General features: G+C 39.4%; 2 protein-coding genes across 2 annotated transcripts; one reads left to right on the top strand and one right to left on the bottom strand.

The window, feature by feature from the left end:
- Window positions 1-21,251: 21,251 nt before the first annotated feature.
- On the bottom strand, window positions 21,252-47,309 carry LOC139732096 (uncharacterized). Its single transcript, XM_071642967.1, has 10 exons — window positions 47,273-47,309; window positions 44,683-44,783; window positions 43,821-43,922; window positions 43,130-43,254; window positions 40,792-40,960; window positions 40,019-40,122; window positions 39,233-39,349; window positions 38,799-38,920; window positions 32,773-37,499; window positions 21,252-21,398 (listed from the first exon to the last, which is right to left on the bottom strand). The coding sequence occupies exons 1-10, from the start codon at window positions 47,307-47,309 to the stop codon at window positions 21,252-21,254; spliced, it is 5,751 nt and encodes a 1,916-aa protein (XP_071499068.1).
- A 12,573-nt stretch (window positions 47,310-59,882) lies between these two features.
- On the top strand, window positions 59,883-61,886 carry LOC139732084 (uncharacterized). Its single transcript, XM_071642959.1, has 2 exons — window positions 59,883-60,196; window positions 61,065-61,886. The coding sequence occupies exon 2, from the start codon at window positions 61,074-61,076 to the stop codon at window positions 61,884-61,886; it is 813 nt and encodes a 270-aa protein (XP_071499060.1). The 5' UTR covers window positions 59,883-60,196; window positions 61,065-61,073.
- The last annotated feature ends 242 nt before the right edge of the window (window positions 61,887-62,128 follow it).

The raw sequence follows: 62,128 nt of genomic DNA, 5'->3' as shown, positions 1-62,128 counted from the left end.
ATGACTCACGTATGTGCAGTTTGGTCTTGCTCAACCAGTGTGATTTGGGTCACAATTTTTCTTTGCAAACCAGTGCAATTTGGATTACAATTTTTTTTTGTCTGTGTATGTCTGATCCACTGAGTGCACAAAAAAACCCAGAGAAGCATGATTTGAATTGTGTTTTTTTCAGTGTGTGTGAAGGGGCAAATTGTGTATGTCCTGCCCAAATCAAGGTCCATTGACCACATGCAATATGGAGGTGCCTGTAAACATGACACAAGCTGGACTTTATAAGTACAATCTCCTAAGCAGTCGATAGTTTAAAACAAGAAACAAAAAAACTGCCACATCTGATACACAATAAATTTTGCATCTGAGTGAATCAATACCCTGCAATCACGAGATGCGAAACTGAAGCAATACAAGCAGGTGCAAAAGATTGTTCAATGAAGCAGGCAGTCGCAAATATCAAAAAGCATTGGGATTTCTCATCAATGCATGATTTCTGGTGCTCATTTCCTTTTGCTAACAATCTTGGCAAGGTTTTAAAGTATTTTTTTTTTTTGGTATTGGTATGAATTCTGCTTCAGCAATTAAAATGTAAGCACGACATAACTCTGGCATGACTGAATATACGAATGCAAACCCCAACTGTTGGTTTTTCTCATCACATCAGTCTCTTTGCAGTATGACACTCTTGCATACAATAAACAAGTGATGCTAAGTAAAAAAAGGGGGGAAAAAAAGAAGAAAAAGATGTCATGAGGTGCACATAGAAACAGAAGACATTAGCATCAAAACAGTACCACAACGTTAAAGGTATTACTCATAATACTAGTACTTAATTTGCTGTCAATAACAGCTCAGCCAAGCCTATTTCACCTGTGTTAAACCAACAAACAAATTTCAATACACAGGCCTGGACTATGGCCTTTTTTCTTTCCTTCTTTTGCACATTAAAAAAACGGTATCTGATAATCTCTGAAGTGTCTAGAAGTACATAGATACAAAACTATTACAGTGATGTACACAAAATATTACGCAAACACAGTATCACATAGCAGCCAGGTGAACTGTCCAAGCTGAAGCTCTTTTTGCACTCATTTTAAGTTTACACTTGGTCTGGGCTTGGTAGACTATGCTCTGTAAGGGCTTGGCTTGTAGGGTGGAGATTCATGCAATAGGAAGACTGGCCTGACTCTGATATACAGTAATCTCCGCATAATCGGGTATCGCTTAAACGGGTAATCCGTTTAGTTGGGTAGTAATGTCAAAATCACTTCATATGCACATTATGATTACCTGATAATCGGGTTGCCTATCCGCATAAACGGGTGAACAATTTTCTTTTAATCTAATTTTGCCCACATCTTATCGCAGATATATCACTTTAAGAAATCATGAATGTCATCTTTTTTTCTTTGTTGTTCAAACAGGTACAGTTATAAAACAAACTTTTCTGAAGACATATTTGTCCATAAAAAGAGTGTAAATTATTGCCCATGACTGAGCAAGTGTAAGGTATGTATAATGTGCAATGCAAGCATGCCTGAGCATGCAGTGTAGGTGTTTGGTGCAGTGTACAATGCATGTACATGCACATTGTGTGTGTCAAATGTGAATGAGACATGTTCTCCTGTTAATCGGGTAAGAAACGCTCTGCCCGAGCCCACCCAATTATGCGGAGAGTACTGTACACGTAATTTGAGAATCCTCATAGTGAATTGTGTACAGTTTTATTACTGATCTCTATGTAAGTACACACACAGCAGAAGAACCTCAACTGGAGTCAAATGTTACAAATGAGCGTATGCTTCGATGCACATATTCGCTGATGGCAATTCTGTTCCAGCACAATGTGCTGGTAGTAGTTTTCAAATGTGCCCCAGCGGGCAGCAAATAAAGATTGATTTAATCGCGGCAACCATCTCTCCCGAAGCTACCAAGTCTTTAGGTACTCCGATGGACACCTGTCCACTGTGGCATGAGTTCAGGCTGTACCGAAATGGGAGGAGGAGGAGGTTGAGCCCTGGTTCTGTCTAGCCCTGTGTTCACTGCAGCATGAAAACATCCATATTTGTCGTCTACATTTCACCTAAACCTGGGCTCTTTTGGGTATTCAGATTTAAACTCACTTGACAGCGCATAGCACGAATACCACTTTGCTATCACACAGATTTCATGTTTGCTGCACATAACGACCAAAGATGTCATACTTGTGACACAAACAAGGGCAGTATTTGGGCTACACATAATAGGTCAAATTTTAATCAACATTTAATCTGAAACACATGAGTTGAGGAAATAACCTCTTTAATAATCAACAAGGATTTGTACATGACTCATATTTCCACATGTGTCACTGCTTTCCATACGTGTCACAGTTTTGTCGTACATGTAGCATACATTGTTTTCCAATTACGCTTAGTAAAGAGCTCATGACAGTTCCTGTGCTCATGTACAGCACAGGCCCTTTAAAAGTACTTTCAAAATAGATATGTCTTAATATTCAAAATCACTTCAAATTGAAGTGACACTTATATTGAAATGAATCAAATCATTTGCATAATCAAAGCCCAGACCAAATGGAAGAATGAAAAGGGTACTCATGGCACCTGCCTCTGTGCTTCATCCAAGTGCAGTGCAGAAAAACAATAAAACATCATAAAAACATCATCTCAAAGAATGAATCACATTGAATACACAATCTACACTGTGCTATGCAGCAAACTGCAGAATATTGCATCTATCTCTAAACATAAAATATACAAGGTTAAATATACAAGCATCAATAACATCTTCAAATCATGTCATACACTTTACAATTTTCAACCTCGTCAAAGATAATATCCATGTATTAGGGATCACCAAGGGGATCTCTGAATAAACTTAAGTTCATTGGGCCTTGGTCCAACAGCTTGTTTGGTGCCTCATCTACAGCATTTACTTCAGAGTAAAGAGAAACATGAAGTACACTGTACATGAAAATGAAGATCATTCATTTTAGGAATAATTGAAGCATAAAAAATAACAACAATTAAACATAAAATTGTTTTAAATGTCGGTGTAAAAAAAGATGGAAAGAATGCTCTCCATTGCTTCATAAGCATCATTCAGGCAAGAGGGGCACATCGTTTCCACTCTAATGACAAAGTTCATATCAAAAATTTCATGATTGGACACATCAAAAAGATCTTACAGAATCATAATTGGTGAGCCACACCGCTCAATCATTTTATGTAAAATGTAGACATACTGATCTTTTTTTCCTACTCGTGATATCCATGTGATGTATTACAATGTACATTTTGGTTGTTGGGAAAATCGTAGCACTATTACATATCTTTATATCTCTGGTTTTGCCTTGTTTGATCAATATGTTGTTCATCCACATGGTTGTCTTGGGAAGTGAAAGAGGTACTCTCCCATTCCTATAGAATCTGATATTTGACACAAATGGCTCAAGTCTCTAAGCTATTTTGGAAACACACAGACCATGGGAATTGAAATGGACTTTTGACTCCCTAGACTTTCATCCTAATTTCCCCTTCAGGAGAGTCTATAAATTGCCAATTACACTTGGCATTTTCAAAAAAAAACCTCAGGCTGCTGTTAGCACTGACAGCAGCAAGCAAAAAAAGAAAAAATGAAAGAAAAGAGCCTCAACCAAGCAGGTTAGCAGTGGCAGGGTCTACTTGAGATCTGCTCATGTGATTATAATTCATGGGTCAGATGACATTTCTGGTACTTGATATCAAGAAGAACAGGCAAGGTCACATATGAGAATGGGCAAGTTAGCAAATCACAGATAGATGGAAAGAAATCAACATACGTAATGCAGAGCTCGACACAATTTGGGCTACTAAAATCTTAATCTGAAATTTTGGTGGCCCGAGAAAGAAATGTAGTGGCCCGAAACAAACAGAAACATGACAATCCATTTCAAATCTTAAGTGCCCAATTGGGCCACCAAAATATAGCCTTTTTTTGAAATTTGGTGGCCCAACAATAATGTGTAGTGGCCCTAATATTGCGCCCTGCAGAATGCCTTCTGCACTATTCGTGATGAATAAATCACAAAAACAAAAGAAAACAAATTAAACAGCTTTGGACAGCATTGTGGCAAGAAAATAAATTTCAGTTCATAGGGAATTCTATTAAATCTCTGAGGCACGTTTTACACCAACATAAGTTCATCTATCCATTCACATTGCATGCTATTAGGTTTCATGGGAAAGGGATATCTTGTCATCTAAACTCTCAAACTGAACACTCAGCTTAAAAACATCATGTTTCAGTAATTATTAAAAACATATAATTACAACAACAACAACAAAATTAACAGTTACAGTTGCTTTCATATGATGTGGATTCAAGTGATCATGGTGGCTAATATGAGGAAGGCAGATTGCTAAATACCATTCTTTGGCTGGATGTTAGTACTGTTTTATACTGAACGTACAATGAATCATCCTTATTTCATATACTTTATTAGTGGAAAAAATGGGATTCCATTGGTGATCCCTAACATTTATCCCGAAGTTGAATTATCCTTCGGGTTTATGCCAGGTTTAAGTGTGTGTGTGTATGTGTGTCACACACAAACACACTGCTATAGCTTCTGACCATCCGAGCATTGAGAACGTAGGGTTTCTGGGACGAACGCTGAACTAGGGCTTTCTATAGCTCAGTCGGTAGAGCACCGGGCTAGCAATCCAGAGGTCTTGGGTTGGAATCCCCATGGAATCCCATTTTCTTTGCTCATTTTCCCACTAATAAATTATATTCATTTCTGGTCAGTTTCCTTCTGTTTGCATTCATTTCATACACGGTACATTGTTAGATCTGGAAAGCATCTGTGCTGATCAATGCCGTCAATATGCATCAAACAAGACATGCATAACTCCAAATTCTCCACACTGCAAAAGACTGAAGAAATAATGTCTCCGGCGCCCTTTGCGGTGGTGGCAAACGAAGGAAAAACTTATCACTGCCAACTTGGATATGCCCAAAAGAAGGTTATTCTTTACTGTACAACTCTTAGGTTTCTTAGTGTAATAGAGCAGGCAACAGTAGTCAGGTACTGGTACTCTTACTACTGCTTAAAATGAGTAGAGATATGACCAAAGCTTCTTGGATTCTCACATGTGCTTAATAAATAGTGAATATCAACAAATATATCACATTATTTACAGAAATACTGATATCAGAGTAAAACAAGAACCAGTACAGAACCCACGGCCTTGCATTTTCCCTTCTTTCACAAACTAAGACCCCGTTTACAGTGCAGGGCTGGGCTGGGCTGAGCCCGGGCCGAGCCGCAGCCGAGCCCGGCCTCAATTGCGCTACTCGGCCCTGCAATTTTGTCCATTTACAGTGCCGGGCTCGGCCCGGGCTAAATTCAAACCTTTCAATATTTTGTCGTAGTGGCGCCAGTCGCAATTTGGTACCGCATTTGGCCCAGTTTGCGTTTACAGTGAAAAAAGGCCAGTCTCGGCCGTGGCCGAGCCGCGGCCGAGACTAGCTCCAGAGCTTGGCCAAATGCAGCCGATTTTGGTATCGCATTTGGCCTTTTGCGCGTTTACAGTGAAATGAAGGCTGGGCTCTTTCACTCACCATAAACGGGGTCCAACTTCACAATGGAAGTAATAAAGCAGCCAGCATATCACAATAAAAATACACGCATACTGATCTCAAAGAGGGCTGAGGGTATAGGTGTAGAAAAATGCATAGACTATTATTTAAGTGATTTGGACACAACTTTTTCGTTTGTAATTTTAACACAGACTGCCAATGTAGTTTGAAGATGATCAACATTCAGAGTTTCGGTGATTACTTCAATGCTTTTCAAACAGAAAATTCCTTTTGTTTATTTGTTTCTTTGTTTGTTTTTTGTTCCTGATCTTTCTGTCTGCATTTTTGTTGTCTGTTGAATTACCACCACCACCTAAAAAAAGAAAGAAATGTGATCTACATTACCTCCCACTGACAAGCAATTATCAAAGACTTGGGTAAAGACTACTCTGATGTTCTACCGCCATCTTTGGTCAAGGTTCAGTAAATGAAAAATTCAAAACTGTCAAAGTTTTTAATGACACTTACAACAAATGATGTAGTATTTTGTATCTTGTGGTACCATATAAAACTTTGCCATTTTGTTTTGTGTACTTTACCCTGGGTAACAAAAAAAACAAACAAACAAAAATGGACGGACATGGTTTTCAGCGCTTTACGTGAGAGGTCTTTGCTGTGTTAGTTATCTTTGCTGTGTTAGTGATCTTAACACAGCGGTAATACATGAATGCTGATACATTAAATAAATCCCATAATTTTTTTATTTTTTTCTCTCTCTCTGATTACGGTAACAAATACCTTGGTAAGTATGAAGCTAATGTCCTGCCATTTTACTGGTGGCATAGGCAGTGCACGCATGTACAGCACAGCAGCACCACAACCACCCCTACCATTGCACTATGCATTATCAGTTCACACATGAAAATACGTAATCGAGGGCAGTTTGTTTCTTAAAAGTAATCTTTTATAAATCATTGTCCGAAATTATAATGACATTTTTGCAAAAAAAAAGATACAAAATTTATGACTTTCATGATTAAGATAATCATCTTTTTAATAGCAGTTAGCATGTCACAAAAGGGATGAATTGGCATTGGGATCATTACGGCTGACAGCTCAAATTTGGCCTCTGTGATAGAGCTGTGTGTAGGTATACAGCTTCCAAACACAAGATGGCGCTATATAATGTCACAGCTCAGGGTTCTGTCATACCCTGGGTGTCCCTAATCAAATGCTCAAGATCTTATGCCAATAATAGAAGAGATTTAAGAACAAAACTGCTTGATGTTTGGTGGACTTGGCGTTTGACGACTGTATGTTCATCATTACTCCAATTTGTAACACAAAGTGAAGGTGATAGCTTGGCAGAACACATTCTTCACTTCACCAGAGGTGGGAGGGCATACACAGGGTCCCCACTCAAACTGAATCCAGGGGACTTCCCATCCTCTGCCCTCCCAATACGCTTCTTGTCCCGCAAGGAGCTGCGAGGCGAAGGGGGCGTCCTCCCCCGAGCCGCATCTCTTTCTGGCTTGCTGGGCGTAGCGGTGCTCAGATTGCTATTCGGCAGCTGAGTTCTCTTGGCACTGATCTTTGCGTTGTGTGCATTCTGTGTGAGGTACTCCCTCTGTGCATTGGCTGCAGTCCTCTTCCCAATCCCCAACTCTCTGCCTTTCGCTTTCCCCTCGATCTCCCGCTCTCGCGGCGTGGCCACACTCTGATCCTGCTGGCCCTGGCGATGACAATGATCCGGACGATGATGGTGATGACGATGATGATGATGACTCTTTTCCTCCTTCCCCTGGGGGTCGTGTCTCGACCACTTCCCGCCCGGTTGGAGCCCCGCCCCGACTTGGGTTTGCTGATACTGCTCCACCCTCAGGAGGTAATTACTGCCACCCTGGGAGCTGTCCCTCTGCACGGCCAGGGAGACCAACTCCCGCTGCCCATCCCAGTGCTGCTGGCGCCAAGTCCGACGCTTATGGTCTATGAGGGGCTGCTCAATCTCCTCCCCTTTCGTCCTGTCCCTCAGAGAGGATCGACCCGTGTGCCTTCGTTCCTCACGTGGGCCTGACGAGGAGCCACTACTTCTGTGAGAATGCTGATGGTGCTTATTGCTGTGCTGTGTGCCCACTGACCTGGTCTGTGATGGCTCAGATGTATTATCCTTCTGAAAGAGATATATATTTACCAATAAAAAAAAAAGACATGTGACATTTCAGTTTGAAGACACATTACATAGATGATCATTTAAGATGAATTGTTGGGCATGGAAAGAGACAACACAGAGAGATTCATGCTCCTTTGAGAAGGTCAGAACACAAACTTCATGGACCAGAGACCTGTGTTACTGTGCTCAAAGCTCATAACAAAGCCTATCAACTGGGATTTCAAAGATTGTTGGTCTGTTTTGAAAGAAATTATCTCAGCCTATCTATTCAAAAATTTTGTTAAAAAAAAAATAATACTGTCAAATCTATTGCACACTTTATGTATGATCCAAACTATTCAATAGATAATTCACCTTCACAACAATTATGGCATCAATAGCAAGAGATGATTATCACTTAGACTAAGTTATGCATATATGGCAAAGTCCGAGTGAGCAAAACAAAAAACAAAAACAGAACAGAATCAAAATACCCAATATTGTATACCAGGTATCATCTTTACAGTAGGATGTTGTCTTTATTTCAAGCTGAATTAAATAATATTACATACTCAACTTCTTTTACACATCCACAACTGTTCATATCATTGAGGTCTCAATCATCTTAAAGTGCACTAGTACTGTGACCAAATCATACACTGTCCTTCATATTTATAATAGCATCATGTGTCTCTCATTTTTCAAAACATACTTTTTTATGAGAAAGAGCATTTTTAAATATTATAAAAGTGGATATTTTCGCGCGACTAAATTTTTCGCGCTTGACCCGGTAAGAAGAGTTTCGCGTGTTTTTAATTCCGCAGAATCAAAACATCCGCTACTGGAATATATGGCAAACAAAAATATTCGAGTGCTTTTATTTTCGCCCTAGCTTCTGGTTGCGCGAAATGCGCGAAAATTTTAACACAGCGAAAATTTCCACTTTTACAGTAGTATCAATGCACATATGCTGTATTTGTGTGTTAGCACATGTGAGTATGTGTTGGTGCTTTTTTAAAACATGATTCCTCTTCATAGTCCTACCCTAAGAGAGCGCCTGATGTCATCTTGAGTGCATAGGGCCCCGCGGGATGTCACATTTGAGTCGCCCTGGGGTTGACTGGTCTGCAGTCTGCTCCTCTCTGGAGCGGGGAGCACGGGAGGGGGGAGGGGTGGAGGAGGAGACGGAAACAAATATTGTACAACTGGAAACCTTTCACTCAAATAATTTTTATCACCTAGAGCTGGTTTCAATGAACTTCCCTTCCACATAAATTTGCAGCCGAGAGTATCTTCATACATAATCTTGTATCTCAAAATATCTATTATTTCAACATATCTCATATAAGTGCAAAATACATGAAATTTCCACATTACAATATATTTCACGTTTACAGTATAGCAAGATGGGAAAGACTTTACATACATGTATTGCAGGGTTCTTCATTTCATCTATCGTGCAAGCTATGATGAGACTACAATAGTGTTTTTGAACAAATAGGAAAATCAACTTGACAAATTTCTTGCTTTATTCTGAAACATTTTTATACCACTAAGTACCTAGCTAGTGGATCATCATTTCCATATCAACATTCTTTTAATTCACATTCTATTGAAATCTGATCAAAATTTTCAAATTAGATGAAAAAAAAAAAAGGATCCTGCATACAAATTCTTCTGTTAATATTTTTCATTCAAATTGTGATTCAATACAGACACATAATTATCAGCCCTTGCTTTTGCAACACAATGGATTGCAGGTCCAAATGAAATTCAAGACATGAATTCAAATTATATGAGGTCTTTTTAAACATCCTTCTCCTTATTCTTTCCAGCAGTTTTGAGACTTAAGGGAGCCTAACATAACAGTATCTCACTTTCCATAATGCCCTTTGCAGAACATAAATATTGCAGCTGGATTGTTGAAACAAACTTAAATCCCCAACAAGTGGATATCCAGCGTTACCTGTGGTCCTGGAGGTGGACACGCCCTGGCATTTGGTCCGTGCGTAGTGTACGTGGGACGGAGCGCTTTGCGGGCACACCTGCCCCATTGGTGACGGGTGACGTCACATGCTGCCTGTTACCGTGGCGACCTCATCAATCCTGGAGAGATCGGAGTGCAAGGGAATATCTGGTTAGCCTGGTGATGACAGACGAGGTGATCACTTGTCTGAATCAGGGGCAAAGAAGAAGGGGTCAAATGACATATTTTATCCCCAAAGGAAAAAACAAAAAACTAAAAAAAACACCCACACACAGACATATTGCATTGCAAATGATGGATAAAGTCAGGCTTTATTAATGTTAGGACCAACATAATGCCATTTAATACAAACAGAAAGGTTCAAGTTCATGTTACATTTTCCAATTTTTTTAAGTTTTCATACATTTTCATGTGTCATATAAATGTGTATGAGTCTGTATCTCAACTTTTGCATTATATAGTCTTTTCTAATTTTCTTTGTTGCCAAATGTGAAATATCAATTACCACTTGACCTTCATGGAAGAGCACTTCTAGTTGCCACATTGTGAAAGTAATCACTGCTTTGTAGACATTTGGCTCACAAATTGTCTCATAAGTATCTAGAAAAAGCATGAACGTTTACCTTAAAGTAATTCAATAAAAGAGGGTTTTTTGTGATTTCTGGATTTATGGCAGGGTACAGAAAAATGATACAGCATTCAAAGATTCAGACTCTTTTCAAAAGGTCAAAGGGCACATTTCATCACAGAGTCAAATATCTAGGGGAAAATTCATCCCAAGTAAGAGCTGACACCCGAGCCAGCAGTAAGTATTCAATGGCTCCTTTGACGGTTGTTGCAGTTCCAATAAATCACACATCTTTTGACTGCTCACAAAAAAGCCGGCAGTGATGAATTACACCCTCACAGGAAGAAAAATACTTGACAACAGAGATTGAGAGGGTGATGTGTCAAAAGTTACATTCAACAAGTGTCTCATTCCAAGCTCAGTGCACCCTCCACAGGAATTCACTGCTGGGGAAAAATGCACGCATTCATATCACACACTTTTGAGTTCTTCACAGCTTTTAAGAACTCACAAAAGCAGATTCAAATGTGAGCTATCCACACACTCAGATCTGAAAGATCTGAATCATTTTGTGACAAATGGTTTAATAATGAACAAAACATATCGATTTTCTCCCCCTTGATAATGACCAAAAAAAAAAATAAATAAATAAATAAATAAATAAATGAATGAATAAATAAATAAATAAATAAATAAATAAATAAATAAATAAATAAATAAATAAATAAATAAATAAATAAATAAATAAATAAATAAATAAATAAATAAATAAATAAATAAATAAATAAATAAATAAATAAATAAATAAATAAATAAATAAATAAATAAATAAATAAATAAATAAATAAATAAATAAATACACAAGTTTTTCCCTCCACTATTACCAGATCAATTTAGCAACTGGCCACTCTCCAAAAATGACAATTCTTGCTAAATTATGAAATCACATCACAAACACAACAAACTTCAAGCACAGGTATTCATGCACCAACATGTCTTCAAACTTCTGTTGCATCTCAGCTAGCTGCTTACGTACTCATAATTCAAGCTCATATTTCAATACTTATTAGAGATTCATCAGAATATTGAGACAGCAGTCACATTATCCTTGTACAGAACCCCATTATGTATTATCAGGGTGTGACAGTACTTGCAGAAAAAAGTCTGGAAAAAAAATCTGAAACTTCTGAAAAAAAAAAAAATAGTCTGAAGTACATTAGACAGTGAACATTTCAATGATCTAAAGGGGGAAAATCTGAAATGAGGGTTTTTGGCAGAGTAAGAAAGTCTGAAATCAGAATAAACTCTGAACTTCCACATACATGTACCTGTACTATCCAAAAGCAATGCCATAGAAGAAAATTCACTCTATCATGAGATATCTTAGACAAAACCAAAATTAACAACAACAAAAAATACAAAAAATACAAAAACTACAAAGACAATGAGTCACTGAAATTACAATACACTGCATTGCATCAAACATCTAATAAAAAAAAATGGCTGGATTTGTCCACTGAGTTTGTAACCATTGTCAGCTCCATACACAGATGATACACGATGGGAATGTGTGCTTTAAAGTTTATTTACAGACCATGGACTCGGTTGAGTTGATCTGAGAACAGAAAGCTTTCCTTGGCAACAGAGCATGACCCATTACCATGGGTCACAGATCATCTCTATCTCATCTTTACAATCAGCAGTGAGGTGGAATATATGCCACTATACCACTGGTTTCAGACACTGCCTCATAAGCTGAATAGAACTAAAACAACAACACAAAACTACTATATGATAAGAAGCTGCATGCAGTTTAAAACAAAACCATTCTCTTTCATTTTTTTTTTAGTGGCTATTTGGAAAGGTAGGTACAGTGACACAACGAAACTCTGAATATATGTCTATAGGAATTTACAAACACGACTAGTAAATTTTGCCATGCAAACAAATTATAACGGGCTACCCCATAGCTGTTAAGAAGTGCGTAGTAAACTGTAAAGCACAGTTAATAAAGCCAACTTAATAACCTCATCGCAGACGAGACCCTCATTACAGTCGGGGATAGTCAAAGAGCGCAGTCTGGCTAATGCATGAGGCTTCATGTGTGATGTATGTCCAATTGCCATTAACTTCACGGGACATTAAGGGGCTGATTTAACTGCATTTCCTGACTACAAGTACCAAATTTCCATGTTGCACACATAAAAGCATGACTCGGAAATGTATGGGGCAGACCAGCCCCAGTGAGGGACCCCTTTTGCTTCCAAGGCCTCCGCTGATTATGTATGTACATCCCCGCACCCCAATTACAGGATGAAAGCTCGCCGAGTAGGGGTACAGCGTCTGACCAATTCATTAGCATCCTGCCTCCAGGATTCTAGCAGGATGAAGATGCATGCATCCCAAAAGCTTGCCTGTCTGCGGCGCATAAACAGTGTCTCTGCACTCTCATACTATGTGGTCCTGATAACTTCTACTGAGAATCTTTTTCCTCTTCCTTCTCCCATCCCCCCCCCCCCACCCTTATTTCCACTGTAATTTGTTGGAAGGCAAGAAAGCACACAAATAGGATATTCACAGTACATGTAGAATGATGTCATGCTGTGTACTGAGTACATGTATTATGTGTCCTTTTATAATCTATGCCATGCATTTTGATAAGATATCTTTATAAAGCTACTCCTTTTTAATAATTACTCATTACATGGTTTCAACGATTATTAGAATTCTGGCCATCAAATTAAAGTGAAATTCCTTCTTCGATAGAAAAAAGAGAGCAGAATCCCATGGTACAGTGAAAGTCTTAATAAAATTAGCACCAAAAAAAAGAAGGTGCAATTGCCATTCTAAAACTTGGCATGTTTCCTGCAAACAGTGGTATTGAGGCGACCCACCCAACTCTCCCAATAATTTTGTTTGCAAAGCTTATAATCAACATCTGTCCTGACATGAATTCAAAAAGACATCACCTACAAAACACTTCCCACAGATGTACTAATCCAATGACGACTTCAAAGGGGGAGATGATAGAGGAAAAGAAGTGTTTCATATTCGTACTTCACTTGTTGAAACTGGAAACTTTATTATCGTGATGGCTTCTTTGCATTCACAGACCTAACAAGTCTCATGCCTATGGTGGAAGTCTCACTCCCCAGTAACCCATCTCATGCTCACCCACCCAGCAATCATTTACTCACGCCTCCCAGAAAGAAGAAGAAGAAGGAAAAAAAAACAAAGGCAGGTATAAATCAATCATAGAGCGTGTTTCTACTGAGAGCACCTCGCATCACCTCGCATCACCTCGCATCACCTCGCAGCTGTTTCTACTGAGCGATAAAATACGCAGTGATGCAAGGTGACGTGCAAAATGCGCTGAATCCGGAAGTCGCATATTTTCAGGTCACAGATCGGGTCACGCTGCCTCTGCACTGCCATTTTGTGGTAGGCCACTGAATTTCGTTTAGTCTTTCCATTCAAAATGCCTCTCACCAACATTTCCTGCCACTTGGTTATTAGGAATCGTTGCAGGTCTAGGGTCCAGTTAATGCTCTCTAGGGGCTCCGACATACTAACGTTAGTATTCCAGGGGAAACGAATTAGGGAATCTATAACTTCGAGACGATACGATATTATGGGGAAATGAACGCAGTGTAAAAATCAGAGTATATAGTATAATAGGCTGTTGGGCATGCAAACAATAGACGATGAAAGCACGCAATTCATATGTATCACCTCATGTATTAAGTACCAAGGTAGGAGTTGGTACAAGGCATGATGTGTGCGAAACTACGGTCGCTGTGTACACAAGTGTCGGAGTGTGCGGTGAACCGATTTGAAAAGCGCGGGGCGAAAGCTCCCAATAATTTGAGACTTCCAGTACACCGCGAATTTCGCTTCCTGGTGTGTTTCTACTGAGAATCGTCCCACGCATCACCGCACATCGACCACCTCAAAAGGTGGATGACGGAGCACCTCGCATCACCGCGCATCGGCCACTACCTGATCTGTTTCTACTGAGGAAAAATTCGAGGTGTCACCGCGCATCGCCGCGCATCAACGCGAATCACCTCGCATCGCCTCGCATCACCTCAAATTTTCATTGCTCAGTAGAAACACGCTCAATGACATTGTATGAGAATTGGATGGGGGGGGGGAAGACATCCGCTCTATCCCGCCCCACTGGTTGCATTTACTTTGCTGTTTCTCACCCCCAGCCATTTGAGAAACTTGCCATCACTGCATTCATCATGGAATTATGACTGATAATATTGCTATGTTGTGAAATTTGCATCAACTTCAACAATTCATAACCTTCCAATTTGCCATTCACTTTGATGAAAATGCAGACAAACACTCATGACTGCTTTGATTTCATTTTATCTTTCAAGTCAACTTGGTTGAGGAAAATAATTTAATGAAAACCCCATGTGAATCCCACCACCAACATTGGGCTGGATGGTTGCCTGCATGCACCACCACCCACTGGCCCACTTGCACTGGATTCCCCGTGACATGGCTTGCCAGGATTAAACAGGGATTAAATGAGAGGCTAGAGGGTTCTGGTGATTGACTGGACTGCAGTACAATGGGTACTTCATGGTTTTCATCCCAGAGGTGCTATTGTTCAACACTTTCACCTTTAGCACAGGAGAGCCAAAAAAGACACCCTTTACACTTTTTCTGCCAGCCACAGGGGTAAAAATTGTCAACCCTTTGCTGGCAGGCGCTTTCAGACAAAGTGACAATGTCAATACACACTTTGTGGTGGAGTAGAAATGGCAACTTTAATTGACATCGAAATCAGCTTCCTTTGTACTACATGTGGTTCTCACTAACTCTCTCTCCCCCTATCTTTCTGTTGTTCCTATCTTCACCTTCCTCCAAAGGTTCTCTGAGAAGACTGGTAAGTACCTTGTAGATAAAGACGACATTGCTTTTAAAGGCCTAACTCTCCTCTTAAGTGATAGAGGAAACAAAGAGTCGGTCTCTTTTGGTCAAAACCATGCAATCTAAGCACAGGTCCTAATGCAGTGACTCTGAATACACTTCAAGTGGGATAGATAATAAAGCGATACATGTGCTACAGCAGGCTGTCACATGGACAATATGGTTCTTTGTATGACCAACCCTTACAGTATCTCTTTTTGTTCATCTGTTTTCCTCTTTTTTATTTCTGACTGTGCGAAGACGTACATTAAAGACATATCATTCCTTTTGCATGCAAATTTGTGAAAATTTGGTGAGAACACTTAGGTATTGAAGAAAACACTATTTGGAAACCTCCTGTAAATATTGAACTCATGAGGGTCTTTATTTATTGAGTTAAATTGACTGTTAAAATTCGAATAATTTTTTCGTACTACGAAAAAATTACAAATCTAAACTACTAGTCTAGTTTTACAGACCGGTGTTATGCACATTATGTAGTTCATGTATTAAGTGGTGTGTTATTATTTGCTATAGATAACAACTTTAGTAAAAGAAGCTAGTGAGCTCTTCCTTTGTGACAGCTTTAACATGCATTATCTTAAATGTTCAAAGTATAAGTATCATATTACAACCACAGGAGGATTAGTATATGCAGCTGTGCCTCGTACACAGAATACAATGTACGTAACCGTGAGCATTTGGTGCATTATTTAAATTCTAACGGCTAACAACCTTCAAATATCACAGAAATGTTATAGCTTTACATTAGTCTTGTCATTCTGGTGGAATGTATCATGTTTTGTTCTATTTGGGAAGGAATGCAAAAGGGATGGCCCATCTTTAAATTACGCACCACCATCTGGAAAAAAAGCTCATAGACATATGACCAAATTGAAGCTTTATGAATACTATATAGAGTCTATGCAACATGTGTATCCACACATTAGACTGTACACAAGAGATAACTGTATTGCCACTTGGCTAAACTGGCTAAACTCTTGTCAAACTTTCACAATCAACTTCTGTCTTCTCCCTTCCAAACATACAGTACAGTTCTAACTATATAGTGTTTAGTAATCTGGTTCTATGGCATTTGCTCCTGCAACATTTGCTTCCATGAAATATCTCCATGCTGAGCTAAACATAAATTCTACCCACACACATAACCCTAACCCTAATCCTAATCCTCACATCAAATCAAACCTAAAACCCTATCACAACCCAAACCCTAACCCTACGTCCTTGAGAAAATAAAACCAGAGCAATTGTCGCAGTCCGTGAGCAAATGTCGTGTCAGTGTCACCATATGCCATATATTTTGCGAGTCTTATTTTTTCGTGAATCGGGACTTCCCAATGTTTTCACGAGTGGTTAAATTCACAATTGTAGAGTACAGTACTAAACTGAGAAATGAGCACACATCATGTTCATGTCAGGCTATGAACTAATATTTTCTTGTGTTTTTAAATTCACCAACAGAAATCCAACTTGTGAAATTCACGAAAATAAAATCCTCACAAAATATTCAGCTTGAAATACATGTAGTAATCTATTAATCTATATCTCAGAGTGACAAAACACACCCTTAGATGGGGAAGTTTCCCACAAATCTTTCACAAATGGGGGAATAAAGATAAGTAAAAGATAAGTGAAACAACCAGTTTAATTTTGAGCTATATCAAATGTTTCAAGTTTTGATTGATTTCATGTAACAGTCTCTGGTTGAGAACTCTAGGTGACAAACTGGGACCCACAACAGGAGCACAATATTAGGAAAATACAAAAAGAGTTTCACGAAACAACACACCGTACTTCTTTGTTATTGAAAGACTAAATTAACTACCTCTTCCACACAGCATGGACAATAGAATTTGCATCAAAATCAGTTATAAGTCAAGTGAATGTATACTTGCCATAAAAAAGTAACACACTACAATTACATTACATATTCCATAGTCAAAGAGATCATTGGGGTACGGTACCACAAAACATCTCAGAGTCAGTTTCCTTCATCCCTCTATTTTCTCAACCCCTCTCAATACCTCTCCCACTCTCAGGCCTATGCGTATGTCCAGTGTCAGATCAGTCTCAAAGGAACAATATGGTCAAACCAAAACATCACGAGAACTTTAAAAGTGAGAATCTACAAAGCTCTCATCAGACAAATTTTAGATTTCATGTCCTGAACGTGGACTGCGACATGATGACGTCATTTGCAGAAACTGCGCATGCTCCAAGTTCTCCAGCATGCCCAATGCCAAAATCGAGAATGAGTCCTCGAAGGTTTCACGGCCACCTCAATTCAAGGATGGGGGTGATGCCCTTGTCTTTGAATTGTGCAAGATTGTTTTCACAAAAGTGACCATGAGCTCACTGTGTGCCCATACCTTTTCTAAGTTTACACTTTTTCACGGGCAGAGTAAACATTTGTGAAATTGTTTTTCTGCTATTGATGCTTCTTTCATAACCAAAGTTCTGCAAGAAAGCTCTTACCTAGAGAGGGTAGTGCAGTGAATAAAATGAACAAAAATTCTGTACATTCTTTACTCTTTTCTGGACTGCCCAGCTTTTCTACTTAGCTTTCTTTCTGAGTTCCGCCAGGTAAGAATTTTTTATGAGTAATGTTTTATTCTTTTTTTCTTTTCTTTTTTTGACATTTCTAATACCTGTATCTGGCACAAAAGCAATGAGGTCCATAACTAGCAGTTTACAGAAATTCATAGATTTCAAACCTGAATTCAGAATTCTGACTTTGTTCACCACAATGCAAATCACAAGATTACATGTTGCTTGCAGTTCCACACATATTTCCTGTTTATACGATGAGAAGTGCCACATTTGCTCAGTCATCCACAAATCAATGATAAGGAGCTTTAGATTTTCGCATTGTGAACGTTCAGAGGAAAACAAAAAACAAAAACCTGTTCTGCGTATGCGCAAAATCACTTATCAAAATTGATCTTGCGTCTTCTGAGTTTCAGTCAGTTCTGGGTCATTTTAGCATTAACTCAAATTCACGAAGCGGAGAGCTACTTGATGGAATGATGGGTGCCATTTTACAGGCTGCGTCCTCACGCAATCTAAAGCTCCTTTGTGACACGATGAAGGGAGAGAGGAGAACAGCTGAAGTGTTGTTAGAGCGAAACACAAAGAAATGAGATAGTAGGTTGTACAAACTACTTAAGCAACGCCACTTAACTCCGTGAAAGCTCTCTTCAAAGTATCAATTCAACTCTACCAAGTCTGAATTTCTTGCACAATGTTGATTTAATTTATAATGTCTAATTTCATTTGGCGCTTCATGGCCTATGCGCAGTTCCATACTCCCCCTCCGGCCTCTGTGCATGCGCATCCTCCCAAGTCCTAGGGTTAGAGCTAGTTTTTCAGAGTTTGTTGTGGCATTAAAGACCAAGTAAAGACAGGACACCTTCAGCCACCAAATAATAAATTAATGGAATTCTCTGCCAGAGAATGTGGTCAATACCCCCTCAGTGATCACTTTCAAGACCAGGCTGGACCGAGTATGGGTAAACCAATGTTTCAGTTCCACATGTAATTTGAAAGAAAGACTTCCATATGTACCCCCCCCCCCCCCCACTATTATATACACCTACATTGAATGAGCTTCCTCTGAAGTCCACATTTCCCTAGGACACCAAGATCAATGTTACCCTAGACAGAAAGATCCGTCTGTCTGGAGGAGTCTTTTATTTTTTTGCCATTAACGCTCTCCTGTGTATACGGAGGGGATCCGTGAAGCCAGACGCAGTCTCCGCGGAACATTCCCTGACGGACAGATACAGACCGATCTTTTGGTCAATGTTACCCTAAACTCTAACCCTAACCTAGCCCAGGTCCAGGCGGCTACCTCGCAGCTGAGCGGGAGCAAAAATCACGAATAACTCCATTGCCACATTCACGGCGACTTCACAAATAAAGCATGGCTAAATTTCTATCAGGCAAGACTTTCATATGTACCCCCCGCTATGTGTCATGTACATGTATAAGTAACATGAATAAGTTTAGGTGGCTTTGGGATTAGGATTAGAGTTTACTCAGTTTAGGACTAGGATTAGGGTTAGAGTTAGGGTAACATTATTGATCTTGTGCTTGGTGTCCTAGGGAAATGCGGACTTCAGAGGAAGCTTATATGTGCAATGTAACGAGTTAGGTGTATTTACTAGTGGGGGGTACATATGGAAGTCTTTCCATCCAGAAACTGCAAAATTTTCCACATTTTTTAGGAGTAATAAGCGGCCTGCCCTAGTGCAACAGCGGAGAGACTTGCTGCTATATCCATTAGTACGCATCTACGCATGCGTGAACAATGACGTCAACGTTACGGACGCTCATGGATATGAATAATGCACCATCGCACGGTGCATATAAGGTGAAATGAATGGGATGCATCATGTAGCCAGCAATACAGCTGTCAATGCACTGCACTGCATGCATGCTGTGCGCATGTGCAAGTGATTGTGAGTTTTAGTGAGCATCGGTGAGCTGAAGATATTCGCCTTATAAGACAACATTTTCTGCATCATAAGCAATGAAATGCATCAAACAGTCACCAAAATGAATCATTTAGGTTTAATCGACCCATGTAAGTACCGTAGTTATGGGTAAACTCGGCCTAGCGGGTAAAGTCGGCCGCCAGCGCGCACAGTACAATTTTATGTACTGTGCGCGCTGGCGGCCGACTTTACCCACTAGGCCGAGTTTACCCATAACTACGGTATTCCTACTTAGTAGTTTTTGTTGAAAAATTAAGGAAATATAGCGCCGAAATGGCACTGTTTTGTACAACTCCTCGATCTGAATGCGAAAACGGCGCAGCCCCAACGCTGCATGTTGGGGCTGGTCGCAGTAAACCCTAACCCTAATCCTAAACTGAGTAAACTCTAATCCTAATCCTAATCCCAAAGCCATCTAAACTTATTAAGTTATTCATGTCACTGAACGCATAGCAAGGGGGTACATATGGAAGTCTTGCCCTTAGGTTCTTCACTAGACCTCTACAACTTATTTAGTGAAGCCTAATTTACACTATCCTGATTATCCAAGCCCCAGCCAGGGGTGGTATTCTGAGGTCGTAATTAAGTCTGTAATTAACTTCGTGATTAAGTCGTGAAGTTAATTACCCCTTAATCATGGGCAAAATCGGTATTCTGAGGACGTAATTAAGGTATGATTAAGTCCCCTGTGATTATCTTAGGTCCCTCCCATCTAATTGTTATTCCATCCAATCAGACGCGTTGTTAGAAGCCAAAATGATGATTACACGCGCAAATATGCCCTCAATGCGCGCTCCTCCACGCCCCCTGTAATTACAACCCAAGAGCTCCGTGCGCACACTCCGGTATTTGATTACAACCCCTCACCTACGCACGCGAAGATCTCAACCTCTTTGCTCACATAAAATGACAAAATTCCTCGAAGATCGGCTATATTTCTTTTTTTCTCTGAATTCTACGGATACCACGATAACAACATTCAACCGCTCCTCGGTTACCGAAGACGGTAAGCATCGTTGTGGCAGAGAAAACACGATGTATTCCGTGATATCGGAGTAGTTAATGACACCCTTTGGTATCATTAAGTTTTCCATTAACTTTCATACTTAATTACACCCTCAGAATACCGATTCGTAATTAACTCTGTGATTAAGTCCTCTCAGAGGTGCACGCGCATTGATACGCGCAAACGCGTAAGTCCTTCCCGCCAAAACGCTTGTTGCTATGGTAGTTAATATACCCCCTACTTAATCATGCTCTCAGAATACCAATTCGGTAATTAAGTGCTAATCAGACACTTAATTAGCTCTCAGAATACGGCCCCAGGATTGTTTACTCAGATTTTAGAAAGTTCTGTAATAATTGTGAACCTTAATTTGCTTATGTAGAAATGCACTATTTCAATGTTCTTCTGAGGTATAGAAGTATGCACGGTAGCACAAACAACTATTTCTCGCTTAAAATGAAGCTAGCCGAGGTGTGGTGAGTATTTAGAGAGTATTAGTAATTTAGATTTTAGTACTCTAGTGCCAGTGGTAGTCGGGCATGTCACTCATGCTGTTGTTCCACGCATTCCACGCCGCAGGCGCCCCGGCGCAGGGACCAGGGAGGTGCACCTCCCTGCCCTGCAGGGACCGAGTGCTGCATGCAGTGCTGAGCCGCAGTGCAGGCGCAGACAGCGAGAGTGATGTCCCACTAGTGCAGTCAATTTCAATTCAATTCAATTCAATTCAATTTTATTTGTTCAGTCGATTCAGGAGTCTTAAATTTCTGGGGGCGGGGGGAAGAAGGGCACTAGTTTCAAATTCCCCTAAAAGGATTAGAAACAAGCAAGTAGAATCTTACCGTTCACGAGTCGAAAGAAAAATAGAAACTGATTTACACGTTCTCGCGTCTCTTCCCGGATCCCATCCAGCACCAGTACTGGTGCGTTCCTAAAGAAACTGTACAGTAAAAGCGTACGTGCGTAATGACCGTGAACCGAACATTACAGTATCGTTGACGTTTGGTAGCTCCATGTTGCAACACTCCACTTGCTTGTGTAGCAGCAGGTGCGTGATGCTGTTGTGTTGATGTGTGCGCTGCATGCTTGTACCCTTTTGTATACAAGTTGAAGCTTTGGCGAGATGAACGCTCGAACACCAATGTGGATGCGTGCGGAAAGGGTGCAGAAGCACACCCACCCCTTTTGGCCATCCGTAGGGGAGGGGGAGAAAACCCTGCCAGATCCCAAGAACTCCTACCAGTACCAATAATAAATTGCTGTAGATGAAGTTCAATCCTTTCTCAACCTAACAACTTTTTTTTTTGCAGTTGCGATCTTAACAAATTTAATTTGCAGAGGGAGACAAGGTAAAGAAACACACACCTGAACTTTTTTAAAAAGAAGTTGTAGTACGCTAGAAGTATGCATCGATCAACTCTAATAAGCATCCATCTCAGTCATGATAAGCCTCTTGCTGTAGTTGTCGAGATTCATGATATTGATACTGAGTACTCAGTTCAGTTTATGTTATTGGGACACAAAACAATTACTCAAGTTCATGAACTTTTGATACAAAACATTACTGAATTACTATGCAAATTACAATGGTGACACTGTATATGACAATGACATAACACTGAAATGTCCCAGAGTTGTAACAGAGCTACCAAGTCTCACGCATTCTGAGTGAGACTCAAGCATTCAGGGGTCGTCTCACGATCTCACACATGGCACCCATTTTTCTCACTCATAAGTCTGCAATTTGGGCCTATAAGCAGCATAGCTCAAAGAATTAAAGTGATAGTTATAATTGAAGGTATATTTTCCTTTTGTCTTTCAAAATAAGTAAAAAATAGATCTAGTCACTTAAGTATGCATCTGATCGCTAAAAATTGAAAAAGCTCCCTACCATGGGAGGGCATGGGGGGGGGGGGGGGAGAGGAACCCCTCCCACACCCTTGCTTTTGCGCACATTCGCTCGCTGAGATGCCGAGTCATGAAAATCTCACTCATAAATTTTTTTTGAACTTGACATCCCTGTTGTAATGATAGAGAAGAAAGATATGTAGTGGTCTAGGTAGTAGGTATTATTACAGGCACGTCAAAACTTCCTCTCTTTGAGAAAACACTGAACTGTGGCTGAAAACCGCATGTTGATTCACCACTGTCAACTTGTTAGTTTGTTTTTTTACTCTGTAATGATGTGTCTGATTATCAGCCCTTCGTTCATTCATTCATTTCTGATTCTATCTCTATTTGTTTTTTCATCTGCCAGAATTTTCAGTCTTAAGCAAACTTTTCTGATCTTAGTTTGATTGCCAGATCATGTTCCTACATTCTGTGTCACATGAAATATGAAGTTTTGTATTTTTTGTATATGGTATGCTTGAACAATTTTATTGATATAAACCCAGAGTTTTGTGTAATAATGATATATTTTTGATGAATGTATATTGATTGTTGTTTTATAACAGTGTAAATGGTAGTTTTATTGTTATGATGAAAAATATGTGTGATTATGATAATGATAATTTGAATATTGTTGCAGGGAATAAGAAGAGGTTGAAGGAGGGGAAGTGAAGAAGAGGATGGTAAAGTTTATAAGGAGGGGGAAAAGAGAAGATGAAGAAGAAGATGAGAAGATGAGAAAGAAGTTGATTTTTTTAGTACGGTTATTTGTATAAGCAATAATGATTAGTTATGAAAATGAGAATAGACTTGATGTTAAAAATTGTTATTGTAATATTTGTTCTTGTTTTGTTAATGGTAAAGGTTAACTTTATTGTGCAATAGCTAATATTTCTTGATGTATTTTGTATATATTTTAATGTATTCATGCTGATTCATGTAAAATGTCCGCAATTTAGCCTGCGGGCTGCAAATGGATGTTATCCAATAAATACCCTTCAATTATTTACGAGTGTTATGCCCAATGAATAGACAGATCATAATTATGACATCTGGGATTATTATCAGTGTATAGTAAAAACATACCATTGATACTCGTGGAACTTTCATAGCTTTCAAATTGTCAGATGTTTCCTGTTCTGTTCATTTCATGTTCCTCTACCAAGTAAAATCAATCTATGAACTTTTGATGGAATTTCCTTTTACATTTTGCTTGACATGAATGATTTAAAGACATTTATAGGGGTCTAGCGACCATGTGTACGAGTTATCCATCAATTACAGTGAAATCCCACTTCACCATACTCATGCGAGACAGTCCACTCAGACGAACACACACACATGATCAGGACTCGACTTTAAGGTTTTTCTCTTGCGGCCTGTTTGGGCCAGTCAAATTATTGAATTTGAAATGTTGGTGGCCAAAAAGAGATATGTAGTGGCACTAAATACTTATAAGGAAACATAACAATCTATTTTTGAATCTTAGTTGCCTGATCGGACCACCAAAAGATATGCTTTTTCGGTTTGGTGGCCCAACACCAATTTTTACTGGCTTCAGGCCACCGCCAATAGTCGAGCCCTGATGATTGTCCTCACCTTTTATCTATTTTTTTTTTTTTGGGGGGGGGGATTGGGGGACATACACGTATCAGTAACTACAAAGGCACTATGTTAATTTGGTAAAGAAATACAAGTGTAGTACAATGAACTGAACATGGAATTCTCATTAAAATCAAATTCAGTCTTCAAAAATGTTTTATTCCATGGCAACCTAATGGTTTTGCCACTCCTTGAAAAAAAAATAATGCAGCAGCAGTTTTCTAGAATGATGAATTATTCATTCATTTATTTATTATTTAAGTGTCAGACCTAGGGTCAGTCTTCAGTGGCATGAGTTTATGAACACCGAGATATAACGCAATCCAAAAAGGAAACGCTTGCAATGGATATTACAGCACAAAATTTGTGATTTCTCAGTAATGGTTTCATTTCCTTTCCACAATAGTCACTTTCAATGAATGGGAGTCAAATAAAGTAATGCAGCTACAAGGAACAAGTGACTTTTGCTTACAGATTGAGAATATAAAGCATGTAAAACAGTGTATACATTGTACATGTCTACTAGTATTTTGAAGACTGTTCACTGGACAGTGGTACATGTATATCTTTACTGCTATGTATGTGCCTCATGTTCCATTACTCTACACCCTGCAAACATGATAATTAATTCACAATCAAAGACATCAGAAGCAGAACACACAATTGTACATTTTAATACACAATGATGACACAATATTCATATCATTCCTGTTCATTCTTTCTGCCATTTATTCAAAATTAAACAATATCCATGCAGTTAGCGTATCTGTTACATCAGAAATCATTGTTCCAGACACCTGATGAGAAACTACATGCCCATAAATATTGATGCACAGTTTATGATATACAAAACAACAACACATATGGAATATTCCAGTTCTAAACTCACTGCTTGTCTTCATGCAGGCATAAGAATGAATATCAAATGACCATGCTACCCAGAATGCTACAATTCTGATGATTCTTTTTTCAATCGGTAACAGAAAAACTTAAAAATATCCCTCAAAATTTTCCAAAATGCAAAGCAGCAGTAAATCCCAGTAAATATAACCTAAAATACACTTGAGTACTACCTCATTTACTTCTTAGCATTACCAATACATAAGAAATGAAAAACAGACAACCAGGCTGACTATCTGCTATTGAGGGCAGACAAAGTTCAGAGATCAAAGTCTGATTTTTGTAGCCACAGCAAGTCAGCATGGTCAAAGCCCTTACTTAATCAAGGGCAGCAGAAAAGGGGGCTAGAGTCCCCCCCCCCCCCCCCCCCCCTGCACTTGTGGCTCTTCAATAAAAGACCAAAAAATGGAAATAAAAACATGTAGAAATCCATGACTTTTTGAATGTTTTGCCAAGCACTACCACTTGACATCCCCCTCCCCCACACACACTAAAAACGTTAATACATACACGCCACATAGAGACACATCTCAAATTTCCTGTCATCTGCTCTATAAGTAAAGACTTTTATTTTCTATATATCATCCAAAATGGCAGAGAAATCAATGCTAAGATTTCTTCTTGCAAACTGTGATTTCTGACTTGAGAAGTAACACAAACAATATTGAGTGATTTGCATAATGACACTTCTGATCATCACAAATGTTTTAAAGGCATTATTTACCATTTGCTGATGAAACAAAAACCCAGCTTTAGTGCTTCAAAATACTTCTTGAAGGTAAATTTGGGATAGAAACAAGCAACAAAAAACACAAAACCACAAAAAAGGTTGTCGGTTCCAATTCGCGAAAAATGTAATGCTGCGAAAATTTCTTGCTTTATAGGGCGCGTACAGTTTTAGCCAAGACCTAACTTCATGTTGTTAACATTAATTGGTAAGGTAATGAGAAACCTCTTTATATAAAATATGAAATAGCATGTGATTCCAAGAGGAATTCACTGTTTATTTGATGAAAATTGGTTTCGAAATGGTTGAGATATCCAAAACAATGCAATCCTAATAAGAGGTGGGACCCACATTTTATTACAAATGCTTTGTTTTACTTTGTTTTTAGATGTGTCAGTCATTTCAAAACCAATTTTCATCAAATAAACTCTGAATTCCACTAAGAATGGTATGCTCTATACTACATGTATTTTACAAGTGGTTTCTTGGTATCTTGCAAAAAGTTTAAAGCTCAATCCTCATCTCCACCAATACTATACCATCCTAGCAGTACATGTATGCTGAATAACACAAATATTTGTCCTTAAAATTTCATTCATCATGTATGGAAAAAATGGAGACTGAAGACGGTATCAACTAGGAATATACAAGGTTAGATGTTGGTTAAGGTAGACCAAAGTTATTATGTTGTCTTGGTAACAAGTTGTTTTACTTGTTCTACATGAGAGGAGTGTTTCCGAAGCTATACATACTGTAGAAGTAAAAAATGTTTGCTCGCGTGAGTAATTTTTCATGCTCTACCTGGTAAGATGACCTTAAAGGCATAATTTACCATTTCCAGATGAAACAAAAATCCAGCATTAGTGCTTCAAAATTATAACAAAATGTGGGTTAGGGATAGAAACAACCAATGTAAAAATATGAATCAGTATAATCAATGGAAAGTATTGTTAAATATACAAAATGTGAACAACAGTTATAATAAAAATGTTTCCAGACCAAGCCGTCTCCAGTCATGGTTTATTAAGAAAAATACATGTAGTAAAAGATCCTTATATTTTAAGCTTTATTGCAAAATTTTCATATGGTAGGATGTTTTGTGATACAACTGACCTACACAAATGCATCAGATGTGATATCTCGAACGTTTTTTTATATCACTGCTCCCAACAGTAAACAGGACCTTTAACATTTTTAATACTATTTTTAAGTATTTACATGCTCTTCATGAAATGTGCAAAAATTTCCACTTTTATGTGTCTCATTTTGCAATAAACCATTATCACCATCCTTCTACATATGGTATATGTCCCCAATCCTATCTGTGGAACAGATCATTTCACTACCAGCCCTGCAGCTACATTGTGTACCTTCTACTACCCTACACTTGTCATATCAGTTTTCAGTATGTGTACAAACAACATGTTGCAATGTATGACCGGTATACATAAATCATAGCTTTAATATCATAATCTACACCAATAATAGTTGTCTAGCAATCACAGGAAAGTAAAATGAAAAGGCACAAAAATCATATGAAGTTGGGGACTATTTCTAATATACAAACATACAATGATGATGAATGTGAGGTGCGACACAATATACATTTACGATGCTGTGTTTATACAGCAAACATCCAACGCACACCTTCAACTGAATTATATTTACATACACGCAGATCACTAATATACAACTTTTAAGCTTTCTACAGCGACCCCCTTTATGCCATAGTGGCACCACATTGAATCAAGTCATGCCACAAGTTCGCATTTGTCTCGCAATAAATGCCATAAAGTCTGCATATACGTCAGAATATTGTAATAAATGTATCAGTAACATCCATGACAATAATATTGTATTGCCAATTGGTAAGGGCAATTCATCTGTATCCAAATCATCTTCAGAAATCATCACAGGCAAACCTCATCATAAGGAGACAGTTGAGATCACAATAACTTTCTCATTATAAACAAATCTTGTTTAAAACAGAAAAAAAGTAAATACAGGAATCAGGAGTTTCATCAGCCTAATCCTCTCATATTCACTAAATTTTGTATCCACGTGTTTTTATAGTAGGGTTGAACTGTACAACTAATACTCACAATGACAGACTCATTATATGTGTTGCCCTTCAATTTCAAAATGATATAAAATAAAATAAACCAATCTATATACAACTAAAATATAACAGCAATAGGACAGCCAGATCTAAAATGTACAGTTGAATGGGTTAAAGCCAGAGGATATTAAAATTGCTTTTCCAATATCAGAAAGGATGACGGAAGTGTGCTTGGCTGCACAGCACAGTAAGATGTACATTAAGACATGCCAATTTTTTACAACATACTGTACATCCTCCTCTTCCTACTAGAATACTGTAAAACCAGATGTATTTTCAGGTGCATGAAATTTTCGCGAATTTGGTAGGAGCCAAGATTGGTGAAAAGTAAAATGCATGTGAAAGGTTTTGTCTATACAATGCATTGAGTGACACTGGCAATTCACTAAAGTTTCAAGCTGCAAGGAAGACTGTCAGCTCCAAATTCGTGGAAGTTTCATGCTGTGAATATTTCTGGTTTTACAGTTAATCTCCAGTTTTCAAGCAGAGACACGTCAGACATGTTTGTGATAGTTTGGATTATATGATTGCAGCAATCACAAACATGCTCTGAAGGTATCTTTTTCTATGGGTGACTGCTGAATTCACATGAATCAGCCTTCATGGAACGATCTCATTGGTATCAAGTGAGATTGGAAAATGTAGGAATATATGGGGGGGGGGGGGACTCTTGTTGGATGAAGTAACTTGACATGATCTACAGTACATAGTTAGCCTTCAAAGCAAGACAGTTTGAAGGAGTCAGTTATTATTATTTTTTTTTTTACTGTTACAACAATGCTTAAAAACAAAGAAACAAACAAAAACCCAGATCAATCATGCAGGCCTTGAGTTCAGCTGCATATGTATATTATTCAATTCCCAAACCATGAAGGTGAATTTATCTTGGCATTTCTGGCTTTTTTTCACTTCATGGAAGAGTACCAGTATGTTCAATGTAATCCAAGCTATTTCAGATACTCACCAGTGCAGTCATATCAGTAACATAATAGATGGCAAGGAGTACAAATAAAATGTCAGTGTGCTTAGTTACCAATCAAACTCATATCTCATCAAATGAACATGATCAATCGTAATCTCTCATAACCTATAGTACCTCATAAACACAATGTGGTTGATTATGAAGAGCAAATATGCAATCACATTCCAGAAATAGAATGTTAAATCTCTCTTATCTATTAAACCTGCTATGGAAATTTGTAATTGAATTAAAAAGGTATCCCCCAGTAATCTGCATAATACAATTACAAAATCTCTCCTATGAAGACACAAACAGGGTTATACAAAATATACCATCATTTGTCAAACTTCTCATTACCTCTGGTTTCATCTAGATAGTGCACAGCTTTAGCTTGAGCACTCCAGTTGATTCATTTTCGAATCATGCTTCATTATGTTTCAGTTTTTTAGATACAATACAACTGAAAAAAAAAACTTTAATGAAAACAAAGATATAGAGACCAGAAATATAATATCATGGCATGGTACAAGAATACCTGCTCTCAACACTTCAGCTTTAGATCGCTTCATGATGCAATTTGCCAATTTCCATCGCTCAACTCAAGAGGTGGTAGTACAATGTATGTAACCATCTTTCAAAGTTTTTGTGTAAGTGGTCAGTGCTTTACTTTCACATACAATTTTACGAAGATCAAAGATGGCCTGTACACATATGATTTTCCTCTAGCAGAAATGGTCATTCCCTGACCTCCAACCTAATAACCTTTGCTTATGAAACAAGAGTAAAATATTCTTACTTGCATGACATTAACCTATACTATTAAACACAAATTAACTTGCACTCCCTTTGTACCCTTGTAGGAAATGTAGAAAATGAATAAAACTAAATATGCATCACGAGGCTAATCATATGAGAATACACACAGCATGCTTTCAGGTAAAAGTATGATTCAATGTTAAAGGGACTGTACAGTACTGGTTGACATAGGGATTCATGTTTTGAAAATTCCTAAGTGAGATAATGAAAAGCCTCTTATGAAATATGAAAGAGCATGTAATTTTAAGAAGGATTCAACGTTTATTTGATGAAAATTGGTTCTCAAATGGCTGAGATATCCACAAAAGTGTTAATAATAAAAGGCGACATGCCCTAACTTTATTAGTATCTCTTTGTTTCACCTTGTTTTTGGATATCTCAGCCATTTCAAAACCGATTTTCATCGAATAAACTTTTGATACCCCTTAGAACTGCATGCTCTTTGACATCTCATAGAGTGGTTTCTGAATATCTCACAAAATGTTAAAAGCTAAATCTTCACCTCGACCAGAACTGTACACACCCTTTAACATAAATCACCAAAGTGCATATCTCCACAAAATACAAATTACATTCATGATAAAATCATAGAAACCATTTAAATAAGATTGATGAACATCAACATATATGGAAACATGCTCAAATATATACACAATTTCTGGCTATACAATTTTCTTCCTTGCTTTGTAGAAAAGGAAGCATCTCGCATCTTACAAGAACAAGTGTCGCCATTATCTGGATATTTCCTATATACTCTATAATCCACGTAAGTGCAACAGACATATAACTCGGTTTCAATTTCTACAAGCTCTGTGTTTGACACCAGCCTACATTCCCAACCAGGCTGGAGAGACTCAATCAAACAATCCCTGTGGTTTTTTGCTTCTGTCTTGGTGACATAGAACACCACATGCATTGACAAAAGAGAGCTCTGCTGAAGTTCCAGGTTATGATGAAAGCATACTTCCCAATCTGGATGATATTGTGGTGGACGATGTCAGAGTGCTGCAGTCTCTCACTGATACTGATTTCCTACTCATCAACAGCCATTAATTTCTGCCCAAGAACTTCTGTGCTTAATGCCCCATCAACTTCAGTGTTATGTTGGGAAGGTGGCATTTCTGAAAGAAAAAAAAAAAGCACTCTTCCCGTAGAGACACACACACAAACAAACGAACAAACAAACAAACAAAAAAGCAAGAAAAATTCTCCAGATTTTGGCCTGCACTCTGCTCCACCTGAGCCAGTGAAAGAACCAGCAGAGGTCACCGACAAGCAGTAGCAGCATTTCTATCCTTTTCTGAGGTTCCATTTTGAGCCAAATCAGCCCTACATGTCTGGTTCCAAGCCCAGTTCTCGTCAATGGAGGAGGAACTGTAGATGACTCTCAGTACAGGAAAGCTTGTGATATGATGGAAGCTGCTACCTTGGCCATGGGGGACCTCCATTCCAGATGTCTGATGTGCTAACAGTTCTCTATTCTGATTCCTGAACCTCATGACTTGCATAGGTTTTCTCCCTTGCCAACCTTTCCACTCTTCAGCTTTGCTTTCAAATTGTGCAGGAAAATCCTATTGCTTCTGGCTTACTATCAAGTGCCAATTGAAGTTCTTGCTGATGGTTAGGAAGCGATGATTCACCACTCTCAGCTGCAGTGAGATGGCTCTTCAATGGTATTTGCTTTCCTACTGGATCTAGTCTGTATGTTTGGGTCTTTGCTATTGCTACCAGGGCACCAGTTTTTCTTCTCATGGGTGGGTGTCTCTTTGGCTCAGTGTACAGTGTCTCGTGAGAATTGATGTAAGCTTCTACCTCTACCAGGGGAAACTCTGTTTGTGATGCTTGATGCGCTTGAACTTTCTTTTCCACTTCATGAGCTGTACTTGAGGCCTCCTGACTTGTTCCCATCTTGTTTTGATCTTGTTTACTTTCCAATGCATTTACTTTGACATCTCCAAACAAGTAAGATTGTGTGCTGATATGTCTTCTGAAGCTATCTTCTGAAACAGAGATTTCATTCAGTACAGATTCAGGCTCAGTGTATAAAATCTTGTTTGATTCGACATAAGCTTCAACTTCCTTCAGTGAACCCAGTGTTTGAGTTGAGTGATTTTTTCTTGCCCTATTCTCCAACATCTTCCCCTTCCGCGGTGCATGAATGTCTCTATATGTTTGTGTCTTTGCTATTGCTACCAGAGCACGTTTTTTTCTTCTAATGCATGGACGTCTCTTTGGCTCAGTGTACAGCGTCCTGTGAGAATTGATGTAAGCTTCTACTTCTACCACAGGAAACTCTGTTTGTGATGCTTGATGAGTTCGAACTTTCTTTTCCACTTCATGAGCCGTACTTGTGGCCTCCTGACCTGTCCCAATCTTGTTTTGACCTTGTTTACTTTCCGGTGCATTTACTTTGACATCTCCAAACAAGTAAGATTGTGTGGTGATCTGTTTTCTGAAGCTATCTTCTGAAACACAGATGTCATTCAGTTCATTATCAGGCTCAGTGTATAAAATCTTGTTTGATTTGACATAAGCTTGGACTTCCTTCAGTGAACCCAGTGTTTGAATTGAGTGATTTTTTCTTGCCCTGTTCTTCTGCCTCTTCCCCTTCCGCGGTGCATGAATGTCTCTGTATGTTTGTGTCTTTGCTATTGCTACCAGAGCATCTTTTTTTCTTCTAATGAGTGGACGACTCTTTGGCTCAGTGTACAGTGTCCTGTGAGACTTGATATACGCTTCTACCTCTGCCAGGGGTAACTCTGTTTGTGATGCTTGATGGGTTTGAACTTTCTTTTCCACTTCATGAGCTGTACTTGTGGCCTCCTGACCTGTCCCAATCTTGTTTTGATCTTGTTTACTTTCCGGTGCATTTACTTTGACATCTCCAAACACGTAAGTTTGTGTGCTGATATGTCTTCTGAAGCTATCTTCTAAAACACAGATGTCATTCAATTCACAATCAGGCTCGGTGTATAAAATCTTGTTTGATTGGACATAAGCTTCAACTTCTTTCAGGGCACCCAGTGTTTGATTTGAGCGATCTTTTCTTGCCCTATTCTCCAACATCTTCCCCTTTGGCAGTTCAAGAATCTCTCTGTATGTTTGGGTCTTTGCTATTGCTACCAGGGCACCAGTTTTTCTTCTCATGGGTGGGTGTCTCTTTGGTTCAGTGTACAGTGTCTTGTGAGACTTGATGTAAGCTTCTACCTCTACCAGGGGAAACTCTGTTTGTGATGATTGCTCCACTTGAATTTTCTTTTCCACTTCACTAGCTGTACTTGTGGTCTCCTGACCAATCTTGTTTTGATCTTGTTTGCTTTCAAGGGCATTTACTTTGAACTCATCAAACAGGTAAGTTTGTGTGCTGATATGTCTTCTGAAGCTATCTCCTGAGACACAGATGCCATTCAGTACATTACTAGGCTCAGAGTATAACATCTTGTTCGATTGGACATAAGCTTGGACTTCTTTCAAAGCACCCACTGTTTGAGTTGAGCGATGTTTTCTTGCCCTGTTCACCCAAATCTTCCTTTTTGACAGGAGTTCATGTAGTTCATGCCGAGGCGGAGAGAAGTTTCGAGCTTGGGTCTGAAAATGCACTCTGTTGCCACTGCTGCTTGACTGGGCAGCTGCAGATTTGACACTCGGTTCACAGTAATTTTCTTCCTTGGAGTTCACATGGGCGTGAACTTCCACAAAGGCTGAGTTTGTCTGTGAAGAGCTGCTGCATTCTCCAGTGTGGCAATCCAACTTGCCAGGTGATGAAAATGGACCAGCCATCTGATTGTGGTTTTTCATCCCCATCTGTACCCTTTTGGCCGGCCGCAATGGGCTAAAATTGTAAGTCTGTGTTTTCGTGCACACTTGAACTTCATTAGTGTCTTGAGATGGTTTCATGATCAATGTTTCAGTGGGTGCTTCTGTCTGGGAACTGGTAATCTGCAAGTCAGCATATGCATCTGACGCTGTTGTTGACAGGGGTTTGAAACACAAACCAAGGTCATCATCAGTTTCCCCTTTCACAGCAGAAGGACACCAAGAGCAGGTTTCGAGCCTTCTACAAATTTTTTTCTTCCTTTTGTACCAGCTTTCTCTGGATATTCCATTTCCAACCCAATCCAGCTGTCTCAAATTTGACACATCTGCATCCTCGCTCATGATCTGCTGTTGTGATTCTCTCAACCGGTGTAAAACTTCTTCTCCCGACAGACCCAGTGCTGTTATCTTTTGTTTAGCTGGTGGTGACGTCCAAGGCCTTCTCTCATGCGAGACAGTGTTTGCCCTTTTGCGTTTCCTTGCTGACTGAGCTGGCTGTACGTGCTCCGAACATGACTTTATCCTGTGCTTCATGTCTGTGACTGACTGAGAAACTGGCTGAGCTGAATCCCACTTCATCTTACTGCAGTTCCTGGTAATTCTGTCATCGGAAGAGCACAACATCTCCAAGTCACTCTTTGCCTCCTTCCATGTGAGGTCACACCTCCAAGACAGGAGAGCATTAAGCTTAGAAGTGTATCTCCTGCGTTCACAAGAAGATGGCATACCATTCCTATTCTCTGCCTCTGTACAATTCACACTTTCTCCTTCCGCAGCAAGTTCATTCACTGAAGCAAGAACATTCTGGCTACCCATCCCTGATATGGAGCTCTCTTGCTTTACCCCATATATTTTTCTAGTGCTTCTGGTCAATCTACTCTCAGACTGACACAACATTGCAATTTCGGTCTTGGTCTCTTTCCAGATGTCTTCTCTCTCCCAAGAACGCAGCGACGTCAACTCCCTACCAGGTTTTTCATGATTTACCACTTTACTGCCAGGTGTTTGTTGGAGGTGAACTACTCTTGACTTGTCCTCCCCATCAGAAGACTTGCCAGTGGGTGAGCGATCCCCTTTCTGGGTTGCCAGTGCAGAAATAATATCATTCCCTTTTGATTTCAGTAGCTCTGTGTCAGCTTGTTTGCCAGCTTCGGTTTGCAGCATACTTGAGTATGTCTCCCCAAAGTTTGGAAATGATATTTCATCATCGCAGTCAGCCATATCAGATGTTTCATTCCCACTAACACAGTGATGACTCTCACTTGCAGAAAGCGATTCAGCTTCCCTCAGCCCATCTGACATGCCACATGTATGGCTGGCTTCAACCTCTTTAACTTTTGGAACATGCTTTGGCCATTCTCCTGGCTGTGCTGTGTCATGTGCAGTGAGTGCATTATCAGCATCCACATCCTCAGGAATGTCTGAACATTTGACATCTGAAATGCTTGTCACAGCCTTCTCCTCCGGTGACTCTGAAAAACAATGATTACTTGGAATGATGGTACATGTGGCATGCCTTTTTGATTCAGAGCAGCATGTCTGAGGCGTTTCTTGATTCAGTACAACTCCTTTCCTGCTGTCTCTTTCATATTTATCCAACACTTCAGGAATAGATTCTGCTTCATTACCGCGACAAACCATATGTTTAGGATCCATAGTTCCTAGTCGATATGATGCTCGATTCAGTTTTCGCTTATGAGACAAATGCCTTGACGAGCTCACAAGTTCAGCATTTCCCCCTCCATCCTTCTGAGACGCACTTCTCATTGTTCTCCCACATCTGTGGAGAAGGTCACTGAGATCTCCCTTGGCTTCCTTCCAGGTACCAACATCTTTCACAGAGCGGATGCGGGACCAGAGTCGGCGGTGTTTTGAGCTTTTTAGTACCGGGGCAGGTATTCTGTCTGCATCTTCCAAAGGTTTCCCCAACACGCTCGTGGCAGCCTGGGCACAGGAAGGTTGCCAGCTATCATGCTGAAACACATCTTGAGAAGAAAGGGCTGTATGTCTACCATCTGAATTTGCTCCATTGATGATATGACCTGAAACTTGATTTCTCAGTGTCGGTTCACCTTCCTGCCATGTACTATGAGTTGTTCTTTCCCCTGCATGAGGTAGGAAGGCAAGGTCTGCTCTTAGCTCTCTCTGGGGGTTTTCATCTTCACTAGAAATTATGTCACTCTGTGTCTGTTCCTCTTCTTCTTGAATTTCATTTGGAACTTTCTCCAAGGACCTAGTGATTGGAATTGAGGTAGACTGTGCCAGCACTAAACTTTCTTGTACACTTTTGTGCATAGTACTAGCAGGGTCAGAGTGTAATAAGCTAGAACTTTCCTTTTCCTTTTCCTTCTCCTGCAAAGCATCACTCTGTGACTGACCAAGACTTTGGTCACTCTTCTGCACATTCCTCAGAACTGTGCCATCAACTTGACATGCATGTTCAAGGTCACGACTGGCTTGTTTACAAATGTTGTCAACTGTAGTGGATGCCGTGGCATTCAAGTCTACAACTTCATTTGGCACATCGACAGATGAGTTTGTCTGCAAGCAAGGGGCTGAGGGTATTGCCTGTTTGGAACAAATGGCTTCTGATACAGACAGGCCATTTGGCCTTTCATAATTTTTGCCATCATATCCTGAACACGAGTTGTGACCTTGTTCAGTTGATACACCTGCTGATGTCCACTGCTGGCAGTCGGTGCAGCGACTCACAGTAGATGGTGGCACTTCAGCACTGCCTCTCTTCCTTGATGCACCCTCTGGGATTCCAGCAGTTTTGGTTTTGTGACAAACATACAAAGATCTTGACCACTTGTCATTCAGAGATGTGAGTAGAGGAGATGCTTTATGTGAAGGAAATTGACCCACTCCATCTCTTGCTTTCCATTTTGCTGATGACTCTTCACTTTTCACCTTTGTCAGAGCACTCCTAGTTGCTCTGCCATCAAATTTGAACAGATGAAGGAGATCCTCTTTGGCCTCCTTCCAGCTTTTGTCGTCTTTCCACTCAGTGATTTCAGAGATCTCTAGCTTTCCCGGGCGCGGCTGCTTTTTTGAAACCACCGACAATATTTGCGCCTTCACATCATTTGCCATTTCTTCTAAACATTTGGAACTTGGAGAGATGGTGGGCAACTCTGCTGGATCGAGACCACAGCCTGAAGTTCTGCCACTGTCCTCAGACTCCTCGGTGACTCCTTGCAATCGTTTCCCCATGGAAAACCCGCGTGAAGAGGAAAGTTTCGTGTATGACTTGCCAGAGGACATCTTCGAACGAAACTTTTGGTGCATTTTACTGCCACAATTCATGCTCTTGGAAGCTGTGCTGGCTGTTTTTGTTAAGGTAATGGACGATTCGCCAGCTTTTACAGCTGCATCCCTCACTCCAGAAACACCTCTTGCCGGAAATTCAGATGGTCTGGGTTTCGATGGGGAATCACACGCATCTAGATCCAACTTCCTAGCTTTCTTACTCTTCCCTTTGTGTGCCCTGCTACAACTGGATGCTGGCGTCAGGGATGGCATACTCACATCATAGCAGAAATTCTTTGGTGGTGTCTCAAGAGCCACATAGCACTCCAACTTTGGCAGCAGTTCCCTGTACTTACTCGTGTAGGCTTCTCTTGAACTGCCCGGCCGTGATTCATCCGCTCCATACGTTGGAGAGAGCGACACCTTGGGAAACTTCATTGGCCGCTTTGGTGTGGACTTTGGAGAGCTTCTCGAGGATGACTGGTTGGTTGTTACAGGAGACAGGGTAGGGCAAACTGATGTGCTGAGACGTTTCTTCTTGAGGGGACGCGGTGTTGTAGGAGGTGGCCGAGGACGCTTTCCCTGGAGTCGAATGGCTGACCTGGCTCTTGCTCCCCCACCCACTGAAGGTGTCTTCTGCTGTGTATCTGGAGTTCTGGCACTCTTCTTGTTAGCCCTTTCCTGCGCAGACTGGTTTTGTTGCATAAAGCCTGTACAAAATCCAGCAAAAATAACACTGTTTTGACATTCACATGTCTAACTCTGCACTAGTCATAAGCTACTTTTGTCAAAGATTTCTTTTTGCATACCATAAACATTTGTGAGTTATATCATGATATTGTACACAACTTTTATGGGAAGTGGCAAGCAGTACGTTATCACAGACTGTTGGCGATTTGCATAGACATTACTGAAATAGTTCCATCAAATTCAGCATTGTGAACCTATAGCAATCTTATTATCTCCGCTCTAAATAGACCATAAATGGATCATCATCACAAGCCAGTTATGCCATCATATGAAAAGGTTTCACATCAACATTGACATACAAGTAAGTTTTTGTTGATTCTATTTACTTTACAGCAATGTGGCATACACTGAAATCAGGAACTCGCCACTAATGCTGCAGGTGTGCACCAAAATACAAAGTCCCGTAATTGCCTTCAACTGATATACATGTTCACTGGAGTGATATGACAGATTTCTGAAGGATTTTCAGGTGTTGTGAGTGAGCACATTCATTTCCAAACTCACTACTCAGAAATCAGTAATCACGACTATGCTCCTGTCACATGAAAGGAAGGTGACTCTTAATGTGAAGTTGGGTACAGACACCCCCATAACACATGCTCGCTTACTGACTAATCATTACTTTGTTGACGTACACACACATACACATACACAATACACACAGTGCAGGGTGCTACAAAATTTCTTTTTTTTTTTGCCACTTACCCAATCAGGTAAGCAAATTTTCAAATTGTTGCAGAACACTTGCCCGAACATGAATTTTACTTGCCCAAAACGAAAATTAAAGAATGAAATATAAGAAAACAACTTATCAAAAATTGCTTTTAAGTCAAGGGCTTAAAAAACACAATTAGTTGAATAAACAGTACACACGCTTAAACATACTGGTGTTGCATTACACTACAGACTGTGTCGGAAAGTTGCTGAAATGAAATTAAAGTGCATTGCATCACTAAACACTTCATGGGTTTGTGCGGGGGGGGGGGGGGGGGGGGGGGGGGGGGGGATGAAAAAAAATGGTGTCAAAAAGTTTTTTTCTTGCTTGATTTGGCCAAGCATCTTTTCTCATTGTTCCAAAGCACTTGCCCGTCTTTGATTTCACTAGTCCCAGGCAACCGGACAAGTGCATATGTAGCACCCTGCCACACATATTGTGGTGATCTCCATTCTGACATCATTCAAAATACAACAAAACACACACACACACACAAACACACACACACACAACAGATCTTGTTTTAAAAATTGTGACCACTGACCTTTGGTGAATAGAGATGTGCAGTCCTTGCATGCCCAGTCATCGAGGGCAGTCACAAGACCTCCGCATGCCAAATGACAGCCAGCTGACCCACACAGGTCACAGAGAACAATCTCCCACTTCCTGTAACATTCAAGAAGTACAGCAAATTCACTACTCATCATTAAAGCTTCGATACTGGATTAAAACACTTTGCCATATTTTCAATATGTTTGGACATACCGAACTCATTCACAAATACCCCATTTTCAGCATGTCACTCAGAACGTTTCCCACATATTCATGACATCTTGAAAGTAGTGATGGCTTGTCACTGCACCAGCTAAAATTTCCTCGTGGACCACTGCAAGGTTTTTAACTATCCAAGATGAATGTTGGCAGCAACATGGGGATGGACAAGTCCGAAAACTGCAAAGAGATGGGGGAACTTCTTACCCCGACTGGGTGCTGTGCTCTCTTCCTTTTGGGCACCTGCACTTGTCCACGTCACACCGGTTGTGTCTCTCGTACAGCTCCCTGTAGGCGTCCAGTCCATACTCCCACTCTGCATCCCTGCACACATCAGAGAACAGAAAGAAAATCAGCTTCTCAACACAACATGGGCAGCAGGGATGGCGCACAGCGGGGGCAACAAGCCAGTACTGAATGTTTGTGATCCATCTACATGGGCACTACTTGCAAGCACACTGGAATACAGTTTGCCTTTTGCCTAATGCCTGAATTGCATACGTACAGAAAATAAGTAAGTTTGATCATTCGACAATGAAACCTGGGATCATCAAGAAAGCCTTGTCAGACAGTTTATTGGAAGATTAAATGATTAATTTAAAGCTTCCACAAGAGCCATCCCTTAAGTTATGTAGGGCAGAACACAATGCATTATCAAAAATCATGCTCATCTTCAAATCATATAAAATTCCGTTGTGTCTTTGAATCTTGCTTTTTCCTTTTGCACGTGTGTGCGATTTTCCGAGTCAGGTTTTGCAGTCAATAAACGCAACCTTTCAAATCACTATGCATTAAAAGATCATCATTCTAATGGCTAAAACTTTAACTTAATCGTATATAGAGTGTCTGATAGTGGGTGCAAAGTATTACATTATTATGAGCAGATCATGGATAAATATATGCACTGTAACATGATTACTTTTCTGGAATGTGTAAAGTATTACATTATTATGAGCAGATCATGGATAAATATATGCACTGTAACATGATTACTTTTCTGGTATGTGTATGCCAAATTTCCTCATCTCCTCCTGAAATTCATTCTCGTTGTTGCAAATGGCACAGCGGAAGAAGTAGCCAGCACTCAGAGCTTGTTTCTGGGGAAAAAAGAGGTAGAAATAAGATGTCACAAGACAATCTAACCCCAACGATTTAGCATAAATTCGCAATTATTTTCAATGATATCTGACACAAATTTCAACAATAAAGACTCCAGGGAAAACATAAAATGCAATCACAATGGAATAGAACTCTATATCAAATATGTGAATCATACGGTACTTTCTTGGATCACTCTTGTGTCTACAAATCAATAATGTTATCCGTTTGTTTGCTTGTCATATTGAGATTGTATAGATTGATCATGTTTTAGTTCTGCTAAACTAGAACTCAAAGCCTTTTTGACTGAAAAATAGGGATGACATGGCTCAAAAGTAAAAAAGTGCAGATCCCATAGGAGTGAGTAGCAACATCATCAAGAAAAACAGGAAATTCCTAGTACTGAAATAAAAGCTGGAATTGTCAACATTCACATTCTTTCCTAAAATTCAGAGTGGTTGGGAGGTCTGCTAATGGTCAAGATGAATGTGCCAAATTGGGTGAAAGCAAAAGAGACACAAACACAAATCCACCCATTGTTTAACCCGTCGAGGACGGACTGATTTTGCTACAACACACATTTCCCATAGACACCTGCTCGAATATACTTGGGACTCGCCCTCAACGGGTTAACAAAGATGCTGTCAGACATATCAAGAGCTCCCCACCTGCACACAATCTCGATGGAGCCATGTGCCCTTGCAGCACGGAGTCTTCAGCACTTTGGTGCCTGGATGGGTCTCCACCGCCTCCATACAGATGGGGCAGGTGCCCCGACTCGGAGAGCAGGAGGAAGGTAGGACCTTCTGAGTTGGCCGATGCTTGACGCAGTAGGACCTGGTGGTAAAAGGAGAATATCGCAGAGTCAGGAGCTGAGCAATCGGCACACAAATGTTCACAATTTCTTCTGACTCTTATCTGAAGCTGCCTCCAGACTTTGGTACCTCAAATGAAAGTAACTTGGTGATGATTCATGTATCCATGATCCAGGCTGTCACACTACAATCACAAGAACCTGAATTTTGCTACAAAGATGAACAAACAAAGATTACAGAGCAATGCAGCTACAGTTGGAGAGCAATGATGAATTTACATTTTGAATTCAACAGAAGAGAATTATAAACAAGAGACCCGCGGGTCTAGCGCTCACCTGAGTATCGCAAGTTCACCTTTCACGCAATCACTAATCTAAATTATTCACAGCTCTACCAAAATTTGACCAGGCATTCTCAAGTAGAAGATGAAAATGTACAATAAAGGCCCAATTTTTTTTTAAAGATTCCTTAATTTGGGGGGATTGGGGCCCCCTGGGGCCCTCTGGGTGGGGCATGGTGCCCATTTTGATAAATTGAGATCCTGACCCCCTAGGGATGCTACCTGCCAAGTTTTACAAAAATCCATCATGAGGTTTTCAGGAAGAAGATGAAAATGTACAATTCAGGCCCCCATTTGGACCCTTCCAACCACCCCCCCCCCCCCCTACCCAAGAGGGGCACCCCTGGATCTCCTATGAACAAACTTGAAACTACAGCCATTAATGTACTCACTCATAGTATTATCTCAGCTCTTTAACTTCTGATTCTAGAGAAGATTTATAAAGATTCCTTCATTTGGGGTTTTGGGACCCCTGGGGGCCCCCTGGGGGCCCCCTGGGTGGGGCATGGTGCCCATTTAAACAAATTGAGATCCTAACCCCCTAGGGATGCTACCTGCCAAGTTTGGTGAAAATGGGTCATGGGGTTCTCAAGAAGAAGACAAAAATGTACAATTTAGGCCCCATTAGGACCCCTCCTCACCCCCTCCCCTGGGTCCCAAGGGGGGCACCCCTGATTCTGCCGTGAACAAACTTGAAACTACAGTCGTCAATGTACTAACTCATAGTATTAACTTAGCTCTAACACTTCTGGTTCTAGAGAAGAAGATTTTTGCGGATTCCTTAATTTTGGGGGGTTTGGGCCCCCTGGGGGCCCCCTGGGTGGGGCATGGTGCCCATTTTAACAAATTGAGTTCCTAACCCCCTAGGGATGCTACCTGCCAAGTTTGGTGAAAATGGGTCATGGGGTTCTCAAGAAGAAGATGAAAATGTACAATTTAGGCCCCATTAGAACCCTTCCCCACCCCCCTCCCCTGGGTCTTAAGGGGGGCACCCCTGATTCTGCCATGAACAAACTTGAAACTACAGTCATCAATGTACTAACTCATAGTATTAACTTAGCTCTATCACTTCTGGTTCTAGAGAAGAAGATTTTTACAGATTCCTTAATTTGGGGGGGTTTGGGCCCCCCTGGGGGCCCCCTGGGTGGGGCATGGTGCCCATTTTAACAAATTGAGTTCCTAACCCCCTAGGGATGCTACCTGCCAAGTTTGATGAAAATCGGTCTTGGGGTTTTCAAGAAGAAGATGAAAATGTAAAAAGTTTACGCACGACGCACGACGCACGACGCACGACGGAAGACGCACGCCGGACGCCGGACGAAGGGCGATCGCAATAGCTCACTTGAGCCTTTGGCTCAGGTGAGCTAAAAAGGCAACCATGCAAATCACATCTGGGACAGGAAGCCAAATGATGGCTAGACAATCATTTTCATTTGATTTGATTGCAATTATTAAGTGTCTGTTGCTGAGTTTTGTGTGAAGGTGAGGTAAGTTCATTGAAAAAAGAAACACAAAAAGGCAGACAAAGTGAGCAATGTTCCTTGACAGATTGATGATATTCTTGCTGCTGTTTTGTGTGTGTGAATTCACTGTCTGCTGCTCCTATAAATGCTTCCCAGCTTGCACATTTTTTACTTCAGCACATAATTACAGTCTTTCTTACATCCATGTGCATGTGGTAAAATCTATATACACAATTAACCAGCATTTCTTAGAACTGAATGTGTATAATGGTACATCAGGATCTATTTCTTTTTTTTTTTACTGCAACTAGCACTTACACTATTCTAGGGCATCAAGCCACAGAAGGACATCTTGTCTGAAACAAGACTGCTGGAAATGTCAACTTACACAAAACTGTCGTAGAAGAGGAATATGGCATCCTCATCCATCCCACAGGCAAAGTGGTAAACCTGTTGACATGCCTTCACAGAGCATCCCACTGAGGCTCCCTTTTTCTTGCAATACTTGCATCTCTAGACAATTGGTCAAAGGTGATTGGAAGGGAGAAAAAGTATTACAAGCAATGTGCAGGCTACAGGTCCAAAGCATTCCAAATGAATGACTAAATTATTGAGAAAAAAAAAGAATACAATAAAATATAACAAAGAGTATTTCTACAGGAATTGAAAGGTTACTTCAGCATTTTGAAGTAGTAAATTGATATCTCGATAATTAATAATTGTGGCAAAGTACATTTTGGACAGTCAGTGGCAGGAAAAACTCTTGGAACTTAAAGCCCGTGCCCAAAAAAGTGCTTACACATTGAAAACATATTGAAGTCACAGATTCACACCGCATGGTCAATATCATCTCTAATAGGTGACACTTTAATGATGGCAGCATTGCTTAAAAATACAGTAGCATCTGCATCAGTGAATATTTTGTTTCCTTTGTTTTTATCACTTACAAGTCTCCAAGCTTGCTGTCTCTCATGCAAGATATTCAGATGATAAATCAATTTTTACAAAAAATGTGATACAACTGATCAAATGTTGTTTGTCACCATGCTTCTTTTCTTTTTTTTTAGAAAATCACTCACCAGTCTCTGAGCTCGCTTTCTCTCACTCAAGATGTCCTTGATGAGGAATCCCTCCAAACCTTCCTTGGAATCACCCTGCTGGCTGAGTCCACAAGCAAACAGCTGTGGGCAAGCAAAGTTCAGATGAAACGCAGAGTTCACTTATGTATTCTCGACAATCAAATCAAATATCAATTGAATTCATGTGCAGACATGTATATGTTTTAGCAAAGTCATGTTATCAGGTGCAGTTTGCAGGAAAGGTAACATGCTTTAAGATGTACTTCTATTCCTTTCACTTTTCAATAGAACATGCCTTTGTTTGATGTCATTTCCAAAATGGTTAATGGAGACAATTGCATGTTTTAAATCATTTTGATTTTGACAATATTGAAACTTCAGAATCAAGGATATCAACATTCAGGGTTCCAAGCATTTCAACAAAATAAAATTCCCTGATTTTCCCTGATTTTTCCCTGATGAAGTATCAAATTTCCATTTCCAGTTTCACATCCAATTTCATCCAATGGATGTTGTTTTGATGTGAAACAAAATATAACAGAGTCTTACTGACTACTTTCGATTTTTGGGTCAATCAAAATTCCCTGACTTTTCCCCAATTTGAGGCATTTTTATCAAATTCCCAGACTTTTCCCTGACTGGAAAAAAGTAAATTAATTTTCCCTGATTTCCCTGATGGGCTTGGAACCCTGACATTTTAAGCATAATCTGCCATCATAGATGAAAAGCAGACCAAGCATGTGCAAACACACACACACACACACTGAACAAATAAACAAACATAATATATCTGACCATCACGGCACCATCAAAATGCCGACTAGTTTAGATCTAGTGTCATCTGTCATCACGAAACACTTACCATGCAGTAGTAGTGGGCGTGAATGTCACTCTCTTCATGATGAAGTAGTCGGCCAAAGCGCTCTTCGTTGATCTCTCGACTGTCACAGAAAACGCAGCATCCTGGAAGTTGAAAGGATATGAAAAAACATTTTACAACTAATACAAAACACACACAAAGATACTGAAAGAGACATACAGACAGACAGACAGACTGGTAATATCTGCAATTGTAATACAAAAGTCTGCACTGGTTCTATTTCATGTAACAAGAAAAAAACTGTAAGGGAAGCACAATCTTGCAACTGGTAACTGCATACTCCTAAGAAAAGTACAGGTACATGTATGTATTCCAGTCTGGACGCCTTTTTAAAAATTTTGTGCATCAAATTAAGTAATCAAAGACCATACACCAAGTGAAACTTCCTGTATACTTTTCATTTCACAAGACAACTGATATTCACAAAATGAACACCTTACAAAAATACTGCCTCTCATAATGCAACTGTTTTGTAAACTGTCTCCAAGGTGGGAAAACATCAAATTTTCTCATGAAAAGTGTAAATACTTCAAATTCTGTTAATGTGGTTCATGATCACAACAACCTATTCGGCTATATTGCAAAATTGTATGACAATTCCCAGTTTGCTAGGTATCATATTTAAACTAGAAATGTCGCTACGGCGACTGATGCCTCCGCCATAATGCATGATTCTCCCAATAGGTGTATCGTACAATGTCTTCACAATGTGTGATGACAGTTTCACATAACTGGCAAAATATCGAAATAACAGGTTTATCAGAAATATCTTGAATGTTCACTTTCCACGAACTGGGTTTGCTATAATTGTCTATTAAAGAGTGCAGGTACACATATTTGGGGAATTGGAAATTTTTACTTGACTTCTGACCGACCTTATTATAAGTTTATGCATTGAGTATAATTTTCAAAATATGAAGAAAGAGTGTAATTACCAGTACAAAATATATATATATTTTTCATTTAAACCTAACCTTTGACCTTTGACCTTCTGGCTGGAAATTTCCAAGAGAATCTCCATTAAGTAATACATGTACATATATTAAATTTTAAAACTAATAATGCAATCATTGCATATACTAGTACAGGCGTATATGAGGGAAATAGTAACATTTTGAGAAGTTGACCTTGACCTTTGACCCCTGACTATTGACCCATGACCCCTAAATTCCCTAGATAATCCCTGCCAGTCAGTACATGTATGTACCAAGTTCAATGAAGATACATTGAACCATTTGTGAGAAAAGTGATATTGCAACATTTTCACCTAACCTTTGACCTTTTGACCTTTGACCTTATGACATGAAACTCTCTGGAGAATCTTTATGCAGTAGTACATGTCTACACTAAGTTTCAAGAAAATAACTGCAGGCATTGCATAGATATGGGGGAAATAGCAACATTTTTAGCATTTGACCTTGACCTTTTGACCTTTGACCTCTTGTCAATGTCACTAAAATCTACTCAACTAATTTTCCCATCATACATCATCCTTGGACCAAGTTTGGTGAAAGCTGCTTCATCCAGTTTTGAGTTATCACGTAAACAGATAAATTTTAGGATTTGACCTTGATCTTTGACCTTTGACCTCTGTCCGATTTCACTGAAAAACTAATCAAACAATTGTCCCATCATACATCATCCTCCATCAAAGTTTGGTGAAATTTGCTCCATACAGTCTTGAGTTATCGCGTAAACGGATAAATTTCATGATTTGACCTTGACCTTTGACCTTTGACCTTTTGCCGATTTCACCTAAAATCTAATCAAATCATTGCCCCATCATACTTCATACTTGGACCAAGTTTGGCAAAATTCCAGTAAATATTACTCAAGTTATCGCGTAAACGAAAGCGGACGGACGTACGTACGGACGTACGGACGTACGTACAGACGTACGGACGTACGGACGTACGGACGTACGGACGGACGGACGGACAACCCGAAAACATAATGCCTCCGGCACCACTACGTGGCGGAGGCATAAAAAATGCATGGTGTATAGAGTACCACTTTCCACACACATACATACAAATTGTATCTAGACATTCCATCACTGGAAATTGAAGGTGGGTTATCATTATCCACACAGTGGACTCCCGTTTAATAACGAAGTCCTCAGGACAGGCGGTTTTCTTTCATCATATCGAAATTTTGTTAAAACTGAACATAAAACAATTTAAAAAAAACACAGAGTGATAAGGTTGCAGCCGCAATTTTTACTTTGTTGTAAGCGGAATTTCATTATAACCGTGTTCGTTATAACAGGAGTACACTGTATTGTGTAGTTTTCTTTCGTTATATCGAAATTTCGTTAAAACCAAACAAAAAAACAATGAAAAACAAAGAGCGGAAAAGGTTGCAGCCGGAATTTTTACTTTGTTGTAACAGGAATTTCGTTATAACTGTGTTTGTTACAACAGGAGTACAATGTATTGTGCTTTTCTTTGTCAAGAATATCATTAGGTATGATAGAGCAACAAGAAAAATGAAAGCAGAAGCATAAATGGCTCTACATCAAGTTTTGCCATGTGGTTCATATTGCCACTGTATGGCAAAGAGGTAGTCATACCTTTCTCAAGACCTGCATTTCTAAATGCTTCCTCCATGGTCCTCTTCTCACTACAGTTCATAACATGCTCATTCATTCAGTCTCATCCTATAGACATAGGTCACCTGAACGAGGAAATAAAATGAAATAAACTGGTTGATTACTTCACGGTAAAGTACGATGTACAACTACAACTTTAATTGATGCTTGCCTGAGAATCAATGTGCCTGTGCCTCAGTGACAGAACCAGATCATATCATCAGGCAGATTGAAGTAAAATCCAGTCATACACAACAGGGTGCTACATAAGCGTTTGCCCGATTGCATGGGGCAAGTGAAAATCAAATTCAGGCAAGTGTTTTTTAATGTGAACAAATGCTTGCCCAAATTGGGCAAGCAAAAAGTTTTAAAGCCACCTTTTATTCGCTTATTCCCCCAACGAACCATACAGACGCCTCAAGATAATGGCCGTTTAGTGATGCATCACACTTTATGTTTCATTTCAGCATCTTTCCAACACTTGTGTGAAGAAGCCCCAATGCAATGCAATTGTAACACTCAATCGGACCAAGTTTGTTACTCCATTGTGTTTAAGCATGTGAATTAATTTGTGCTGTTTATTCCAATGATTGTGTTTTATTAAGCCCTCAACACATGTGTATGATTTTCTGTATTATTTCCTTATATTTTGGACTTCTTTTTCCGGCATGTAAAATTAATGTTTGGGCAAGTGTTTTGCAGCAAATTTGAAAATCTGCTTGCCCAACCAGGCAAGTGGTAAAAAGAAATTGTGAAGCACCCTGCACATACATCAATACGTCATGTATTACCATCAATTTGACGATGATAGGTAAATTCATGGCAGTAATTGGGTTTTTAGGGCCATGCACTGCTATGACCTTACAATGTCACAGAAGTTTACAGTAATGACATGCACAAGCACATTTTAGATATAAATATGATTTTATTCTAACATATTTCAGCTATATCTTAGTCTTAGATACAATTTACATCATGGCATAGTGTGGGACAAAATGTGAGTGCTACTGCAGTTTTGTACCAGGTGCCTGAATTCCAGTTTTACGGAATAAAATTCAATCTGTAGCTTTGACCAATATGTGAAAATCTTTTTCCATGATCTCTCTGGGCTTGTCACCACTTAAAATCTTCAAAATGATGAATTTTCATGTCAATATCAACAGTACACTTTCTCATGGCAGCTCGCAATACAGTCAATCATTGGATCTAGATGTAGTGATCCCATAGTGATCACAGCAAGTTTTTCTATGGTATCTTTAAAAAGACATGCTTTTGGAAATTTTATGCATACGGGTATTGCTTTCAGTTGAAGTTTGAATTTATGCAATAAAACTGAAATTAAGGCACCCAGGGTGGTATTCTGAAATCCTTCCTAGAAAGAAATTTCTTGCTAAGTCAGGATTTTTTCCTAAGTGGTATTCTGAAAATCTTCCTAAGTTTCTCCTTATGTCTGTTCCTAAGTTCTTAAGAACTTAAGAAAAAACTTAGGAAGGAGGCGGGAGTATGCAAATTTCTGACTTAGGAAGAAGTTGGTATTCTAGAATGCACTTAGGAAAAAATTTTAGGAAAATATTTCGGAAAGCTCCTCCCCTGTCCTAAGTATGTTGTTAAGAATAGCAAGTTGCAACAAGCTGCAAAACATTGTGATAGGCGCACTTGTCATTCACTGTGCGTAACATGTACTTTGATGTGCAAAATAGGCGTGAGAAAGGGGACATGCCGCGCACACGTGTATTTGACCCTACATTATAGTAATATGCGACTATCATTGGTTGGTTCCTTATGATACGGCATTTCATATTGACTTAAGAAAGGATGTGGGTGGGGATAAGGATGGCCTTATTTGCATTAAGAAGTTCCTAGGAAGAAATTTCAGAATACCAATTCTGTCTATCCTAGGCACTTTCTAAGTTTCTGACTAAGGAAAAAATTTCTACTAAGGAAGAAACTTAGGAAGATTTTCAGAATACCCCCCCCCCCCCCATGTAAAACTGCAGTAGTCTAGTGGCGAAATGTGTTTCTCACTAGCTATTAAAGCAAGGCCATTGCTTTTCTTTCAGTTGAGTTTATAAGACAGAAAGTAGGATTAGCACATCCAGCCACGACTACAAAAATACAGGGGCCGTTTCATAAACCTTGTTATCAGTGACAACTGCCGCATTTCTATGACAAATTTGCTCTCAGCCAATCAGATGCAAGGATTTCAGTAGCTTGTCACATCTATGACAACTTGTCACTGATGACAAGTTTTATGAAATGGGGCCCAGGTCACCATGGCCATGCTTTTATACACAGGGACACGTCGCCACAGCACAGCACTACCACTACACTGGGCTGGGCAGGGACCGGATATATAAAAGAAAGCCCTGATATAATGAGACAGAGTGGACAGTGACGATAGATCCTCTAGATAATGAAATAGGTCCTAGTTGAAGAATTACTACTAGCTTTCTGAAAATCACATAATAGCAAATCACAGAATTTGAATATTGTTCTTCAATGTGGCATCCATATTGGAAGAAGAATGTTGTACAACTACCGGTAGTAGAAAAAGTACAGCGTCGAGCTACCAGACTGATACTGGTGATACGTCCACTCTGACCTCTAAGTTATGAAGCAAGACTAAAGCATATCCAAAGGAGAAAGGTTTGAGATAACACCATGTTGATGTGTGTGTACAAATTTGTAGTCCTTGTCCGGGTCGTTACTTGGCAGAAGAAGAGCCTAGAGAGAGGAGAATTGAGGAGGGAAGTGACATATGGAGGGCAAAAGGGAAGGTGGAGGACAGTAATGGGCTGGAAGTTGAAGTTGCACTAGTGGAGACAGTAGACAAGGAACAGAGAGAGTGGTAAGGAAGAATAGAGTGAGAATCAAGTAAGATGTTCAGACATCATTGGGAGGAGAAAGATGAAATAGAAGGGAGGGGGAAGAAGGAAGAGTTGAAGGTTGGAAAATCATGGAGAGAGAAGTGAAGATTCATGAAATCAAAAAGAACGAAGTCTGTGAACGATGTGGACTACGGAATGCGGAACCAAACGGAGAAAGGATGATTAATTCCAAATGAAAGGCAAGTCGAATAGAGATGAGACTTTAAACATATGTTGAGAGAAGGGAGAGAGAGGGGAGGGGGAGAAAAAGAAAACCAAAAAGAAGAATAAGAAAAAGAGAGAGCGAGGAAAAGTGATGGCAGTTAAATTCTAAATACATCTTAGGTTCCTGTGGGAGTAAGAGAAAAAGGAGAGAATATAAAGTGAAAGTGTAGTCCTGAGGAGAGAAGGCAAGAGAAAATAACTTGTAATGAAAACTGTAAATTAATATGATGGTCCTGAAAAGGACAATTGGGTTGTAGTGCCTAATGGAAGCAAAAAATAAAAGAAGAAAAGATAAGTAGAGTAAAAATTGAAAATAGTGTAGAAAATAATGTAGGAAAGAGAAGTGAATAGAGTAAAAAGTGCTAGTGAAGAAAGAGCAAGAATACATTCAAAGACTAAAGCACTTGAAAATTGCCTTCACTTGTAGTCTATACACTATTAAATAGATGGCATACAGTTGATACAATGCAGATTTTTAAGATTGTTTTTTTTTTTATCTAAATGGGATTGACGATAAAGTCTTCAGAGGTTTTTTTTTTAGTTCTCATCTGGAGGACGTGGTCACAAATTATATTGAAGAAATATGCAACGTGTTAAAATCTAGTAAAGTGAGACAGTGCTTCTTCTCTCACAGAGTAATGAGTGGAATACTGTAAAAGTGGAAATTTTCACGCATTTCGCGCAACCAGAAATAGCACACAAATATTTTTGCTTGCTACATGTTCCAGTAGTTGATATCTTGATCCCGCGAAATTAAAGACACGCAAAACTCTTGCTCTTCTATTCTACCCAGCCGAGCGCGAAAAATTAGTCACGCGAAAATATCCACTTTTACAGTAAGTTGCCACCATTTGTGTAGTTGACACTCACAGCCCATCAAGTAGACACCCTAAACAGTTTCAAGTCTAATTTAGTGAGGTTTTGGTGTCAAGATATTAATAACCCCAAACTTGCAAAGAGATATTTTTTGTCCATGCGATACATTTTGTGCACAGCACCAATTTAGCTAGAGTTTATACCAAAGAAGTCAAAGAGTCATTAATTTCGATTTTCATGTTATGACGACACCGAGAGAGGCAATACAATAAAGTTTTTAACTTTGCCCACTTCCAACAAAGCCAAGGTACTTGTATGTTAACACATGCGGCATATGCACTTGCTGGTGATAGTATCACCAGGCCAGACACCAGCATCACTATCATGGGCACGGCCTTGAAACTGACATGATCACTGATAATAAGACTAAGAGTGAGACATAGATAGATCCACTCTGTCTCTGTAAGTTAGTAGGCGAGACGAGGCGCGGCGAGCGCGAGCGCAAGGCGCTCATGCCTCAGGCCAGGCGGGCGGGCCGGGTACCGTACGCAAATCTACGAACGAACAATCAGCTGGGTTAGTGCAAGTGTGTGTCGTGTGCATTGCATTGCGATTTGAAGGGCAGTACGAGTAGGCCTACTGATACTGTACTGCAGTAAATTACTCGTAAACGTATGAGACTTTCGACTGAGCCTGAGCTGAGCCGAGTCTCTTTTCAGTGCGACAAACTGATGTTGTAGCCAATAAGTGCCCCTTCGCAAACTTCAGGGAGGTGCCTGCTACGTCGAATCATATCTTTAGAAATTAGGGAAGACATTATTCAAGTCTTATCACATAACTATTTGCAAATTTCTTACCGTTTAAGTCAAAATCCACGTCCATGCCATCCAAAACAAACTTGTACTTGCCGCACATTCTAAATTTTGACCTTTGACCGGAGGACGGTTGCGCGCTCTGCTGCGATGACGTCATTGTAAAGGTTTCCTTTATCCGGTGTAGGTGTCGATTTAACGAGTTGGATCAGAATATGAGATGAAAATAAATGAATCGCCGAGTTATATAGGTGAATTCTTTTTGGAGCATCTCATGGGCAGTGTTTCAACTCATGAGAAGTTTGCATCATTCTCATCATCTTCTCAAAGCTATTTTATTCATTCTTCAAAATAGTCATTCCACTCTAACGAATTCCACTTTGTCTGTTCCGTCCTTGCTTTCGTTCTTATCCTTATCATAGTCCTTTCTTTCTGTTTGCTTCCCCTGACGTCATGATGTCAAAATTTTCATACATGAGTTCTTGACGGATCTTGAGATGCCCTCATCTCCCTGGGTAATTCACAAAATCTACAAGCTATGCTTCTCTTTTGAATTCCTCTTTTCCATATAGATTTGAAAAATAAATTGTATTTTCTTACTTGTTTATTTATCTAAAAACAAAGTTGACATCATTAAAATTGCATCCATGTTTTGTTGAAGCTTATGCGATTCAAAGTTCCATAAGATATTATGTACTCATATAAGCGTTATGTATATTGCGTTGTATTACTTTATATGGAAATAAAATCACTTGATTTTGAAGTTGAACGAAAATGAAAAGAATCGTGTAAAGTGCATGTACGTTTGTTGTTGTTGTTTTTTATTCTGTTCCTATAGGAGAAGTACAGTTGTCTGGTTCTTCCCAAGCTGCTCGAGAATAAGTATTAAAGTTAGAGTAAACGTTGCATCCTCCGGATCAGGGAGGTGAGACGAAATTCGCATATCACTCTCTGACTTCATTACGGAATATACCTTTAAATCATTTTACAGCTTTACAGAAGGTACAATTTCGTTTATGCACCTCGTGTGAACAATATCATAATCTGATTACGTTTTAATCATATTAAAGGCAAAATAGTGCAATGTTCATACACGAAATGCTGAATATGAAATTTGATTTCCTTCATAGCATAAAACAAGAAATTTGAATTAGAATTTATTAAGACTTGTATTGCTTAAAGGGAAAAAAAACATTTAGACGATCGAGGTGATGATGTCAGTCATATCACGACTTTAACTCGGTGGATTGAAAAATATATACAACGTGTAGATTACATATTTCTTTATGTCAATATGTTATTAGCTATGACAGCGAAATTTCCTTTACAAAATCTAGACAGCTTGAAAGTAATTCGTATAGGGAGTCATATTAAAAACTATTACATTTATATTCGAATGATATTCTGTTGAATTTCGTTTCGTTAGTTGATAAAAATTTTGGGAAATTTAGCGAAGATCTGGTTGTTCAGTAAAAATTGTGGGACTTGAGGCAGTATATCGCCATTGTCTCATCAAACATTTTATACTCATTAATAACATTATAATTATATATGAAGCTTCATAACCAAAAATTATCCTCCCTCATTATAGAGCACATAATTATTATAACATTATATAGACTATACAACTGCTGCTGTTTTAATTGAAACCTGAAATTATTAAAACTCATGTAGATATTATCTGAAATTGCATTCCATCCTTTACTCCCTTATATTGTATTCTGCTTTTAAAACAGGTTAAAAACTTACATGACTCAAATGTTAACATGGTATACATTTGATGAAATAAATCGTATATTTTAATGAAAACAGCTGATAAAGGCTTTGTTACATGACAGAGATGAAGAAAAAATGAGTTTCTCATGTTCTTTTCCTCTTGTTAAAACGTCTTTCGAGTAGTTTGCATGGGACCCCATTGCTGTTGTAGAGAACCTCAAATACTTTTCCCCTGGAACTATAGTTATGATGATTTACTTTGAATGGCTGTTTGTATAGTTGCGTTCATTTTTTACTTGATCGTTATGGTCATTTTTCTATGATATCTTAAAATGCTGACTTCGGGCAGCCTTATAAGTTTTACCCTTGACTAAGGATTTAAACTTCATGCACTATCGAAAAACTCGAAACTGACTTTATTACTAATAGATATCACGTTAATAGACAGAGCATACAATGATATAAAGTTTGACTTTTGGGTGGCCAGTTTGCACTGAAAAATCCTCGACATTACCAGATATTGCGTCTTTGACCATGAGTTTAACAATGAGCATGCAAGTGTAATTTGAGTATACCTGATCGATAATCCCTTGATTGAGCGAGGCAGTGTAACAACAAAAGAGTTATACAAAGCTGTCATTCTTAATTAAGGTGTATGATGGCCAAAGCTGCGTACCCAGCTGAAAAAGAGCGTGATCATCGAAAAACAAGCCAAAGCATGGTGATCAGGCATAATTAGTGCAATGGTTCTTTTGTTATGGTATATAACCTGTATAGACGCGTGAAAGCAATTAACGCGATGTATAGGGCCTATTACCAGCATTGAGAATGGTCTGACTTTGAATAATAGATTGGTTACGTTTGAATAGAATCGCTCCTAATCAGGAATGTATACTTGACATGGGTAAGGGATAGGGGAATGTACACTAACACTTTTGGTGGGGAATGTACACTGGGGTTCTATGTTTCATGAAATATAGGCCTTCCATTATTTTGACTGTTGTAATATTCATTTCCTATTCGACTTGTCACACGTGGATTGCGTGTTATGGCAAGACGTCAATGTGTTTGATGATAATGTTTAACGTCGCGGATCTCGAGGTCAAGTCACCAGTCGTCAGATATGAATTGTTTATTCAACGATGTACACGATGTACTTCTTATGCGGGAATTGTAGATATAAACAACAAATGGTAAAATAACATGTACACCTTGTCATGCATGATGGTTATAGATATCATGGCAAGTCGTTAATACAAATGTTTTCGATATTGTTTAAAATATTACTTTTTTATTCAACGATGTATATAGGCCCTATATACTTCAGACAAGAACTTATTCGTTTAGGCAAAATAATACACAATAAAGTTACATATTGGTGAAGAATGAGACACGTTTGTTAGAATGTATTTCATTCTTACATGATTTATAATCCTCATGTTTGCAATATTGTCGCTTACATCCTGGAAATGCAAAAATGAAAATGGCAGTACCGTCAATCAATAAATTTATTTTCTCGTTTTTGTATGAGGTGAAAAACTTCGTGTACAAGAGCTGGCGGTTCACATGGGTCGCACAGCAGGAAAAATATAAAACATAAATTCCACAATTTGTTCATTGTGTTTCATTAAAAAAAAAAGATAATGGCACGTCAAATTGAATAATGAGAATAAAAGTGAAGGATGTTATTATGCAGGAGATTGAAGTCCGTTGTTCCAGGACTTTAGATATTCTTGTCATAAAATGCCTATATCGTCATAAAAACAAGCAGTTTCGAAGCAGTTCAGATCACTTCATAATAAAGCACACGCGACATAGTCAACAAATGCATTTTAACCTATATAACTTTTGGAGAGCGATGCTACTCGTCGAAGTACTTCACTGAATAATGAAATCAAGCAATGTGGAAGTTTCACAAAATCGGATATATTACGGATTGTATATGAAAAGCAAAATTACGACTTTTTATGAAACTGTTTAAAGCGGTTGTGTGGGCACAGTGTGTGTTTGTTAGTTAGCTTGTTTGTTTGTTTGTTTTTGTTGATTTTTTTTTTTTTGGGGGGGGGGGGTATTAATAGCCAAACGTGTATGCAGCTATATCACCGTCACCTTTCAAAGGTCATTATTGCTATCGCATTGCAATAATGATTATTACAATGGTGATAATCATCATTAGTTGAAAATAAGGACTTATGTTGTTTGTTTGTTGGACGTTCTTCAACAAACTGTAGGCACTTAAACAGGCTACGTGTTATACTCAGCTGGCTGGTTTGATGTTTTCAGGAAGTCTGTACAAAGTATGTACACAAGTCATGAATGACAATCATATGAATAATATTTCGTGTTAACATTTTTATTGTGAAGATAAAGCAACGCAACACTAACGTAAGAAGTTTAAACGTCATTGTAGAGTCATGTTATAATTATGAAGGATACTTTGAAAGTGTTATAAATGATAAAATGTAAACCTATACGCACAATATGAGGCAAACAAAAAACCAAAAAAAAGAAAGAAAGAAAGATGGGAGACACAGAATTTTCAACTGCTATCTTGATAATGCCTGGGTTAAGGATATGCATATCATCAGCTGGTAGCCGTCAGTCATGATGATTGTGATATGCAGATATCACATAATCACGCTATATATCATTACATTAAATCTTGAGCTGAATTCTGATATCTGTCCTTTTTTTTTTTGTTCCAGAAAGATCACACTGCAGTCTACAGAGAGAAATATCACCAATATGACAAATCGACTAAAACTGATCAAAGGGACTTCTCGTCACTTTCTTCCTAGATCTTGTGACAAACTATAAAGAATATAGTCATTCAATAGTCAGTTTCAGTTTTAGCTTCCATTTTGCTATATTATGCTGGAGGGTTGAGGCAGGGAGGTGAACTCCCTGGTTGAGGCATGGAGCTGTTGCTCCACATGGTTCAGGCATGGACCCTATACCAGGTCCATGGTTGAGGTATAAGCATGGAGCTACTAACAGAGTAGCTCCATGGTATAAGTTTCAGAAATGGTCATTGTTCACGAGTTATGTAACTTGGCGTCTATCACCGTACGCACGCGAACTCGTGGATAAACTGTAGCTTCATTTTCCTACTATAATGTTGCCTATTGTTGTTAATTTTAGCCTGAATTCACCAGCGCTTATAATTATGGGCGTCAGGTTCCATTCAGCTCGCCTTTGTCAACACGCGATGGCTAATTACGGATCATTAGGGGCGTGGAGTAAATTCGGGGTTGCGCAAGACAGTGTCCATCTGTTGTTCCATTGTCTGATTCCTCATTGACTGTGAAGATTGTAAAGCGTCGTTACCAAGGCTCAGACACGCAATTCAAGTACGTGTATAATGGCTGTATCTGATCGTCGTCAATCCCATGTTCTTCAACGCTTTTAGAGAAGTTTTGACGAAAAGCATGATATTTTGAACATTTTGAACGAAGCAGGATGAACGAATGCAATATAATTTATATCGATGGAAATAAAGGTTAAACGAGAAAAAAAAACTGTATAATAGGTGACTAGAACATTATACTTCATACAATGACATTTATGTCCTGTATTGGATGGCAATGTTAGATAGGGATCGTTATTGATTGTGACGTCACTTCTGCCAAATTAATTCATCCTTTATTTATCATTATTTTGACTACGTCGAGCATCTTTTAGGATTTATTTGCTTAGAATATTTCAGGACTGTGACATTCTAAGACCTCTGCCAAGACATATAATTAGATTTTTTTTAAGCTTCCAAGAAAGGTAAGACTATTCTTTTTGTGAAATATGTCGAGAATGAAGAGAGGTTAGGGATTTTAAGAAATATATGGGGGCAATTCACAAAGTCAAACGGTCGAAGATTTCATACCTGCACTTGAAAATAATACATATCACTGTCTTGATTTCTACCGAGCTCAATTCATTCAGTACGATCTTACAGTGCATTTTCTTCTTGATAAGAAATTAAACACACACATATACAGATGTTTGCAAACAGAACGTTTTTAATTCTTCAGAATGTTCTTCTGTTTTAATCGTTGTTTCGGACACACACACACACACACACACACACACACACAAACGAAAATTATAGATCCAGCGATCAAACTTTCGTGAATTTGGACGAAAAGTGTTTTTCTACCAGAATAGAATTACATGTAGTATGACAAACTGACAAATCTTGTATAGGCTTTCTAATAGATTGTCCATATCCATTATTATAGGCCTAACTTAATAAGTGCGTTCAGAGCAGAGCTCTATCGCTGCACATTAGACAAAAACAAGATAAAACAAAACAAGACAAAACAAAACAAAAATCGCGTAAAGGCAAACTCTATACTCAATACTCAATATTATTGTTGATATACTCCAGTACTTTCAAGGGAAGCAATCCTTCAGTGCAATAGAACAATAAATCTTTGGAATTGATTAAAAGAAATTACAAAATCATATCATACTGTCTTGTAATATCAGTCTTGTAATTTAATCATGCATGTGTCAAATCTTCATTTTGGTTTTGTTTTGTTTTGTTTTGTTTTGCCTCATTGGTGTATGTACGAATATGTTATGAAATACTTTCTACCCAGCGCTTGACGGCAGGCAACAAAATGATTTTATAGCTGTATATAATGTCACTTTTTGTGTTCCGATGAACACAACCTTGTGATAGATTTAATGCAATATTAGATGCGTATAAAATAGGTCCTAATACGTATGTAAATCATGTCCTATTTCGGAAACAAAGATGGCTTGGTCACAATTATGGTTTGCATTTTAGTATAGTTTTCGTTTTTCTTTGATTTCTTAATCATATAGGCATATTTACCCCGCTTCCCTTATTCAATACTATGAAATCACCAGGTCTAAACTTCTATTCGATCTCCGTTTCTCTTTCAAAGACAATGATTATCCGGGGCTTATACAGCCAAACAAGCTTGCTTTCATGTAGGTCCCATCATACTTCTCTATGCACAACCTCATTTCGGGTTTTTTTTTTTTTTTTTTTTTTTTTTTTTTTTACCAGTTATCACTATAATTACTGTTTTTATCATGTATGCATTTTTTCAAATTGCTTACAAGATAGAATAACTTATAGTGTTATTTGTTATGTGATACTGATAAACGGGAAGTACGAAATAAATTGAAATTGAATTAAATCAATCATCATTGATTATGTTCATGTATTCATCAGGAAATGCAACACCGTCTATAGATGTAAAATCATTAAATGTATAGCTCCAGCCAAAAAAAAAAAAAAAATGATGAGAAAGATGATACTCTAATTCACATTAGAAAAGGATAGTAAAATGAATGTAATATTGTATGTGTGCATACAAACATCAACAACAACAACAACAAACTTGGAAAGTCATGATATCATCACGTAATGTGCAAGTCTAACCATGGAGCTAGTTTGTAACTCCGTGGTCTTTAACTGTGATAAAATACAACTGTATAAAATTAGACAGGAAAAACGATAACCCTAAGTTGTGTCGAAATCCAACGCTGTAAGTGTATAAGATATCGTGCAAAATATACCGACAACCCACGGTGCTATAAGAACATCATCACGTTCATGTTATTTGCGTGATTGGATTTTGCTCAAGCACTTCTCAATGGAAACGTGAATAATTACATGTGTAATGTTATCATACTTTTTGCGTGAAAGTGTTTGATGTATATGACAGCACTTGAAATACTGTATTAACTTTTATAATATACATGTGGTGAGGATGATTTACGTAGGTTGGTCTATTTCAACTCTCAACAATGATATGTTTCTCTTAAAATGCAAAGCATTGAAAAGTCAATGGTGATACCGTATACCAGGGAGGTACTGAACGAACCTCTCCAAGCACCTCCTTGACGATACACCAATGAGGATAATAGGAACAAAAGGAAACTAGAGAGAGATGAACTGACAATAATCCCCCTTGCGTAGGATAAAAACATGTTCGTTTGGCGACGCACACGCAAATTGGCATCTATTCACACGGGCGCACTCACCCGCGCATTCCGACGGTTGGACTTACGTGTATTGTGTGCGCGAATAGAGAGCGCGGACTTGCACCTGCGACAGACACCATTTTGCCCCTCTCACGGGGTTGGCCGAGCCCCCCTCGCTATTGTTTTATCTACCTCCAATCAACAGTTATCGCGTATCCGGGTTCTCCCTGATTGGTTCAAGGATTGGAGAAAGTTGGAATCGGAGTGAATCTGGACTCTATTTAAAGCGAAATGACCTGAGAACCTGCTGATATGCCCTGAACAGCCTGCAACGATCAACTACATAGTTACTACACACAAGCCAGCAGCGAATCTACTCGGCAACGTTTTGTATTTCTCATCTTTTCGCAACCGTGAACATAACTCTTAACTTCCTCTGGGTTACCATCCTCTGAATACAACAAGTCTCCCTAATTCTCTGCAATTGCCACAAGTTTTGCATCCAGATTATCCTGGTGAGTCTCAATTTTCCTTCTGATATTATCTCGTCAAAATGGAAACATATCGGTAGTATATTGCGCGGTATATGGTATACTGTATTATGTGCGTGCGGACATACTCGGAAGTACAGCTTGTACATGTATATGTATAATAGTACTGTACTACAACCCCGGCCCCGTACGCAATTTTCATGGCGGGCATATTACTTGAGCACGCGCGGCACGCAGTTAGTTGGCTGCTGTCCTGTTTGGTTTTGTACGCGTGATCGTCTCATGATTTACACCGTACTTGTATGTGGAACGACTTCGCTCGTCTACATTTGTCTAGGAAAGTTTCATTGTGCTATGATGACTTTAAACGCATGGTTCCAAATGGTGAGACACAAAATTTGGCCTTGAAAATGAATGAGAAAGGTAAAAATGATAAAGTGAAGCCCACAGCTACACTGTGCAGTGCGGCGTTGACATCTTCGAATCTTTTTATATTTATGACATTGCGTCTTCCACGTAAATTATATGCAAACTAACACAAACAGCAATTAGTTACTGCGCCGCTACCGTTTCACGTCCCGTTTCGCTTTACCCTAATTTAGTGGTTCATGCCTTGTTTCGTTTTGATTTCTTTTAACCTCCGTCCTTGGTTTATCGTATATCGGCATTGAAATATAATCACATGTAGCTAAAATGCCTCAACTGATTTAACAGTTTTGCGGTTACATACAGTATGTGTCATTGAATTAAATGTATATAATGTGAGAGATTGTTTGGCTGTGGCTTGAAGAATGATATACCATGCCTAATGGTCATGTTGCCAAAAACAATGATATAATATATTGATCCAGTGTTCTCATTATTTCTTTTCCAACAAATTTTATCCCCACAGACAAACATCATGGCACCTGTCAACGCCTTCAGCAACTCTTCGTCGGCTGCCGCCTCGGCGAAGGACCCAGTGCAGCTGCCAGACGAGGCCCGAGTCTCCGTTCTCACCACCGCTGGAGAGTCCCTCTTCATGTGCAGCAGTAAGGAGGGACATGTCTGCTACCACGCCTGTCGAGGTCACGGCCGTTACCCACTGTGGAGCGACGACACGTTCATGGAGGACGACGATGTTGTGGAGGAGGAGGAGGACGACGACGATGATGGGGTGGTGAAGCGAAAACGACCCCGCAAGGAGACTTCCGATGATGAGTTTGACATCGACGAGGATGAGGAGTGGCTGTCTCAGTATGAGGATGAGCAGGAGTTCTGGGAGCAGATCCAGGAGTCTGCGCGACGGGAGCGGCAGAGACGGATGTCGAATCCCCCGATCCACTACGCGGCGGACGAGCTGATCTTCATGGATGAGAGGCAGGAGGACCGGTTTAGGGACGTTTCGGCGAATTCAGTGCTTGCTGAGGACGACGGTCCGATCGTCGGTGTGATCTCGACGAAACCACCTCCTGAGTACGTGTGGCACCTGCTGGCTGAAGGCGATGCCTGGATGCGCGGATCTCTCCCCCAGCGAATCTCCGAGCAGCCCGAGAATGGTTTCCACAGATATCGCTATCACGCGTGGGATCGCATCCCGAGCGAGGACATTCCCGACAGTTCTGACGAGGAGGACGACGAGTTTGACTGGGAGGCGGCCCGTGCCACCGGCGCGTCATGGAGTGACCTCGCTGATCGGCAGGAGGAGGAGCAGCAGAGTCAAGTCTCGTGGTAAAGGAGAGGAAAATACGCAAATGAACAATGGACAGTCGTGACATTTCGAACTGAAAATTGACTTTATTACTCGTCTGCTATTACCAATGCTTGTAATCGTGATGAACTCGAGTGGAACATGGTATCCAGGATTGAAACTTCCAACAAATTCTAAGGACTTTCTTTCTTTTCAATGTATTGTTGAATTTGATTCCCCGATTTCAGCATCATCCCTTTGATTTTTTTATTTTGCTTAAAAGCATT

The sequence above is a fragment of the Diadema antillarum genome, unplaced genomic scaffold (assembly GCF_040938485.1).
Source record: "Diadema antillarum isolate AM-2024a unplaced genomic scaffold, OU_Dant_1.0 scf00000023, whole genome shotgun sequence".
NCBI classification, from domain to species: Eukaryota; Metazoa; Echinodermata; class Echinoidea; order Diadematoida; family Diadematidae; genus Diadema; species Diadema antillarum.
The sequence above is the reverse complement of the archived record's forward strand: the minus strand, read 5'-3'. Positions and strand labels throughout refer to the sequence as shown.

What these genes read in the sequence shown, in the direction of transcription:
- LOC139732096 (XM_071642967.1), bottom strand. Translation starts at nt 47,309, where the DNA reads ATGGAGGAAGCATTTAGAAATGCAGGTCTTGAGAAAG. An exon ending in AAATGCAGGTCTTGAGAAAG is followed by an intron (nt 44,784 to 47,272) that starts GTATGACTACCT and finishes TTCAACTTCCAG; the next exon opens with GATGCTGCGTTTTCTGTGAC. An exon ending in CTCTTCTACGACAGTTTTGT is followed by an intron (nt 40,961 to 43,129) that starts GTAAGTTGACAT and finishes TTTTACCACCAG; the next exon opens with GTCCTACTGCGTCAAGCATC.
- LOC139732084 (XM_071642959.1), top strand. Translation starts at nt 61,074, where the DNA reads ATGGCACCTGTCAACGCCTTCAGCAACTCTTCGTCGGCTGCCGCCTCG.